This window comes from Nicotiana sylvestris, chromosome 8, assembly GCF_000393655.2.
Source record: "Nicotiana sylvestris chromosome 8, ASM39365v2, whole genome shotgun sequence".
Lineage (NCBI taxonomy): Eukaryota > Viridiplantae > Streptophyta > Magnoliopsida > Solanales > Solanaceae > Nicotiana > Nicotiana sylvestris.
Window position 1 is genome coordinate 208,489,028 of NC_091064.1, and position 72,089 is coordinate 208,561,116.

Sequence of the window (72,089 nt, forward strand, 5' to 3'; positions counted from 1 at the left end):
CAAAATACTCAACAAACAAACCACCTGCCTTGGTTTTGGAGCATCAACAACAAACTCGTTAGTGATTAGAGCTTAACAGATTGGTAACCGCATATTTGTGGAATGTAATGCATCTAAGTAATTAATCATTTCTATCTTGTATTTGCTCGATTGCTTGTGTCATCCCAGCTTTTCCTTATTTCCATGTGCAACTTCCCTTCTTTTTTTTTCATTCTTGTCTTTCTTTGTTTGACTTCTCTTTGTTTTTTTATTCTCTCATTTCCCTTTCTTATTTTGTTTCGTTCTCACGGTTTCTTATTTTCTTTCTCTTTTCTTTTGGTTATGGTCGAATCCTATGGAGATTGCCTGCGTATCATGACCCCGCATAAATCAGACCGAGCGTAGTTCTGGGGTATAAGTGTAAAAATAAGTAATAAAACATTTTTGGGATTTTCAAAAGCAAATACTTTGATTATAACGACTCAAAAACTAACAGACTCAAAAGAAACTAACAGACCCTAACAGAAAGAAAATACAGACTCAAGTAAAAAAAATCACGAATACATTAATGCCTCAAATGCTCTTAGGGCCCGCGGGACATCATTCGGTCTCGCCACGGGCCTATATGCAAGATCCTTTTGAAGCCTCTCCAAGTCACTCATTATTTGTCGGACAAACGTCATCACTGCCGCGAAGAAAGTGGTGCGAGTCATATCCTCACATGCTTGGCATTTCACAACAATGTAGTCGGCCATGACTCTGACCCGCTCTCAGATTCTACCCTTTTCCTGAAGCAGACGCCCGACCTGTTGATTCCGAGTTTCTAACACCTGAGTGTCATGGAGATGTTGATTTTGCAACTGTTGCATTCCTTCCTCCATTTGATCCATCAAATCATAACAGTGTTTCCTATCAGCTTTGAAGTCCTTGGCTTGCTTGGATGCTTCATTCTCGAGGGTAGTCATTTTTCTCTTCAGGATGGTGATTGTCCCTTCATACTTTCTTTTCATTTGCTGCACAAACTTTGCCTGCTCTTCCTCCTTCTTTGCCCATTGTGCCCGGACTTTGGCTAGGTTGGCCTCAGACTTTTCCAGGTCATCTTAACACTCAAGGGCTTTCTTTTTCAGACTGCTTATAAGCCTTTCATCCGCTCGGCTTCTTTCCGGGTTTCTAGCAGCTGCTTTCATCTTCCGGATTTGAGCTTGAGGGTTTCATTTTCCTGAGTTAGTTTTTTTTTTCTCCCTCATCTGCGGCGGATTGCAAACCATTTTCAAACTGAAGGTCCAAGACTTGCCTTTCCAACTTGCTTATGGTAGCCTTGTACTCGGTTTTGTTTGGTCAACCAGTCCCATTGCACATGTGCTTTGTCAGTGAACTGTTGGACATAGGGTCTTTTTGCGGGCCTTTTAGGCTCCTGATGAACTCGAGATCTTTTACCATACGAAGCAGGGTAACTAGGCTCCAACTCACCTCTAGATAGATCTCGTATTTGAGTTTTAGGCTCTAAGAATCTGCACTGATGCCAAATCCGACGCACTTTTTCTTTTGGAAAGGCAGCTTTTGGTTCTAACTCAATGACCTGCCGACTCAAATCTTCATCGTGTGGGATGGTCTGGTATCGGCCTAACTAACGTAGGACTCTATGTGGAGCATAAGGCTAGATACTTTGAAGACCCATCAATAGCAGGAAACACACCTCAACCGATATATAAATTACTTCACTAACCGAGAGCCACCCGAACGTCCATTCGATCTTGTTTACAGTCAAGGATCTCAAGTGGGCGTGCCATGCTTTTGTACCCTTCGAGAACTCATAAGCCTCTACCCGTTTTTCCTGTTTTTCAATGCACTCGATGCCAGTCATACCACAATTCAAGTATCCGGGATGGTGACAAAGGTGTTCCTCCATCCATAATTGTAACAGCATATTGCACCCTTCAAAGAACTTTTCCCCTTCTCGGCAAAGGGTCAGAGTTTGGTAAATTTCTGCCAAGATCAGCGGCATTATATTCCCATTTGCCTTTTTCATCATAAAGTCAGTTATCCCCACGAGCCCCAACTCTATATTCCCATCTTTTTTGGGGCAAATCAAAATACCCAGGAACGCCGTTATAAAAGCTAATCCTCTCCGAGCTTCCCACTTGTCTTGGTTTCCTGCGTGAGTAAGACCGGTATCTAGCATCTTGAAGCCACGGGGATTCCCGTAACATTGGTACAGGAAAAAGAAGGTACAGAATCCTTTGGCTAAATTTCCTTCTCGGATGTCCTGAGTGATGCTTAACAGGTCCAAATATTTGTGAGGTGTTACTGCTCTAGGTGCCACCGGGTATTGATTTCTAAGATTCCCGTCGAAACAGGTGTAGCGTGCTATCTCTTACAGTGTAGGAGTTAACTCGAAATCAGCAAAGTGGAATACATTATGTGCTGGGTCCCAAAATGGTATCAAGGCCTCAATTATGTCCTTTCTCGGCTTAACCTTCAAGAGCCCAATAAGACCACCCAACGCTTTTGTCACAACCTTCCTGTTGTCGTCCCCCAAATCATGCCACCACATATGTAGCTCCAAAGGGATCTCTTCACGGACTGAGAAAGGTTCATTTTGAATTGTGCTCATCCTGCACATTTATTAAGGTGATTTCAATTATTAGAAAACTACGACTCATTTTGACTCAAGAAAAAATGATCATTTTTCAAAATTTTCACAAAATTATTTGGCTTTGCCGATACGGCCTTTCAGCACTCCGAAAATGAAGATTTTAAGGTTGTGTCGGCTAACCAGCCAAAACCTTGAAAAATGACTAAAGGCGGCTATTCTTGCAAAAATAGCCTTCCGGCGCCCTTTTGAGGGATATTCGGCTATTTTTGACAAGAGTGGCATCACCTTACTTATTTGCAATAAAAATAAATTTTTTGTTCTTTTCGGGCTATTTTTGCAAAAAGGAAGTTGGACCCGATGGGGGTTCCTATGTATCTCACACCATGTGAGAATCAAACTGGCGTAGTTCGGGCAAATAAAACAAAACCAACTATTTTTAAAAAATAAACCTCTTTTTTTTCCTTTTTTTCATTTCATTTTTCTCAAAAAATTCGGCAGAGTTTCAGCACTATTTGGACATTGGGGTTTTCAAAACAGGTGACGAACTCACTTAACCCTCACATTGCTATTCTTTTTTTCCAACCTTCTCCCATTATTTATCAGCCGATCAGCATGCAAATACGAAGCAAATAAATGCACAAGTAGCAAGTAAGATGCATCAGGATGGTCCTTTTCATTTCGGGTACACCTGTCCTAGACAGACCCAACCCCTATGTTGAGTCTCCAAAGTCAAATGCACGTGATGCAAATAAACATTTCTACTAGGGATCCAACATGAGGCTTTGTTATACTAGGTTTAAAACCTGGGTTTATTGTTCTAGACCTGGCTTACTTGAGCGGACAACTCGAGTCGGGGGGGGGGGGGGGACAGCGTACCGGGAATACAAAAGCTTCACCGGCTTTGCAACTTGTCCGAACCTCATTCTAAATTTGGGATATGACTGTAACAGAAGAGAAATCACACCAAGTGCACACTCCTCTATGATTTAGAAGGCTCAGAGAGCAAATTGGTTTCGTAGTAGTTTATATACAGTTCATAGAATATCAAAGCGGTAAAAACATCATTTAGCACATTAGGCCCAAACATGTAACAAAATCAGATAATAAATAAAGCCAACTATAACAATTCATCTAAGCTCGAATTCAGAATTCTGAACCAGAGATTCTGGGTTCTTGTCCCCAGCAGAGTCGCCAGAGCTGTCACACCTCCTTTTTCCTACACCCGGAGGGGTGTAAGGGAGTTTTTTCTAATTTATGTGACAATCAAAACGGAATTATTTTATTTAAAAATCAGAGTCGCCACTTGGGATAATTTATGGTGTCCCAAGTCACCGGTTAAATCTCGAATCGAGGAAAGATTGACTCTGTTTTATAGTCCGCGAACACAGAAATCCAGGTAAGGAATTTTGTTAACCCGGGAGAAGGTGTTAGGCATTCCCGACTTCCGTGGTTCTATCACGGTTGCTTAACTGTTATAATTGGCTTATTATCAGATTTTAATACATTTTAAACCTATGGTTCAATTTTAACTTTAACCGCTTTATTTAACTATTTTTTAGGGAAGATTTCAACGTTATTTAAAACACGTCTTGAACCACGTCACATAAATACACCCGCAGTCCTCGACATATTTTATCTAACATTGTTGAGATTTGGATTTGGGTCACATAAATGCACACCCGAGTTTAGGAAGGTAACAACGCACCTAAAGCAACTATGCACTTTCAACTTTGCGAGAGCCATGAAAAATTCACTAATGGCACACCTCGATTTTAAGGATTAATTATATGAGGGTCATGTGTTATGGATATTATTATAGAAAAATGTAATGTTTAACTTTATGAATTACTAACCAGATAAAAGGTATTGTTAAATTAATCAAAAAATTCATGAACTTCAAACTTTCAATCTCATAGCACAAAAAACGTCACTACCAACATTGTTATGATCTAATTACACATTTTTATTATCTTATCCATTAGCACTTACACACTCATTTTAATTCTTTGCACCTATTGACTTACGTACTCCCTCTGATTTACGCATTACATATACAAAATCACACATTCATCAAGCCACACACCTTTTAACAAACGGAGAATTGAGAAAAACATATTCTGCCTCAGCGTTTGAACAGTAAACGATAATCGAAATTTTTGTGAATTTTTATAATCAGTCAAACAATTCAACAGGTTGCTTGAATTTGATATTTCAGAGCAGAAGCATACCCTTAATCATTGAGCTTAACCACACTTTATGACTAAAACAAGTATAGTGACTAAAAAATAATAATATTAATATGTCTACTGTCTATCTTTTGCATTTGCAGTTATACATTGAATACATGTAAACAACAGCTTTAACTTCTCTTTTATGATAAGCAATGATCAGTTAACTTCATACAAAATTGAATAAAATAACACTTCTATTGAATTAAACATGGTTCATAAAACGGACATCACCTATATCTTTATACATCGTATCCAAACAGAATACTACTAAACTAAAATTACAGCAGAACTTAATGAACTAACAGGCATAGCAATTTAGGTGCAGCACATTGCCATTACATTATTTTATAAGAGTTGATTCCCAAGTTCAGCACCCTGTACAAATTGCCAATAATTAACTAGGAGGCATCTAAATGAGAAACTAAATTACCCCACTGATTTACAACCAGATGCAGCTCACAACATAGTGTTTATTAATAACTAGCAGGATGCCATATATCATAAACTAGAAACTTAAGCAAGTAAATCAAGTAAGCTAAATCATGAACAAACAAAAAACTGATTACAACTACTAATCAAAGCTCCGAATGCCATCTTAATTCCAAATCAAACCTTACATTATGTGAAATGCAGAAGTGTACGTGATGACAGCAAATGAAAACAAGTGAAGTGAGCTGAAAAGCGAAACAACAAGAGTAGAAGCAGCAGCGAAACAATAACAACGATAACAGGACCCCAGGACCAAAACAGCTTATACCAAACTTCCAAATACCCAAAACTCAAACTATTCTTCCCAAATACAAGGATTTGTGATTTTTCAGAAGTTTATAGCAAAACAAGAAAGCCAGACAACCAGAAACAAAACCCAATTTGGAGCAATTTTCAACCAAACCAAAGAACTCAGTGTTCTTTTCAGTTATCTCTCTCAACATGCTCTTTTTTTTCTTAATTCTCTTTTGTTCTTTCCATCTCCTTCCCTCTATTCTCCCTATGTGATCCTCTATATAGGCAGTAGAAAATGCCCACTTGGATTCACAAATGCCCTTTCAACAATTTTTAATTAACTCCACTTAACTTAGTTCTTTAAATTAATCAGTAGTGCATTTTCCTAAACCCTACCACTATGGGAAGCTTCCTAAATTAGGTGAGACTCCCTGCTAATTGCTTCAAAACCAAATGGACCAAATTAAACCCAAATGAATGGGCTGTTCTTTGAAATAAATGGGTCGGAACTGAACCCAGGGCCCAAACAGAATTCGAATTCTATCTGGACTACTCAATGAAAGACCAGACGAGTTAAACAACTAAACGAGTTTCCAAAAAACAAATTCTAGCTAAATGACTGATTCTTCTTTTAAAATTGATTAGGGAGCTGTAATTAGACTACACTATCAGATTAGCAAGATTTAAATTAAACTAATTATACGACTGAAAAAATCAGAATTTAAACATGATGTTAATGACAGAATCAAACAGACCAAACAAGAAAAATCACACAACAAAACTTGGAGAAGAAAAATGGGAAAGGAACAACACAACCAATAATCAATTTTAGCTAAAATTTGTTCCAGTTTTAATTTATTCAATTGGAAATAAAAGAAGAGAAAAGGAGAGGAAGCTAAGAAGAACAAAATGAAAAATGAAGAAACTCACCGATTCGGCTTGACCTCATGACTAACCCTCTAATTTAATCCGCAAATAACGTCATTCACTTGTTCTTTGCCAAGAACAAGCGAGCAATGTTATTTCAGGACTAAATAGACCTTGAATGCTGAGTAAAACCTCGAGGGATGTCTTTGCATGAACGAATTCGCTATGGCTTCTAAGACTCGAACCCTTGATTTGAAATTCGAAGAGTTCAGGCCATGTTCGAGGGAAATGGAGTAAGGATTTGGGAAAAAGGGGTCTGGGTGGTTAAGGGGTGTAATTTTGGAGGTGTTTGGAGGTGGCGCCGCCACCCTAAGGCGGTGGGGGAATGGTGGCGGCGCTAGGGTTTGGGGGTTGGTTTTTGAGAGAGAGAGAGGAGTGTGAGAGAGAGACGATGAGAGCAGGGGGGTTTTGAGGGGTGGGGTCGTTCCAGAATTTTTATTAAAAGGGGGGGGGGCGATCTTAGCCGTCGGATTGAATGGGATCAACAGATATGATGAAAAAGGGTTCAGGACGGCGCCGTTTGGCTATGGGCGGGGTCGGATCGGGTTGGGGGCAGATCTGGGCCGGTTTTGAATGGGTTTGGACGGGTATAAGGGTGTTTGGTTTGGGCTTGGGTGAATTGAATTGGGATTGGCCCAAAAAATCTGACCCCCTTTAATTTTTCTTTTTCAATTTTAAATCCCCCTTTTTAAAATAAAATCCTAATTTAATCCCTAAAGCAAATTATTCTATCAAATTAACTTTATTATTTCTAAACAATAATTACCACGATTAATTAAGTACCAAATTAAAAAAACTTCCAAAATTCGAAATAGAAATGCAAAAAATACAACATGACTATTTTTTTTGATCTTTTATATTTTTTTGTTAAACAAATTAATGTATTAATTAATCTAAAAATATAAAAATTAAATCCTAAATGCAAATGCGATATTTTTGTATTTTTTATGATTTTAACAAAATTAAATGTGCACACAAGAAATGTAAATAATCAAAAAAATTCTACAATAATTCCTAGAATAGCAAATAATTAAATAAAATAAAAAAAAATAATTTTGGGAATTCTTTGGAGTAATTCATGTGAGGCAAAAATTATGTGTTCACAAAAACCCTCAGCAACATTTGAAAAATTTTCTGTCAATTTGTGTGACTCAAAGGCAGCCAAATGTGACCCAAGAAGCTATCAAGCTATTACTGTTCCCGTTCTATGTGACTGGGGAAGCTCAAACTTGGCTGAATTCACTCCCAATCAATTCTATTGTCACCTGGGAGGAATTAGTAAAGCAGTTCCTGAATAAGTTCTACCCACCCAACAAGACTGCAAGGCAGATTGATGAAATATTGCAGTACAAGCAGCAACCGACTGAGACCTTGCAAGAAACTTGGGAAAGATTTAAAGGGATGCAGGTGAAGTGTCCTCACCATGGCATTCCAGACCAGATGCTTGGCCAGAGGTTATACATGGGGTTAGCTTACAATCTAAAGGCCAATGTGGATGCTTCAGCTGGAGGTGCATTTTTGAGTAAGACATTCACCAAGTGCAAAGTCCTTCTTAACAAGATGTCCCAGAATTCGGGGTGGATGACTAGAGGTACAACACTGGCACCCATAGTGCATTTAGTTCCTCTTGACCCAAATAATTCGCATGCAGAGAACATGGCCACACTCATGACTCAGATGAGTATTTTGACAAAGAAGATAGATGAGATGGGCACCAAACAGGTGCATATTGTTGACACAACAAATGGAGGACTGTGTACACCCTGTGTTAATCAGTCTTATGTGTGTTCATGGAGCGGAGAAGGTGAAAATCAAGGGCCAAGGGAAGATATGAATTATGTTAAAAACTTTGGGGGTCAGAGGCAAGGAGGACAACAATGGAGACCTGCACCAAATCAGCAATACAGACCCAACATGCCTCAGCGTGGGGGCATGCAAGCTCAAGGCCAAATGGTGCCATACCACCAGAGACAACAGGGCTACCCACAGCAGAACCAACAACAGTTGACATATCAGCTACCTCCTCATCAGCAAGATAACAACATGGTAGAGATCAGGGGGATGCTCCAGCAACTCATTGGGACAAATGGTAAGATGCAATAAAAGTTGGCAGTACATGATTCAGCTATAAAGAACATTGAAACTCAGTTGGGGCAGTTGTCTATGGCTTTAAACAACCGCCCCCAGGGAACATTGCCAGCAGATACAAATATTAACCCTAAGGAGCAAAACCCGAATCAGCTGATGACAGTAAGTCTCCGGAATGGGAGAGATTTAGACAAAGAGCAGGAGGTTGCACAAGCCAGCAAAGAGACTACGCCATCCACTCCAACTCCACTAGAGGTAGATGAACCAACAAATCTTACTGAAGTGGTGGTTGAATAGGGTCAACATGAAAAGGGTAAGGCTAAGGTAAATGAACAAGTTGCAGAACAAGTGGTGCCTCTTGTACCACAGAACCCCAATAGAAAGAAGCCAGCAAGCAATGCACAAAGGGTGATACCTGCACCATTCCCTTAGAGACTGGTAAAACAAAAGAAGGAAGATCAATACAAGAAATTCATGGAGATGCTGCATCAAATTCAGTTGAATATTCCTTTGATGGATGCCATGAGGGAGATGCCAGGTTATGCGAAGATGATGAAAGACCTAATGTCATGGATGTTTGATTTTTAGGACCTATCCACAGTGACTCTGACGCAGACCTGCAGCGCAGTAGTGACTAAACCGATGGCTCAAGAGATGTTCGACCCAGGTAGCTTCACTATTCCATACACGAGTGGGAGTTATGCCTTTGCAAAGACATTATGTGATTTGGTAGCCAACATAAATTTGATGCCTATGGCTGTATACACCAAACTGGGCATTGACAGAGCTAGATCGACTTCGATGCTGCTGCAGCTGGCTGACCGCACGGTAACTGGGATTCTTAATGATGTGTTGGTGCAAGTGGGGAAGTTCGTGTTCCTTGCAGACTTTGTTATTCTGGACTGTCAGGTAGATGAGGAGATACCTATCATTTTGGGTAGGCCATTTTTGGCCACTGGAGAGCACTGATCGATTGTGAGACTGGGGAATTAAAAATGAGACTGAACGATGAAGAAGTCATATTCAATGTTCAGCAATCTATGAGGAGACCCAGTGAATATGCTAATTGCTCTCTATAGAGGAAGTGGATGTGATCCTGCAAGAAGATGATGTGACCCTGACTGCTAAAGATCCATTGGAGGCATGTCTGACAAATTTAGAAGAGATGGATGGTGAAGGGTTAGCTGAGTGGGTCATGGAACTTGAAGGCCAAGGATTCTGGAAAAGGGAACCTCAGTTCGAGTCCCTTGAGTTAGAAAAAAGGTCTACACCTCCAGCAAATCCATCAGTAGAGGAACCACCCAAGCTGGAGCTGAAGCCGCTCCCAACTCACCTCAGGTACATTTTCTTAGGCCCCGATTCTACTTTGCCTATTATTATATCATCCGGTTTGCTAGATGTGCAGGTAGAACAACTCTTACAGGTACTGTAGGAAAGTAAGACTGCCATTGGCTGGACCATGGCAGACATAAAGGGTATCAGTCCAGCCTTCTGTATGCACAAAATTCTCTTGGAAGAAGGGCACAAACTTTCCAGAGAACATCAATGAAGGCTGAACCCAAACATGAAAGAGGTAGTAAAGAAGGAAGTGATCAAATGGTTAGATGCGGGAATCATCTTCCCCATCTCTGATAGTAATTGGGTCACCCCTGTCCAATGTGTGCTGAAAAAAGGGGAATGACTGTTGTGCAAATGAGAACAATGAGTTGATCTCAACTCATACAGTCACGGGATGGCGGATTTGCATGGATTTCCGAAAATTGAACACAGCTACTCGGAAGGACCACTTACCCTTGCCTTTCATTGACCAAATGTTGGACAGGCTGGCCGAGCGATCACACTTCTATTTCTTGGATGGATATTCGGGGTACAATCAGATATCAATAGCCCCCGAAGATAGAGAGAAAACATCCTTCACTTGTCCGTATGGCATCTTCACCTTTCGTAGAATGCCTTTTGGGCTTTGCAATGCACCAGCGACATTTCAACTGTGAATGTTAGCCATTTTCACAAACATGGTGGAGGATATTATGGAGGTCTTTATGGATGATTTCTCCGTGGTGGGAGATTCATTCGAGGACTGTCTTCACAACTTAAGAAGAGTGCTCAAAAGATGTGTGGAGACAAATTTAGTGTTGAACTAGGAGAAGTGCCATTTTATGGTACAAGAAAGGATAGTCCTGGGGCATCGAGTGTCCAGTAAAGGAATTAAGGTCGACCATGCTAAGGTTGACGTGATTGAAAAACTACCACCGCCCACTTCAGTCAAGGCAGTGAGAAGTTTCCTTGGGCACGCCGGGTTCTATAGGCAATTCATAAAAGATTTTTCTAAAATTGCTAACCCATTATGCAAACTCCTTGAAAAGGATCACCCCTTTGTGTTTTCTAATGATTGCAAGTTGGCATTTGAGGAGATGAAGAAGAGATTGGTGACTGCACCCATCATTGTTGCACCCAACTGGGAGCAACCATTTGAGCTCATATGCGACGCAAATGACTATGCTATAGGAGCAGTCTTGGGGCAGCGAAAGGATAAACTGATGCACCCGATTTATTATGCAAACAGAAAGCTAAGCGGTGCACAACTCAATTACACTGTGACGGAAAAGGAGATGTTGGTTGTTGTTTTTGCATTCGACAAATTCAGGTCATACTTGATTGGCTCGAAAGTTATTGTTTACACTGACCATGCAGCAATTAGGTACCTGATAGAAAAGAAGGAGTCAAAGCCACGCTTGATTCACTGGGTTCTTCTATTACAAGAATTCGATCTGGAAATACGTGATCGAAAAGGGATAGAGGAACCAAGTAGCTGACCACCTCTCAAGGTTGGAAGGAGCTGAAAAGAAGGTAGAGGTTAAGGATATAATAAAGACATTCGCGGATGAACAGTTACTGACAATGACAATGGAGGAGGTACCTTGGTATGCTGATATTGCTAATTATTTAGCAAGTGCTATTGTACCTTATGAACTCTCCTCAATTCAAAATAAAAAGTTCTTTCATAATTGTCGATATTATTATTGGGATAAACCTTTATTGTTTAAAATATGTATAGATAACATGATCCGGCGGTGTATCCCAGATAAAGATCAACATTCTGTTTTGCAGGCTTGCCATGCTTCACCATATGGTGGACACTTTGGAGGAATTCGGACAACAGCTAAGGTGTTGGAGTTAGGCTTGTACTGGCTTACTCTGTTCAAGGATGCCCATGATTGTCTTAAAAGCTACGATGATCGCCAAAAGACTGGCAACATATCTCGTAGACACGAGATGCCAATGACCACAATTCAAGTGGTTGAGATTTTTGACATGTGAGGGATTGACTTCATGGGGCCATTCGTCAGCCCGTATGGTAACAAGTACATATTGGTAGCAGTTGACTATGTCTCCAAGTGGGTCGAAGTAGTGGCTCTCCCGACCAATGATGCTAAAGGGGTACTGGGCTTTCTAAAGAAGAACATTTTCACACATTTTGGTACCCCAAGAGCTATACTCAGTGATGGTGGAACCCATTTTTGCAATAGAGCATTCACACAGATGTTGGAAAAATATGGAATTCGTCATAAAGTGACCACCCCGTACCACCCACAATCGAGCGGGTAACTTGAAGTGTCCAACAGAGAGATTAAAAGTGTCCTCACAAAAACAGTGAATGCAACAAGGACTGACTGGGCAAAGAAATTGGATGATGCATTGTGGGCGTACTGCACAGCCTTCAAAACCCCAATTGGTATGTCACCGTACAAGTTGGTGTTTGGCAAGGCATTCCACCTCATAGTTGAGCTAGAGCATAAAGCACTTTGGGCATTGCGGCAGTTAAACTTAGACATGGAGACAACAGGTTCTAACAAAATCACTGGGTTACATGAGCTCGAGGAATTCAGGTTCAGGCCTTTGAGAGTGCTAGATTATACAAAGAAAGGATAAAATTAATGCATGATAAGCACATATTGGATCAAAACTTTAAACCCAGAGATCTAGTGTTGCTATACAACTCGAGATTGAGATTGTTTCCGGGTAAGTTAAAGTCCCGATGGTCAGGACCCTTCAGAGTGGTGCAAATGTTCTTAAGTGGAGCTATAGAGATTGAATCAGAAGATGGGACAAACAAGTTCACAGTAAATGGGCAAATGTTGAAACATTACCTTGGAATGGCTGAAGAAAAAGGGGATAGAGTGGTAATCAATTTGGAAGAGCCCTAGTACGCGAATGAGGAGTGATGATCAAATGCTTGCGTCGTGCCACGACGTTAAATCAGGCGCTGCGTGGGAGACAACCCATGAGTGTGTTCATGTAACTTAAAAAAAAACAACGCCAGCACCGCGACTGCGGTGGAAGGCAAACATTCTGCCTCAGATTTTTCATCCCACCGCGACCGCGGTGAGGCGTGAACATTCTGCCTCAAATTTTTAAACCCACCGCGGTGGACCGCGGGGGTTACCAGGTATTTTGATTTTTTTTTTCCATTTTTTTCTCTTTTCTCTTTTCTTCTTCTTTTAATTTTAAAACCCAAACCCCCCTCATAACATTACAATACCCGATCTCTTTCCCCTAAATTCTCAATCTCTCTCTCTCTAAATCCTAACCCCCAAAATACTCTCTTCTTATCCTTCTTCTTCTCCACTCACACTACCCCCTCCCCCCCCATCTCCATTCCTCTCCTCTTTCCTCCCTTAAGGTATTATTCTAACCCTCCCTTCTCTTTTCTTTTTGTATTTTGTTGTTGTTCATGATAGTTTGAGGTTGATATGGTGTTGTAATTGTAGTAGATTTTTTTTGTAGTTTCTTCTCCTTGTTTTTTCTATTTTAATTTCGTTTTTGAGAATGTTTGATGAAGGGGCTGTGTAATTAATGTTTGGAATGATGTTTGTTGGTGGGTGATTGAATGACACAAGTGTGGGGTGTGTTGGTGTAGTTGCATAATTGATTTGGGAGGAGTTTTGATAGACTCATGAGGGCTAAATGTGTTTGGATAATGCCCAGCCCACAAGGTGTTTGGGAAATTGCCCTAATGGAGATATAAGGAGCTATTGTGACATGGTTGTGGTGAAGTCTGAGTAACCATCCATAGTCACATATTTTGCTCACTCACTAATAGGTGTTTCGTTGTTTGACAGGTGCAATGAGTTCAGCTAGAAAGAGACGAAACATCGATCCCTCCACTAGTGGACCGAGAGGTTCCTCACGAGCCAGGAGCCAAGCCAGTGCACCTCAGTTCGATAACACTCGGTTTGTATCCAAAGCAGCGGAGGATAGGTATAACCAGAAAGAAGCTAAGAAGTTACAATATGAGGTGCACATTGATCGAACCGCTTTGGAGGTAGAATGCCCCAATATGTTTAATGAGTTGAGGCGGTGTCAGCTGAATATCTTCTTCGAGGTACCGGAGGAGTCTAATGTTCAACTAATAAAGGAGTTCTATGCGAACTTTCCAGAACATGAGAATGGGGTTGTGACGGTGCGCAATACCCCGGTAAATGCATCCCTCGACACCATCTGTAGGGTATACAAGCTGCCAGTGTTTAGGGGTGAATTTGATCCTTATCGTACTTTTAGCGGTATACGGGCCTTGTGGGGAACTCTTCTTGATACTATCTGTGTGCCAGACGGAGAACACCTATGGATCAAGCACAAGATTACTCTCAACTCCCACTGTCTGAATTAGGAGGCTAAGAGTTGGCTTACCATTGTCAACAGTCGATTGTTGCCATCCAGCAATACGACAGATGTTAATATATCGCGGGCGTTCCACTATTTCATGTCCCACAGTGATTTTGATGTGGCCCGGCTCATCCATGAAGATATGTTCATTAGATCACTTGAGCTAACCAAGGGCCACTACTTACCTTCGCTGATCACCTGGCTGTGTCGTATTGCCTGAGTCCCTGAAGACCCTCAGGTTGATAGGAGATTGCCACTAAAAGCCCCGTTCCGGGCGAAAAAAATTGGAATTGGACGAGAGCCGGTGGTGAATGTTGATGACTTTGATAATGATTCAGTTGATGATGATGATGATGATGAGGTAACTGCGGTTCCCCCTCCTCTGAGAGTTGATGTGGCAGGCCCATTACAGCTACGCTGGAGTACCCGTATGATAGCTTTGGAGCATTATATGGCTGGGTAGCGTACCTCAGTCACTGATTTGGGTGCCCGTGTTGATGGGGTGGCTGAGAGGCAAGTGAAGTCGGAGAAGAAATTCTTGGGATGGTTGAGAGCGCTGGGACGTGCGTGAAACGTGAACTCAGACACTGTCTCCGATTAGGAATGAGCCTTCAGGGAAGTTCCTTAACCTCACTGTTCTTCAAATTTTTAAGCCATGGGCACATGTCTTCATTTTAAGTGTGGGGTAAGGGATACTTCATTGTATGTTTGTAATTGTATCAATTGACTGTTTGATTTTGCTTGTTTTGTCTTGCTTTGATTGTTTTGATGTAGAGTAATAGTTCATTAGGAAATCTAAAATAGTAAATGACTTGTCCTGATGACGGATCTCTTTCGGCGGGGTTCTTGAGGGACTAAGTCGAAGAAAAAAAATTGGAATATGGAGACTCTTCCTGATGACGGATCCTTTAGACAATTTTCTTGAGGGAAGTTAGTCTAGAGAAAAAACCAAAAAGTTTTTTATTTTTTTATTTTATTTTTAGGTAGTGTAGTAACTCCCCCTTGGTTTTTCTTTGGGCCACGGTTCTTTTCCAAGGGTTTAGCTTGAACCGGGTATAGGTAGTTTTTGTTTAATTTTGTTCTTTTTAGTTTTTAAATTAGGACTAATGGGCTACGAGCTAAATTCGAAGGAAAACCCTTAGCATTGATACACCTGAGCACAATAGACACTAGAGTATAACGCCTAGCTTCATTGGTTGAATCCTGTTAGAGTGCCTTAAAATTGTACGTTTGTATCTAACTTGAACTACTCTCTTGTGTGATGTGAGGGCATGTGATTCACAAAGGAAAGGTAAGTCTTGAATCTTGTATAGAGTAGTTTGAGTAAGTGCAAATGTTGCATGGTACAAAAGGTTTGACTCTTGAGGTAAAGGTTGTTCACTACTAGGTGAAACTTTTGTAAAATGTTCACGGTGTTAGTCGTTAAGGGAAAAGCTTAGGGAAGGAATTTTGATGGAGTGTGGTGAATTGCTCGAGGACTAGCAATAATTTAAGTGTGGGGTGTTGATAGTAGGCTATATAGTTGATATTTACACCTTAATATGACCATACTTTGTTGTTGTTTTATAGATAAATTGCCAACAAAATGCTCTGATTAGTGTTCTTTTGTTTCGCAGGGAATATTATATGAGAGGAAGCAACATGGAGTGTTTTGGAGGCGATAATGTGAAGAAAACGCCCACTCGAGAAGTACCCGAGCACTAAGAAGCAGAAAGTGGCCTGGGCAAGAAGTCCACCGCAACCGCGGTGAACCGCATAGATTAAAATCGTGAGGCAGAAAGGTCAGCTCTCACCACGGTCGACCGTGGTTGGCCGCGACCGCGGTGCACTGTTCACGCTGCTGGAAGTTTGAGGACCAAAGTATAATTTCGGGGAAACTTTTGTAAAACCTTATAAGCTTTAGAAACTCGCCCAAGATTGTTCCAAGTTTTTTTAAAAACTATTTATGGAGGCAAGAACAAGTGTGAGAAGATCAACCAAACATTAGAGTTTTTCTATCTCCTTTTAATTCTTGCAATTTTACATTATGAACAATTTAGTATTTTCCTCTTATTTTGTTATGAGTATCTAAACACTTATCTAGGGTTGATGTAACCAATTGTTGGTTGAAGTTTTGACTCAAGTTGTTATAATCGAGTCGGATTTATGATATGATTGTTCAACTACGTTTTGTGTGGTGATTAATTGAACGAGCCCTTGATTAATCGTATCTAATTACCTTATATTGCTTGAGAAATAGTATTAGGTTAGAGAGCTGTTGAACACCACCACTTTTGGGTAAAAAAAGAGATTCATTACTTGAACTTAAAAGTGGGTTTAGAGATAACGGAACTTTGGTGGGGTAATTTAGAGTTGCACACATATTGTCAGCTAGAGTAGTTCGAGAGAATGCTCTAGTAAATTATTGTAGTTGATCGAGAGATAATTACGATAACCCATAACTCTTAATCCTCATAGAGTATTACGGCAAGATTATAGCGGAAGAGTCAAGACCTAAACTAGCAATTGGGGAAATCACTGTCCTAGACCTTTTTACCATTGAATTATCTTTGTTTTAGCTTACTGTTGTTTTTCATATTATTTGAAGTAGTTAAACAAAAACCCAATCTTAATTGAGCAAAAATCTTGCATCTAGAGATTGATTGAGTTGATAATAACATTGCCGAAGAGTGTAATAGATAGGTTAGTTCCCTGAGGATTCGATTCCGGACTTAAAACCGGATTATATTTGCAGCGACCGCTTTGTCCTTTAGAAGGCATAGTTGGGCGTTATCAACGTCCAAAGCACCATCTAAACGACTCCGAAAGCCCAAAAAATGACGTACATCATGAGCAAAACTGATGCGTATTGCTCATTGGGCCGTTTCGCATGGACCTGCCAAGTTTCAGATCAATTGGAGTCCGTCAACATGTTGACCTCGGATTTTCTGGCCAATTCGGCCAAACAGTGACTTTTGCATTTTTCACGGAATAATGTAATTTTCAGATTATTCTAATCAAATATCATTAACTATAAGCAGATATTACATGATTTTCAGAATAATCATAATACTTAGAACAAATATACATATTAAAAACAATGCAGTTTTACAGAATTCAAAACCAATCGTTGCATGTAATTAAAAACTTGCATATTAATATGATACTAATTTTATTGTTCATCCTAATCATTTAATTAGACGTGAGTAGACTCTGATACCAATTGTTGGATTATATATCGCAGCGGAAGCAATCACAGTGTCTTATTCACGTGTGAATTAAACAATTAGCACACACGGAGATTATACGAGTTACCTCTTGAAGCGTGAACAAAGCAAATCGATATCCTTCTCCAGTTCCAGAATTGCAAGACCTCAGCAACCTTCCACAGTCTTCTACTGTGTTACCCAAATAAAGCCGGAAATAGAGAACTTGGGGTGAGCGAAATTCAAGGAAGAAAAACGTGTTGTTTTTTAGTGTAAAAAACGGCCATCTAGTATATATAACTACGTTTTTAGGTTAAAACCCTTTTCCAAAACCTGTTAAATTTTCTTCTTCCACTAAGGAAATGTTTCCTTTATTTCCTATTATTTAGGCACAGTAAGGACCGCAAAATTTAATTAACAAGACTTCATATTATGGAATTAATTTCGAAATTTTGAAATTAATTTCTACCATAATAAATTACGAATTATTCCACTAAAAATTCGTAATTGCACTCCTTAGTTCAATTTCGAAATTCTTCCATAAAACCTTATTTAACTCCCCATGTTAAGATTCAGATACTAATCAATCAAATTAAATTACTGACTATTTAATTTATTGATTACTTCCTTTAGACTTACACTTAACTTATTTCATGTGTCGGATACAAAATCCACCGGCCGGGTTTACACATGAAAACTTATAAGCTTTCATAAAGGAGTATCATCAATCTCAAAATCGAGACATGGATTCCATCAACTAATTATTACTTCGCCAATGTATATCATTGTTATCCAATTTACCAGGCTTATTGACTCGCGAAAGAATCTCGCCTTTTAATAAATCAAAACAACAAGTGACATACACAACTAATAATAATTATATCAGGATTAAGAGTATAAGTACATTAAATGGACTAGAGAAATTATTTTATAAAGTCAGTATAAAATACTCATCTCTACTTGATCCGTTCAATACATACAAAATGTACTAGCACAAGAAGTTGGAATTAAACCATTCCCATAATCAAGATAAATTATACTTAATCTTGTGCTACAATCATTCCGATGATTTGTCCAATTCCATCATTAGATTGTGAACATTAACTTTTATGTCTTACAAGAACCGATGATTTAATCTTCCGTGTATAAGCTAAACTCTATACACTAAATCATCTACTATGTAAGCAATGGACGCACAAACCAACACATGAAAATATCAAAAGGAGTTCAAAATTTAAATTCGAAGTGATTTGGAGTAGATTTGAGCAAGATTTGAGTTAAGTTTCAGAAAAAACGCAAGGAAGAAGACGAAGTCAGTTTTTTATAATTATGTATAATATTGTATAATAGTGTATATGAGTGTATAAACACATCTTATACACTTTTATACGCCTTTATACAAGCGCCTGTAGACGAACTTCTTCCACGATTTTCAGTTGCAATTCTTGTTCAAAATCAGTCCAAAACTCCATTAAATGACTTCAAATTTTATATACAACCTCCTTATACTATTTATAACAATCTAGATAATACCTACTCCAAATTTCTCACAAAATCAAATTCGGAATCTAAACCCACATATTTAAGCTTATTAAAAATCTAATTTTCACCATCCAAATGGATTTGGTTTGTTGAACTAATATTTGGGTTACAGTTACTGATTCAAAAATTAACTTAAAAGCTTGAAGAATCTTTTTTAAAAATTAAATAGTAGTAATTTTGAGAACATATTGGAGTTGGATGTTGAATCTTAGCCTATTATTTTCGAGATAGTTGATTGTAAATTGAAATATGGGTTATAAAATTGAAAAGTAAGGATCCCAGTTGTTCTTATGTGAAATTTTCCCTAATAATTATATCAAGATTAAGAGTATAAGTACATTAAATGGACTAGAGAAATTATTTTATTAAGTTAGTATAAAATACCTATCTCTACTTGATCCGTTCAATACATACAAAATGCACTAGCACAAGAAGTTGGAATTAAACCATTCCCATAATCAAGATAAATTATATTTAATCTTGTGCTACAACCATTCCGATGACTTCTCCAATTCCATCATTGGATTGTAAACATAAACTTTATGACTTATAATAACCGATGATTTAATCTTCCGTATATAAGCTAAATTCTATACACTAAATTATTTACTATATAAGCAACGGTTTACAACATATGCTAACAAAATATACGTGCTATTATAACATGGGTTGTTAAAAGTGTGGTCAGGCAAGGGGAAATCCGTAGGTCGCTCTTGCAGAATGCGAGCTGGTTCTTCACTTATCTCAACAACTGCGCCAAATAACATCAAATAAACGGCCATGGCAGTTCCAACCATAACCTCTCTATCAAAACTGGCCCCTTTTCACCAACCAACACGAACCCAATTCAGCTCACAAACGGCTGCTTCCAAATTTCTCCTCTCTGCAAAGCAAAGATCACTATTTCCAGCACCCACCAACAGCATTTCATCTCAGAACTTGAAAAATGCAGCCACTATTTTGGGGGTCACTGGAGTTACTTTAGCCACACTAATGGTGGGACCTGACACTGCATCTGCTTCTGAAATAGCTGCTATAGCGGGTTCTTCTTTCCAATTCAACGAACCCACTAATGCTCTCTCCTTACCCACCTGGGCTATTCATGTTTCCAGCGTTGTTGAATGGTATTTACTCTGCAATACACAGTATTTTTTAATCCTTTTTTTCTTCAATTTATTTAGCATAAGCTATAGATAAAGACTTTTGACATATGAGTTAAGTTACTAAGTTAGGTAAAAATTTACCAACACACAATGTTTACACGATGTTTATCATGGTTAAAGTAAGAATATATATTAGTTAACTATGATTTAGTATATATATTAGTTAACTATGGTTTACTGATAAGAGGGTAAGCAAAAACATGTCTATATAGTGTACACATTAGTGGAGGTAAGTTTTTACCAGTTAAAAATATATAAAATATTGAAAAAAGTACCTTTGCACTAAGCAATTTGTTAACGTTATAACGACAATAACAAAGGCAGTGCTAGTTGATAAGAACAACAATCAAAACATATAAAGGAGGTACAAATTTAACATGGTTCGGTCAAGGTGACCTGCGTCCAGAAGCGAAGAAGAACAATTTTACTATACCAACAAGAGTACAAAAGAGAGTACATAATTAGAGTAAATACTCTAACTAATCCCAAATACCGCAAGAGTATAGCCTCACAAGATCCCTCCGAAGAAAGGGTTCACACAGGGGTTACCGAATACTCACTCTCTTATACTCTAAAATAAATAAGGAGAAAGAAAGACAAGAGAATAAAAGGCTCTTGACTTGGTGTGTTTTGAAAAGGAAGAATTGATCACCTTTTATAGGAGAAAAGAGCGTTGGATCCAAGTTTGCTACGTGAGGAGATATTATTCCCTCCAATCAAATTCTTTATTTGGCTCCAAGAATATAAAATAGGCATATGCCTATACAAACAAAATGGACCCCACAAAGATAGCCAAAAGATATGGCCACATTACAATCTCCACATTGCTTTGTTTTGGCTTATAAAGTAGATTTGCTCCACCGTCTCTACGAAAGCCCTTGTGGACTGGATCATTCTTCATAAATGCCAATCAAATTCAAGCAAAACTTGAATTTGCCAACTGGAAAAGGCTTTGTGAACATGTGATTGTCTCTAGTGTTGATCTTGTAAACAGAGACCTTTCCATCAGCAATGGTTTCTCGGATGAAGTGATACTTTATCATTCTGCTTCGTCCTCTCTTGATACATCAGATCTTTAGTCAAGTGAATGACACTTTGCCTATTACAGAAAATGGTAATACTACCTTGGTGTAAACTGAGTTCAGCAAATACTCTTTAACTAAAAGACTTCTTTGATCGCATCGGTCACTGCCATATATTCTACTTCTGTAGTTGATAAAGCTACTATATGTTGTAATGTAGCTTTCCAACTGATAGTGCAACCACCAATGCAAAATACGTAGCATGTCGGTAATCTTCTTTTATCAAGATCACCTGCATAATTTGAGTCTACAAAACCAACTAAAATGTTAGTATTTCTCCCAAACTCCAAACATGTATTTGAAGTACCTTGCAAGTATCTGGGAATCCATTTCACAGTATGCCAATGTGTTTTATCATGGCAAGTCATACCGGCTTACCACTCGCTACTTGTGAAATATCTAGACGTGTATGCATTATTGCATACATAAGCTCTTCTTCCTTTGACTGTGATGACTGAGCATTGATAAAAGGGGTACTCACTGGTTTAGCATCTTTCATGCGAAACCTCTCCAAAACCTTCTCCAAGTACTTCCTCTGGGTTAGGAATAGCCTGTTGGCTCCTCGTTTTCTTTTGATCTTCATGACAAGGATTTTCTTAGCTGCTCTCAAATCTTTCATCTCAAATTCACTTTTCAGTTGTGGCAAAGGGTGGTGGATTTGTGTCTTAGGTCACAGGTTCAAGCCCCCACACCATGCAAAGCAAAGCCTGGTATTTAAGTGGAGAAAGGTAGAGGGGCGGGCCCATTACGGATTTTTCGGTCATAAAAAAAAAATTCATTTTTCAGCTGGCCTTTCATATTATGAATTTCTACCAAATTCTTAGCAACAATGAGCATGTCATTAACATATAACAATCCGTACCCAAATAAACTATCAACTAACTTCTGGAAGTAAACACAACTATCATACATGGTCCTCGAATAATCATGCCCCGACATAAACGAATCAAACCTCTTGTACCATTGTCTTAGAGACTGTTTTAATTCGTACAAGAATTTTTTCAACAAGCAAACATGATCTTCTTTTCATTCAGTTTTAAATCTTTAAGGTTGATGCATATATATTTGTTTCTCAAGTTTGCCATGTAAGAAAGCTATCTTAACATCAAGTTGTTTTAATTCCACATCATGCATGCAACTAAGGCAAGCAAGACACAAATAAAACTATGTTTAACATGTGAGAAAACATCATTAAAATCAACTCCTTGTACCTGACCGTAGCTCTTTGCAACTAATCATGCCTTTTACCTTGCATCTTTAACCCCTAGAATGCCTTCCTCTTTCTTGAAGAGCTTTGGTATCAAAGTCGAATCTAACATGATTAATTTCAATGACCAATATGACTCTAACAAAGACTTATGTTTGAGAAATTTGACCGAAGTGCAAACTTCGGAATATGGCAATGAAGATAGAAGTTATCCTAATTCAGAATGGCCTAGATTTGACACTATAAGAAATGGAGGAAACCCCGGATAAAATGATGGCTGAGGAGTTTGCCGTCATAGACAAAAATGCAAAATTAGGTATTATCTTAAATCTTTTAAATGAGGTTTTACATGAAATTTTTGTAGAAACCATAGCCAAAGACATGTGGGATAAATTAAAAACCCTGTATATAAAAGGACAGTGGAAAACAGACTTGTGCAAAAGCTTTACGCTTTTCGTATGGTTGAAGGTATCTTTATACTCTCACATCTTGATATATTTGACTCCTTTCTTATGGATTTGAGTAATATAGATGCTGGAATCAAAGATGAAGATCAAGCCGTATAATTGCTTGTTTCCTTACCCCAGTCATTTAAACATATAAGAGATACTATACTTTATAGAAAGAATAATATTTCTTATAAAGATATCAAATCTATCTTGAAATCAATGAACAGATAGATAGAGATATTACTGGAAAAACCAGTAAGAACCAAGGTGAAAGCTTATTTGTGAGGAGGAGATCCTATAAAAAGGATTCAAATAGATCAAAGTCCAGATACAGAAATGTCGTGTGCAAATATTGTCATAAAAAAGACCAGACTATCTCTGATGTTTTAAGTTGAAAAACAAAGAAAAACATATGGAAAAGAAAAATGAGCACAAAGATACTGACATCGCCGAAGTAAGTGTAGCTGCTGATGAGACAGAGGGAACTATAATTTTAGCAACTAATAATAATTTTAAATCTAAATGAGTGAATTTTGGATTCGGGTTGTTCTTATCATATGTGTCCCAATTGGGATACCACATATGAATCTGTTGAAGGTGGAGTTGTGTTGATAATGTTGCCTATAACGTTATTGGTAAAGGTACAGTTCGAATCAGAATGCTTGATGGTTTGGTGAGAACTCTCACCGATGTTAGATATGTTCCTGACTTGAAGAAAAATCTCATTTTTTCGGGCACTCTAGAATCTCTTGGATGAAAATACATATGTGTGTGGAATTTAAAAAGTTTTTCGAGGTGCTCTTGTGGTCATGAAAGCACGCAGATCTGGTACGTTATATACTTTGTAGGGATCCACTGTTACATGTGTTGCTTCAGTTTCAACATAAGATAAGTCTGATTCTTACATCACCAAATTGTGGCATATGCGATTGGGGCATATGAGTGAAAAAGGTCTTTCCATCCTCAGCAAATGAGGTCTCTTGTGTGGCCAAAGTACTAGAAATATTGAGTTCTGTGAACACTCTATGTCCGGAAAGGAAAAAAAAGAGTCAACTTCAAAACTCAGCAATTCACAGAACAAAAGGTACTTTGGATTACATTCTTTCAGATCTCTGGGGTCCTTCACGTACCCCATCAAAAGGTGGTGCCAGGTATATGTTAACTTTCATTGAGATTATTCAAGGAAAGTTTCGGTTTATTTCCTGAAAAATAAAAGTGATGTTTTCATAACTTTCAAACGATGGAAAGTTTTGATTGAGAAGCAAACATGAAAAAATGTTAAGCGACTTAGAAGAGATAATAACTTGGAATTTTGTAATGATGAATCAAACAAATTCTACAAGAATGAAAGAATTGTTCGACAACGCACTGTGAGGATAACCCCTCGGTAAAATGGTGTAGCAGAATAGATGAATAGAACTCTTTAGGAACGAGCTCATTGCATGATATCACTGGGTTGACAAATGCCTTTTGGGCATATGCTATTTCTGCAGTTTGTTATATTGTCAATCGCGCGCCTTCTGCACCTTTGAATTTTAAGACTCAAGAGGAAACTTTGTCAGATACTCCTGCTAATCATTCCGATATAAAGATATTTGGTTGTTCTGCATACACGCATGTAAATGATAGAAAATTAGAGCTAAAGGCTAAAAAGTGTATTTTTCTTGGGTCATGCATCTAGGGTGAAAGGATACAAACTATAGTGTCCTGATCCCATGGCACCAAAGTTTGTAATTGGCAGAGACCTAACTTTTGATGAATCATCTATGTCATTTTAGAAAAAGTCTTCTAGTTCATGTAATATAGGTAAAGGGAAGAGCACACAGAAGCAGGTGGATGTTGATATTGACATTCGTTTTGAGCCAAACGCATTAACTTTCGAGCAAAATACAGTTGAAACTCCTGAAGTGTAGACTCTTGAAGTCGAACTAGAAGAGACTCTTGTGCTCATTTTTTTTCGTATGCTTTTCAACTTGAAGCATTCAGAGATAATGTGACCTTTCTTATGACAATATTTGCACACAACATTTTTGTATCTGGACTTTGACCTTGATTTAGACCTCTCACTATTTGATAGGATCTCCCTCTTACGAATAAGTTTTCACCTTCGTTCCCACTAGTTTCTCCTGTAACATCTCTATCTATCTGTTTATTTTTTTAATTTAAGATAGATTTGATATTTTTATAAGAAATATTATCCTTTCCATAAAGTATAGTATCTCTTATATGTTTAAATTACTGGGGTAAGGAAACAAGCAATAACACGACTTGATCTTCATATTTGATTTCAGCATCTATATTACTCAAACCCATAAGAAGGAAATCAAATATATCAAGATGTGAAAGTATAGGGGTACATTCAGCCATACGAAAAATGTAAAGCTTTTGCTTCAGGTAAAGTCTTTCCATTGTCCTTTTCATATACAACAACAAACCTTTTCATATACATGATTTTTAATTTATCCCACAGCCAAAATGCCTTTGGCTGTGGTTCCTGCAGAAACTTCACGTAAAACCTCATTTGAGAGATTTAAGATAATACCTAATTTTGTTTTTTTGTCTATGATGGCAAACTCCCCGTTTGTTATTTTATCCGGCTTCTTCTCCTTTCCTTGTAATACCAAATGCAAGCCATCTTGAATTAGGATAGTTTCCATCTTTAATTGTCACATTCCGAAGTTTGTATTTCAGTCAAATTTCTCAACATAAGTCTTTGTTAGAGTCATATTGGCTATTGAAATCGATCCGGTTAGATCCGACTCTGATTTCAATGGTCTTCAAGAAAGAGGAAGACATTCTAGGGGTTGAAAATGTAAAGTATAAGGAAACATTAGTTGCAAAGGACTATAGGTAGGTATAAGGAGTTGATTTTAATGATATTTTCTCACATGTTGTTAAATATAGTTCTACTCTTGTTTTGCGTGCCTTAGTTGCCTTGTAAGATTTGGAATAAGAGCAACTTGATGTTAAGACAATTTTCTTACATGGAAAACTTGAGGAACAAATATACATGCATCAACCCGAAGGATTTGAAATTGAAGGAAAAGAAGATTATATTTGCTTGTTGGGAAAAATCCTTGTACGGATTAAAACAGTCTCCAAGACAATGGTACAAGAGGTTTGATTCTTTTATGTTGGTTCATGGTTATTCGATGAGCATGTATACTAGTTCTATTTACTTTCGGAAGTTAAATGATGGTTCATTTTTGTACTTATTATTATATGTTGATGACATGCTGATTGCTGCTAAGCATTTGACAGAAATTCACAATTTAAAAGGTCCGCTGAAAAGTGAATTTGAGATGAAAGATTTGGGAGCAGCTAAAAAAATCCTTGGCATGGAGATCAAAAGAGATAGAGGAGCCAACGAGCTATTCCTGACCCAAAAGTACTTGAAGAAGTTTGGCATGAAAAATGCTAAATCGGTGATTACCCCTCTTGCTGCTCATTTTAAGTTATCAGCTTTCAATTACTACAGTCAGAGTAAGAAGAGACGTATATGACATAGGTATTATATTCTAGTGCAGTCAACAATATTATGTATACAATGGTGCGTACACGTCCAGATAGTTCACAAGTAGTGAGTGTAGTAAGTCGGTATATGGCTTGCCCTGGTAAAACACATTGGCAGGCTGTGAAATGGATTCTCAGATACTTGCAAGGTATTTCAAACACATGTTGGGAGTTTGGGAGAAATACTAACACTTTGGTTAGTTTTGTAGATTTAGATTATGCATGTGATCTTGACAAAAAATATCACTGATAGGCTACGTATTTTGTATTGGTGGTTGCATTATTAATTGAGAAGCCTAGATGCCCCGGTTAGGAAGTGTGAGCGGTTGGCTCTGACGGGTATGAGGAGAGGTAGAGGGTGGCCAAAGAATTATTCGGGAGAGGTACTCAGACAGGATATGACGTGACTCCAGCTCACCGAGGATATGACCCTTGATAGAGAGGTATGGAGGGAGATCATTAGGGTTGTAGGTTAGTAGGTAGTGAGCGTTTTTCTGCTCCGTTCTGCGTGAAAGTCTAGTCGGTCAGTGTCATGTTTTAGTATGCTAGTGGTACATGTTGTGCTCGTACTATTTTCTAGGACCTTGTCACTGTACTGATTATTGATATTGCTTTTCCAGGTATATTTTCTGATTCTTAGATCCTTGGTACTATCTTCCTGGTTATGTTGTTATTATTCTATTGTCGCTTTTCATCTTCTTGTGCCGAGGGTCTAAGCCTCTCTACCCTAGGGTAGGGTTAAGGTCTTGCGTACATACTATCCTCCCCAGACCCCACTTGTGGGATTATACTGGGTTGTTGTTGTTGTTGTTGTTGGCTGCGTTATCAATTGGAAAGCTACATTATAATATGTAGTAGCTTTATCAATAGCGGTAACCGAGACAATCAAAGAAGCCTTATGGTTGAAGGGTCTATTTGCTTTACTCAGTTTACATCAAGGAGGTATTACCATTTTTTGTGATAGCCAAAGTACCATTCAATTGACTAAAGATTAGATGTATCATGAGAACACAAAGCATATTTATATCAAGTATCACTTCATCCGAGAAACCATTTCTAATGGAAAGGTCTCTGTTAAGAAGATCTAACATGTTCACAAAGCCTCTTCCAGTTAGCAAGTGAACTTGATTGGCACTTATAAAGAATGATTTAGCCCACAAGAGCTTTTGCAGAGAGGGTGGAACAAATCTACTTGATCAGCTAAAACAAGACCAAGGTGGGGATTTGTAATGTGGCCATATTTTTTTGGCTATCTTGTGGGGTCCATTTTATTTGTATAATCATATGCCTATTTTACAATATTGGAGTCAAAGAAAGAATTTGATTGGAGGAGAATAATATCTTCTGTTGTAACAAACTTGGAGCCACCGTTCTTTTCTCCTATAAAAGGAGATCAGATCTTCCTTTTCAGAACACACCAATTCAAGAGCCTTTTATTCTCGTCTTTCTTTCTCCTCATTTATTGTATAGTATTTTGTAAGCTAGTGAGTGTTGAGAATTTTTTTTTTGTGAACCCTTTCTTTGGAGTGATCTTGTGAGGTTATGCTCTTGGGGTATTTGGGATTAGTTAAAGTAGTTACTCTCTTTTGTACTCTTGTTGGTATCGTGAAATTGCTCCTCTCCGCTTGTGGATGTAGGCCACCTTGACCGAACCACGTTAAATTTGTACTTCCTTTATATGTATTATTTGCCGTTATTATCAACTAGCATTGTCTTTGTTATTGTCATTATAACGTTTTAAATTCCGCACTATCCTAATGCCCGACCCTAACACAGTTTGTTTTATATCTATTGTGCTCACATCAAGGTCTCTAGATGTGGAAAGATTGCAACTTTTATATCTAATTTGGGACGAGAGAGTCTGTTTTTGTGCTGAATGAAATGACCGCTAATACTTTGTTTAAAAGGGTTACTGCGATGGCTCTGGTTTGGCAATACGGGGAGAAGTCTGGGAATGCTTCTTGGAAGGGACTCTCTTGGGGCATGGTGAGTACTGTTTATTTTTAGAGTTTGTGAAACTTGGTTCAGATTGATTCATAATATGCATAAAGTCTTGATTTTGGTTAACTTTTGTGCTTTAAGTTTCCGGCTCTGGAATGTTGTGTTTAACCATTAATTGGCCAATGAGGCGCGCCTCAAACACTTAGGCCAAAGTGTTGTAACCAAAAGAGTCACAGGTTCAACTCTCGCCAGCGACATGTCTGGCTCTTTTCTAATGTATGTTACTTATTTCACCCACTATGTGTGTTATCGTTTGAAATTTGATTTATTTAAGAGACTATTTGTGGGTCATTGTTACAATTGTCAATAGTGTACATGTATTCATGTGTTTTTTCTCAATATAGATAAGACTATAATTTGTAAAGACATAAGAGAGGGTGGGTGTTTAAACTATCCTGATTGTTATATTAAGACCATCTCAACCTGTGGCTCATTAGACTAGAGGCCTTGTACGTTTTCATGTGATCACTATAGAATGAGTTGAAAAAGAAGTATCAAATACATGCACCGCAGGAGAGTGTAACTCTTGTAAAAGTCAGCCTCTCAATTGGAGAATGTGGGGGCAGGGAGAGAATCCTTTTTTATTTATTTAAAATATCGCCTCTCACGCGTCTGGAATAAGTGTGGTACACTCACAGTGCCATATGTCAGCAACGTGTGTCTAATAGGCATACTTTGAGCATGGATCAGGTGTTCAGTTGGTCGTAGCCTTAGTTTAGATGTCTATATGAAATTTTTTGACAACTTTGAGTGGCCGCTTTTGTATTATGCCTTAGCCATTTGTATTTTAAGCTGTTGCTTTGCACCAAAAGCACTGCATACTCCAGATTCCCGCAATCGATAAAGTAACTACATATCTATCTCGGCATTGTGCAGGTTTAACATGACATTTGTCAAGTAGGAACAATTTCTTATGAACCAGATAACTGTTCAGTCAATTTCTTTAATCTGGATTAGCCTCTTTCATCGTACTTTTTTTCCCAAGGATTTTTGAAACTTTCTTTGAAATTGATATTGTTGAAATTAACTGAAGTTAATAAAATTTTCAAGCATAGGAAGTTTTTGTTCAAGCACTAGCCAGCTGCAGCTTTGCTGCTACCATTACAAATAATTCTCCCTCTGGATGGTTATGCAGGACATGATGAGATTACAGGAACCTGAGACTGTGTCTTGATGCTTGTTAGTTCCTTCAGTAAACATTTGGATTTTCTCCATAAAGTAAGTAGGAGTGTTGCACTGTAGATCAACAACAACAACAAACCCATTGTAATCCCACAAGTTGGGTCTGGGGAGGGTAGTGTGCACGCATACCTTACCCCTACATTTAAGAAGTTAGAGAGGCTGTCTCCGGCAGACCCTCGGCTCAGGAAAGATAAAAGGAAGGAACAACAACAAGCAAACCAATCGGAAAACCAAAGCAAAAATACAAAACTAACACTCGGTAAGGCACAATTGTTTAAGGAGGTGTAGACCAAACTGTAGACCAATTGTAAAAAAATGAAATTCTGACAGTTGTTTAAGGAGGTATTGGTGAGGTAGTTTGCAATCTATATGTGTATGTCATGAAAAAAGTGTCAATTAGGTAACTCTTGAAACTGACTTCCCATGTTTGTATGTAATTAATTTAAAATTTGAATAAAAGAAGAAAAATATACCTATAGAGCAATTTGATTCACTAAAGTGATGGATGACTTATTTAAATTCCCAAAGTACACTGTCTGATGGGAATTGATAATTACTGCTGATCCTGCCGACGCTGCCAACAGCTCTATGTTTGTATTGTAAACTTAAGAGGAATTAAAATGGGTTCTAAACACAATACATCTTATATCCCCTTTGTCACAGAGGTAAACATGTTGATTAAGAGTTTCAGCCTTTAGATTAGGTGGTCACACGATTTTCGAGTCTTTGTTAAAAGGTTACCACATGCTATGGTATTGGTTTCTCTTCTTTTTTCCAGCGTTTTCCGCCAAATGTATATTGTCTTTTCCCTCTTGTTGGCTCTTTAGCAGCTTATGAGTACAACTCTCTGGTGTAGGTGCCCCTGCTAGGTGGAGCGTTTTGTGCCTGCACTTGGCATTTCTTTTACAACTCAGAGTCCCTTGAGGTAAGTGTATCAATTTACTTATTTACTTATTAACAGGAAATTTCTACCATATACAAAGTCTTACTAGGAAAAAAACGTATAGTGGTTCAAGAGATAGTTGGCTTTTCCTGAAGGGGTGGGGGTGGGGGAGGGGGAGTGAGGTGATTGTTTGTATGATCACACTGATAAATTACTGCAATTTAATAACCTTATAACTGCTTTGCTAGCTTCCATTTCTATTTGCTTGCCATGACCTTTATACAACTGGGAGTTTGGGGAGGGGGTGGGTGGGTTCGTTCCTGTCCTTTTGTCATTACATTCTTTAAAGTGAACCTGAATTTAGATTATTGGTTATACACACCATTGACAATTGATATAGTAATAGTTGTGATAAACTTGTAAGTGTACCAGCAACTAATCTGGATATAAATGCTTGAACCCAATAAGAAAAAAACAAAGAGACACTATAACAACAACTTCGCCTCAGTCCAAACAAGTTGGGATTGGCTGTATAAATACTCATTGACCATGTTTTTCCATCTAAGCTCAATTTATGTCATCATCATACCAAATAAACATAAAAGTGAAAAATAAGTTTTATATAATAATAATAATAATAATAATAATAATAATAATAAAAGTTCTTTATACTTTTACCGGAAAAAATACTCCCTAGAAAAGTAATATGTTCAAAATCAACATACTAGCAAGACTAAAACCTATTCCAAACTAGTAGATATCATATGAATCTTTTTTCTTCCATTGTCCCTATCTTTTGCTAAGTCTGCATTGATTCCAAGAAATTGTAGGTCTTTTGAGACGACTGTGATTTTAGGTCTACCTCAACCTCTTTTAGTACCTTTACTCACCAAAGTTTCAAAAAAGTGGAAAGTACTATTTAATGCTTTAAAGAATTTTGTTGATTTCCCTTCCACTTTCACTCGTTTGCTGGAAATAGTAGAATATAATTCTTCTTTCAAGTATTCCTAATTTAACCGAGGTTGATATATTTACAAGAACTGGTCAATTTAAATTTTAAACCATAAGGCAATGCGCATGCGTTTCGTCTCCAGTTCTATTCCAGCTTTTCCCATTTGAAGCATTGCTTGGTATTCTTAGACAATACTTATCTTGTTTTTTTCTTCTTTCTTTTGTGTGCTTTAAATGACACGCATTGGATGCATGAATTTCAGGTATTAGTGGCTCTACAAGCAGCTTTGACAGTTCTTGGTAATGCCACAATGTGCGTCGCTGCATTCCGTATATACAGATCACAGGAGCAATCAAAAGAATCATGAGCATCGAGTTTGGTGTACTTTCCCAACTTTCATCACTCATTCAGCTTCCTTATCTACATGGTACTTCATCCGATTTCTTGCAGTCTCTTTTTCATCTTCAAGTGGGACATAAACTTTAAGCTGATTGTTTTGGCAGAAGAAGATCCACCAGTGTGGATCGCGCTGTCCCTGTAAGATATAAATTAATTCTGTCTTTTTGGTGGCTGGTGAGTTTGTCAAGATAGTTTCTTGACTTTGGACTTTCCAGTTGCATTGTTGTACATTCTTTGAACAGCTCCTTTTAGACATCTAAAGATGGCCATTATTGACTTCCTAGGAACTGTTGTTGTCAAATGAATCATATCCGACATCTTCAACATGTTCATTGTTTATGTACTGTATCCAATTACCTGCTTGACTAGTTTTCCGGAAAAAACCTATCTACCTTCACAAGGTAGGGGTAGGGACTGAATACATTCTACCCTCCCCAGACCCACTTTATGGGAATACACTGGGTATGCTTGACTAGTTTGGAAAATTGCTAGCTGCCTGCAGTTTGGCTGTATGAATACAACAACATAGTGATTGTCTTTGTTATTGGCCTCGGCCTTAGGGGCATCGCGTGACTATCAATCAATCAACTATACCTCAATCCGAAATTAGTAGGATTTGGTTGTACGAATCCTCTGTATCTATCCCATTTTGCATCGCACGCAAGACTGCAGAAATATAAAAGACAATCTGAAGCTAACCTTTGTAAATATTTGTCAAGATTAACTTTGAGGGTTTGGGGTGGGGGTGGGGGTGGGGGTGGGGTGGGGATGGTCTTAACACTGTATTTTCAGCTGTGTGCCTTAATCCTTGAATTTATGCATGTTGCCTAATAATTTACAAATTCACAATATATGTGCCCCTATGCTGTAGAGTCAACTGGTTTTTCTTAAACCCTGCATACTTAGGGTAGAGGTGGAATGTTAAAATAGTTGAAACTTTATTTAGAAACCTTTTATGTAAGAAAGAATCCTAAGCACAGTTAAGGTCAATGCATAGGGATGTGCTCTGCCTTTAATAATACCTTGAGGCCCAAAGTTAATTGAGTAATTTCAAATGGTATTATGATTCCAGAGGCCATTTTGTTGACCTTATGTCTAACTTTTTAAAGTCCAAAGTTACTCTCCAAATACACACTAAGAAGTTTGACTACTTGTTACTCCCCGAGCATACAAAAATTTGATGTTGAATACTACTACGACAATAACAACATAACCAGTATTATCCCACATCGTGGGGCCTGAGGAGGGTAGTGTGTATGCCTTATCCTTATCTTATGAGGATAAAGATGTTGTTTCCAATAGGCCCTCGGCTCAGGAAAGTATAAGCACCACATTAATGAAAATATAGACAAAAATGTAGAGTGCCAAAAAGTCATATAAAAGCAGAATAAAAACAACAAGATAGTAAGGTGATCAACAATGAAAGAAAACAACGGTTAGTCACAAAAACCTACTACCAACAAAAAGCGAGACTACGTGCCAATCCTACTGTTATGAACATTCTAGACTACCTAGTTTACTACCCTAATCCTCGACCTCCATACCTTCCTATCAAGGGTCATGTCCTCGTCAGCTGAAGCTGCACTATGTCTTGTTTAATAACCTCTCCCTACCTCTTCTTTGGCTTACCTCTATCTCTATGTAGTCTTTCCAATGTTAACCTCTCACACCTCCTCACTGGGGCTAATACTAGAGGATAATTAATTTCTTATAAAGTTTAAGTTTTCTGCTAAACACTCTAAGAAATATTTACGCAGTCAATATCTTATGTGGTAATATATGATAACATGATAAAGTATGTTAAATTACACTGTTGGTGTGAAGTTTTTTTGCATTATCAATATATATAACTTAAATCATCTTCTTAAAATCGTGTATTAATTCTACTTCATGATATCCTGAAACTAGGAATATGAACCCTTGGCTTCGCAAAGAAAAAATCAAAGCCTACCAGTCCAGTTTTATTATTAATTCAGATGTGAATACTGTTTGTTATTGCATTTGAAGTTGATTAAAAGTATTTTTTTGATTTCTTCCATAAAAGTGGAGTTTTATATAATTGAACAATTAAATAAAGCTAATGTTGCCATAGAGAAACAGACAGTCTCGAGCCAACAGCCCTGACTTTTGAAAAAGTGCTATTTTTACTTATGATTTTAGTTACCTCACGTGTTAAGAAGCTTCAAATAACTCCTTTTTTGGGAAAAGAAAAGGTTGTTTTTGGTTGGATTTATGCAATTTACATGATCCTAAACTAAACTTCATTTTACTGTTACTTTGCCTGTTAAATCATTTCTTCCCCATACTTTATTTTTAACTCAAATGAGTAAATAATAAATTAGCTTCCACACTAGCATTTGAATTTTCATAAATCTATATGCATCTATTACAAGAACGACTTTCTTGTATTAGATTGCGAATGAACGAGTTAGAGCAATTTATAACTAATTAAGCTAGTTAGCAATATTGGCCACTATTTCAAGAATATATTGACTTTCTTTTTCTGTTTAATTAAAAATCGTTTTCCATCTCGTAGTGCTTGCACCTCTCGCCTTCGCCTATCAGGATAGTGTTTAAAGAGAACTTTGGCGCATGCATTGCTACTTCATTTGCACTATTTAAATTTAAACGTTTAAATCCTACCAAAGACTCCTTTTTGTTTTTTTCTCTCGTCTTTATTATATATAATAAGCTCATCCCCAAAATATTTGTGACAAAAAAGTTTGTCCTACTTTTTATTTTTAAAGCTTCTAAAGGACCAAAACATGCTAGTATAAAGTTTGTCAGATTTTTTAGTGTCCTTTATTTTAGATTTTTATGTGTTCATCTTTTATTAGCTTTATAAGCCGTTTTTCTCTTTCCCCTGAATCTGATTGTCCCACAATTAACTAGCTAAAAAAGTAAAAATCAAGAAAAACTCATTTCTAGATTACACTATCGATGTAATTCAACCTGTTATATGGCATATTGTCATCTTCTTTTTCAGATCGCTAATTCAGCTTACACAAATAAAACTAATTACCAAGAAGTACTCTAATTTTATAACAACATAAACGAAATAATTTATGAATAACAAAAGTAGCTAGCATACATATACACTAAGTGAATATTATTTTTATCCACTCTTTTCCCTCATTAATATAACAGTTACTTTCTTCATTGACATGATTGCTTATGAATGGGAAGTTGGTTAAGAGTAGTGGAGCCTGTGTCAAATTGAGAAAATTTCTTCTGAAACTGAGACATTAAACTAAGGTTTTCTTGATGGAGGAGGCTTGCCTTCTTCCTCAATTTCTCATTCTCCTCTAAAATGCTCATATTTTCCATGTATAGCTTCAAGTTTCTCATTTCCATATCCTCAGCTGCTTTTTCCTCACTTCTCTTCCTCCTTCATAACCAGAAAAAACCAATTAATTAACAATTTAATTTCTATATATTGATGATGTAAAGGAATTTTTACAAGTATCAGGTCATTTAAAAGATAACTACGGTTGCCGTTTATAAAAAATGAGATTAGTAACCTGAAAATAAAGATCGTTACTTGCTAAAACAGATTAAAATATACTGATAGAATAAAAAATTTTTACTCCATCATTGGCATAACTGGTAAAGTTATTGCTATGAGACCAAGAGGTCACGAGTTCGAGCTGTCAAAACAGCCTCTTAGAGAAATGTTGGGTAAGACTACATACAATAGACCTTTGTGGTCTTGCCCTTTCCCGCACCCCACATATATCGGGAACTTAATGCATTAGGCTGCCCTTTTTTACTCCTTCATTACATTAATCCACTAATTACACTATAGGCGAAAAAAAAAAGATCTTCACACCTTAAAGAGGAAAGTGATCATAAAATAAAGTGAAAGAATAAAAGAGCACCAATTAATCTTTTGTCAAATACCTTGTAAGCCTATGAACTTGAACTCGAGAGAGCTTTGGTCGTTGTTTTTTCTGCATTAAAACATAAATGGGACGTGATGAACTCCACTCTGCAGAACTGATACACATTTCTTCCTCTTTTTGTGTGTGTGTGTGTTTTAGTTCAAGAAGAAAGTGAGAGGAATAGAGGTGTGCTATAATGAAATGTTGAGTTGAAGTATATGAAGGTGGTGCGATCCTATAAATAGGTGGAATTGTAGTTTTCAATATGAATAAGCATTACTACTTACCATGTGGTTCCCTGGCTATTTTTGCAACTAATTAGGGGAGAGAGAGAAGAGAGAGAGGAGGCTAATATTTTTTCAAGTATAGTAATGATGACTAAGGGACTCATGATTACAAATAGCAGCAATCCATCTATTTCCATGTAGAAAAAGCCTTATAAGAGGGATATGTCTCTCTGCCTTATTAACTTCCTATATTTTTCTATTTTTTTTTTTTGTACTTATATCTTGGTTTATCTATCTTAGGAGTTGGTGTATTTATGAAAAGAGGGCATATTTGTCACTATGGTATAAAATTTCCCTTCTAGTATTTGTCATGTTCAGGTGAAGAACTTATCAAAATATGCCATGTGTTCACCTACTATTCCTAATTATTTTTCACTATTCACCTACATATCCATGCATATAAATGCACATTATTCTTAGTCACACCTGGTAGGCTCGTGTCATATTTCTCATAACGGGCATTGTAGTTATTCCTTATGCTTTTTTCCTTTGGCATCTAGATATAGGAATTTGCAAAGAACATGACAACTATAGGTTATTTCGTGTTTGGTCTGTTACACAGTGGTGGGAGGGGAATCTTTGTTGGGTTAAGTCGGTCGAAAGATACTTTTAACATGTGTGATATTATTTTTTTGGGTCAAGATCGTATAATTTTCTCCAAAAAGATCTCATGTCATTAAAAATATCATAATATCTTTTAAGAACTTCTTTTTCTTATCAACTTTCATGGAGGACCTTTTTCATGTTTCCAACAATTTTCCTCTTAAATACCCACATGGCCCCTCACACTATGATTCTTAGGCTTATCTGGAGATTCACTGTGTGCTATCCATAGCATCGATTATTTATGACCAACAAAGCCCATAGGTTTTTTTTTTGGTTTTTTTTTTGTTTTGCGTGAGCTATGGGTAAAAGTATTATACAACGCTCGTAAACTGGCAAAGGTACCAAGTGGGGCAACATGTCGTCACTTTGTCATCTCTATACTTATTTTGTCAAACATTGGTTTTGATATTAGTTATTGGGCTAAGCCGGCTCACACATACTCTTAATATTGTGTCATATTATTTATTTTGAGTCAAACCCGCAAGGTTTCTCGAGGAAAAGCCTCACATGCACCCTTTATAGTATCAATACATTTTATATGTAACTTTTTTTCTTATCAATTTCCAATATAATACTTTGTTTGCTTGCCAACATATTAAAGCTTTAACTTCTCTTAGGAAAATGGACTATACAAATTGACAATCTTAATTCCGTACGTTTTGTTAGAAAGTTGGTTGACTTATTATGAATTAGAATGGGGTAGCTAGTGGCTTCAGGATCCTGTAACAATGCTTAGTACGCAAATTAAACTATCCTGGAATTATAACTCTGAACTAATTTATTCTATTTGGGAGGTGGGATAATATAATCCCAAATTTGATGGGATAATAAGACTGGTATTAAATTCATACGATATTTGGTTGACGATATTGTATAAGATAAAATATGTTTACATTAAATGACCGCACGAGGAAATGATACGTGAAGCCGAAGACAGAAGATAGTTGAGTCTAAAGGCGACGATCACGTCTGTTACCAGAGAGAATGATACTCACAGAGATGAAATAAATGTCTGCCACCCACCAATAACATTTAATGAGGAATATTCTATATCGTTAAGTACCCGGCCCATTACAAGGAATATGGTATTCATTCTTTGCCGTTACACATTCTTCAATATCCGCCATAATTTCTGGACTAATTTATCCCACACAGGAGGTGGAATAATATAATCCCAAGTTTGATAGGATAATGTGGGATATCCTGTATTAAGACTGGGATTAAATTTATACCATGTTTGGTTGACAATATAAATTTATCTATACCGTCAACCAAACATAGTATAAATTTAATCCTACACTTTATTGCACCTTATCCTACATACCAAACGACCTTGCCGACCACCGTTTGTGTCTTTATGTCACGACCCGGAATTTTCACCGTCGAGATCGTGATGACGCCTAATATTTCACTTGCTAGGCAAGCCAACGTTAGAACAATTTATCTTTTTTAACAGTTTAAAATTTAATAATGAAGAAGAACTGATTTAACTGCAATAATCCAAAGTAAATAATGCGAAAGCTAAAACAACCAAACGTTAAATACATCCCTGAACACGGTGTCACAAGTGCACAAGCTACTAGAATAGTACATACAAGGGTCTGAAATAACATAAAAGCTGTCGGAAAGAAGATACACAGCTAAATAAAAACAAGGAAGGGGACTCCAAGAGCTGCGGGCGCTGCGCAGCTGTACCTCAAGTCTCCGCAAGCTGACCAATCCGAGCTCTCTAGTAGCCGCCGCTGGGACTGACTCCAAAATCTGCACAAGAAGTGCAAAGTGTAGTATGAGTACAACTGACCCCATGTACTATGTAAGTGCCGAGCTTAACCTCGACGAATCAGTGACGAGGCTAAGGCGGGTCACCTACACTACAACCTGTACGCAGTATATAATAATAACAGAAAATGAAAATACAGAACAACATTTAATAGCCAACTGAAAACAATAACTACAGTCTCAAGAAATGAACTAGTGTCGTCCAGAATTACCAATCCTTAGCATTTCAAATGAGAATACCGAAAAACAAACATAGCTCAAGAAATAGAAACACATAGGTTGTTGTGGTGTGCAATCCGAGCCCACCGTACAACATAAAATCCTCCCTTATTTCACCGTAATAACATCAACAACATAGATAATATATATAAATATGTTGTGGCGCGCAATCCGATCCCACCATATATCATTATCGGTATCATAGTTCACTCTTATTTCACCATATCAAGCTACCCTTATTTCACCTGTTACGGCGCGCAACACGATCTCACTGTACAGTATGAATTCACCCTTATTCCACCATATCAATCCACCCTTATTACTCCTGCTTCGGCGTGCAGCCCGATCCCACCCATATCAATACCAAGTACTCAATGTGTACAGTCAAATCAACAGTTCAAACCAAAAAAACCCTTACGATCAATAAATACCAAACTAAACCAAAAAGGAAAACTCGTACAATATAGGAATCTACACAACTAATACTACACAACGAGACCAATCCAGTAATTGACAATTAGAAGGTGCAAGTAAGTCAATTTAAGTGTGAGCACGTGATTTTTGTTTTTGCGCGACAGTCGCTCCAAAAGAATAAAAATTGGTCCTGCTGTACAATTTTTGGATTTTTGTACAGCACTTTGTTAATTTATTTGTGACTTCGGCCCATTTTTATTTATTTACTTTATTAAAACAAAATTCAAAAAAATGTGTACGTATCATGCATAATCTGAACCGTAACATGGTTTAAATAGAAAAGCATAAACAGACATCTTTGTCCGTGATTTTGTTTTGTTTAATTTTACTTGTTTTGAAATATTTTAGTGTGTGTGCAAATAATTGTATTGAGTGTGTATTTAATTTTAAATTTGATTTTTTGTTTAGTTTTAAAATAAATAAGAAAAAAAAAAAAAAAGAAAAAAAGAAAGGACCCCTTCTTCTTCCGGATTGGGCCAATTTAATAAAATTGGCCCAAACAAACAATGCCCAAAACCCAGGCCTGCCCGGTCCAGACCACTTAGTACCCAGGGTGTCCAAACGACGTCGTTTGGATCGTGCCTGATCTGGGCCATTGATCTCAGATTGATCAACGGTCAAAATCACATTTCCCATACCCACGAACAAATCCCGACCCGTTCCACCCGGACCAACCCAAACCCCCATTAGTTGAAACGACACCGTTTCCCCTAAGCCCTTAGATCCAAGCCATTGATTTCAGTTGATCCAACGGCTGAGATTAACCCACCCATTCCATATATAAACCCTTTAACCTTACCCTGCCCCCCATCCGACACCCCAGCCTCCGTCTTCAACCTCACCCCCATCAAACCCTAGAGCCGCCCCTGTATCCCCCACCATGAAAACCGGCGGCATGAACGCCGGTGACCTTCACCTTAACACCATAGAACCCCCTCACTACCCTGAACATAGACCTGTTGACCGCTTAGTTCGAATCATCCCCTAGGTCCTCGAATCTTCATTTGAAGATTCGAGTCAAAACTCGGTTTACACCAAACAACCCCAGCTTCACACCAGACACTCCCCAGACCCTCTCGTGACCAAACCATACTTGGTTTGGTCCGAATCTGATCAGGGAAGCATGAATCCCAGATCTGAGTTTTGAAAATTTGTAGTTCTTCATCACTGGTCCATGTCCGTCCGAGCCAAAGAGATTAAGGTCTAATGGACCTTAATCGAAGTGTTTCTCATCTGAGAAACACTTCGATTAAAGTCCGTTCAGCCTTAAGAAAGGTCTGTCCAAATCCGAGTTCAAACTTTCAACTTTTCAAGTTTTAAGGTGAGTCTGCTTTCTTCCCTTTATTTGTTTTGGTCCATGTGAGTGATTAAATGTCTGTTCATGTTTTGTTTCAATTTGTGTCTTTGAATTTTTACCAACTTCTGTTTGTCCACCTTGCCTGAACCACTGTGTTTGTTTGAACCCCTCCTATTCTGATAAGACATGTGTATTGGTTGTATTCCAAATTTGTACTGACTAGTTGATTCCTCGAGTGCATTTCTGCTTAGTCAGTATAATTCGAACCATGTATCAATACTGTTTAAATGTCTGATTTTTGGCTACGATTGTGTATGTTAATGCTAATATAGTCGAGTCGACATGTGTCGTCAATTAGTTTCAATTATCCGAGCAATAACAAGTCGACCTACTTCTGCTAAGCATTTGTTTGGATCAATTAAGAACTCAGTTTGTTTACTTATAGTTGTCAATTTGAATCAGTAATGTAAAAGGAATGTTTTGTTTAAAGTTCTGAAATGGAGGGCATGTGCACTTGGCACAGCATGTGCATTGGTGCACCTCATGTGCCTTGTGCACAGCCTGTTTTCCTGCATAAAAGGGCTTTCAATTTTAAAATGGTTTGACAGCATATGCTGTCTGATATATTCTACTGCCCATACTTGCTTTTAGTTAATAAAATGGAAAAGTTAAATCTGCCAGGGAATGTGAATGGGGTCTAATACTTAATTAGCTAAAGTTGGGATTGAAAATGGAAGGCACATGGGAGGGGTATTGGTGATAATCTATCAGCCTGTAAAAGGGGTAATATGAAGGCTTATAAAAGGGAGGACATACAGAGATAAAAGAGGGCTGAAAAAAACACACAGAGAAATACACACACTGTGAGGATATAAGAGAAAAGGGGGAGCTGATAGAAGACAATAGAGGAGGAAAAGGGATACCATCTGATATTAGAGTAATACACAGAGAGAGGGAGATTGATAGATACAAAGATTTTGATACACACACACACACACACACAGATAGAGATTGATAATAAAGGGAGGGGAATACACTGATAGAAGAGGGATTTGATAAGAAAACAGGAAAAGAGAGTAGTCTGAAAACACACGGACAAAAATAGAACAAAGAGAGGCCTAACACAAAAAAGGGGAACTGCATTTTTCTCATCTTTGTCTTGATTCTCAACTAGTCTAGATGTGCCTGTTCCATATTGACTTATCCTGAGTCTTGTTTGAGATTACTGGTTGTGTGAAGTGTCAGTCCAGTTCTGGACCCATTCTGGTTAAAATCTGATTCCATATTGCTGGAATTTGCTACATTCTGCCATCTTTCATTGGTTCTAAGTTGCATTCTTGCACTGGGTTTTTGCTTCTATTTGGTTACCTGCTGTTGCTGCTGCTATTTGGTTTCCTGCTGCTGCTGACCTTTCTGCTTTATTTCTTCTTTGCATTTCAGTATTCAGTGTTCTCCAGGTACACATTTCAGATCCAATTTTGGTGTTAACTGTAACAATTCAAAAGCATGAAATGAAAGGAGTTCTTGAAGAAGATTTAGATGTCTGTTTCGTAATGTTTGTGATATACTGATTTCTGTTGTATAAATTGATTAGCGTGATTCAGTAATGAAAGATTAGTTAGATAATACTTAATCAAGTTTAGCCTCTTGCATCTTAGTTCATAGTTGTTTGCCAGTACAAGATGTAATAGTATAATATGTAGAATGCATGGATAATTGACATAGAATTTTTCGACCGGATTCCTGTTTAACTATAATGAGATGCATGCAATAGAGAACTTCTGTTTTTACGCAATGATGTTTGGTGTTATTTCTAGTTTTCCTTTATCAGAACCCGCTAGGCAGCATATAGAAGCACGTTCGAATCCCTATTAGTAATAAGACATAGTAGTTAGTTCCCTTAATCCAGCCTAAATAAGTCTAGTTAAATTCAATTCAAGAAATGTTTTGGACGCACGTATAGCATTGGGTCAATCTCGAATGTAACTTCTTTGTCCAATTGAAGCATGTTTCACAAGGTATGACACCTCTCCACTTTGTAAATAATCAATCAGAAATTGACAAGAATCCAGATTAGGCAAAAGCCTATAATTGAATTAGCATGTACCTTTTCTTCTAGTTTTAGAGACAAATGCATTAGAAATGTAGCCACTTTAGGATATCCTTTCTAAAATAGAGATGAGCCTCGCCAAATAAAAATGCAAAATTGCGGGGCCCTCAATAAATAACCATGATAATTATTTAGAATTCAGGATAGGCCATTTAATAAATTTCATGGCCTTCTACAAAATAATAACGCGTTAGACTCTTTAGGCGCGGCTTAATTAAATCATATTCTTAAATTCGGGTGCACATTGATGTGACCCAAATCCAAATCTCAACGAAGTCCAAATGTGTCGACGATCACGGGTGCATTGATTGTGACGTGGTTCGAGATGCATTTTCACGACGTTGCAATTCTATAAAAAATAAGTGATAATAATAAAAGCGGTTTAAACTTAATAAAAGCACATAAGTCACAACATGTATTTAAATCAGATATTTAGCCATTATAACAATTTAAGCGACCGTGCTAGAACCACGGGATTCGAGGGTGCCTAACACCTTCCCTCGGGTCAACAGAATTCCTTACTTAGAATTTCTGGTTCGCAGACTTCATTTGGAAAAGTCGAAAATCTCCTCGATTTGGGATTCAAGATAAACCGGTGACTTGGGACACCAAAAGCCAAACCTTTCCCAAGTGGCGACTCTGAATTAAATAAATAATCACATTTCGAATATTGTCACTTAAATTGGAAAAACTCCACTCGCTCATTTAACCCTTCGGGGCCGGGCGCGCAAAAAAGAGGTGTGACAGCTCTGGCGACTCCGCTGGGGAATAAACCTAGAACCACTGGTTCAGGGTTCAAGAATTCGAGCTTAGAATAATTGTTATATTTGGCTTTATTATCTGATCTTTATTACATGTTTTTGCATAACGTGCTAAAAGTTGTCTTTTACCGCTTTGATATTATCTGAACTGTATATAAACTGTGCCGAAACCCTTCTCTTCTTACCTCCGGGGAGAAGCTCGCTGGTCGAGACTCCCTATTCTGTTAGAGTCAATACCTGAAATAAGAAAGAGGTCGGACAAGTTACAAAGCCGGACGATCTCGCGGGTCCCCGGTACGTAGCCCCCTCCTCGACTCGAGTTGTTCGCTCGAGTACACAGTCTAGAACAAATACCCAGGTTACAAACTTAGAATAACTTGAGTTCATGCCGGATCCCTAGTAGGAACGTTTATTTGCATCATGTTGCATTTGACTTAGGGGACTCAACACAGAGGTTGGGTCCGTCTAGGACAGGCAACCTGAAATGAAGAAGACCACCCTGCTGCATCCTATTTGTTTTGTGCATTTATTTGCTTCGGTTCCGCATGCTGACCGGTTTCTAAAAAGGGGGAAAATAGCAGCGTAGGGAGATAATTACTTATTTTGGAAAAATAAAACCAATGTTCAAGTATTGTCAAAACCTCGCCGGATTTCTTCTAAAAAAAAATGAAAACAAATTTGTCTTTTTATTGAGAATTATTAAAAAAAAAATAATAATATAATTTTTTTTATCACTTTCAAAATAAAAAAAAAGAGTATTTATTTTTTTTAAAAAAAAAATAGTTTCTTTAATCTTTATCTCTTTTCAAAAATAATAATAAAAAATGCTTATTCTTGATTTCTAGGTTTATTTGATTTTCTCTATTCATGATAGGCCCGAACTACGCCGGTTTGATTCTCACCGGATGTGAGATACGTAGGCAACCCTCGTCGGGTTCAACCCCCATTTTGCTAAAATAGCCAAAATCAAAAAATATGTTTCAAATTTTTAAAGAGTCATAAATAAGTCAGGTGATGCTGTTTTGTCATAAATAGCCGAATGTTCCCGAAAGGGACGCCGGAAGGCTAACTTTGCATAAACAGCCACCTTTGGGTCATTTTAAGGTTTAGTCCAGTTGACCCACACAACCTTAAAATCTTCGTCCCCGAGGCGTTGAAAGGTCGTGTTGGCAATATTGAGTTTTCTAATTTGAAAAAAAAAACGATAAAAAGAGTCGTAAATAAATAGGGTGACGCTGTTTTGTCATGAATAGCCAAATGTTCCCGAAAGGGACGCCGGAAGGCTGACTTTGCATAAATAGCCACTTTTGGGTTTTGTTTAGCATTTTTAGACCCACACAGCCTTAAAATCTTCATCCCCGAAGTGCTTAAAGGCCGTGTTCAAAACTTGGTCCCCTCTGTAAAATATTTTGAGTCAGTCATTTTTGTTAAAATCACCTTAATAAATGTGCAGGATGAGCACGATGCAAAATGAACATTTTTCAATAATGACCAAAATCCCTGTCAAGTTACGGCTATGGTGGAATGATCTAGGTGTTGAAGGACAAAATGAGGTTAAGAAATATCTGAAAGGTCTTGTGGGTCTGTTGGAAATCCAGCCTCGGGGAGATATCATAAGAGCTTTGGTTACCTATTGGGACCCGGCGCACAATGTTTTCCATTTCTCTGATTTTGAGCTCACCCCAACTTTGGAAGAAATGGCCGGATACATCGGGAATACTGAACTTCCGTTGAGGGAAAAATACTTGGTCGCCCCAAGAGTCGTCACGGTACATCGGTTCCTGGATTCATTGAAAATACCTAGAACAGTCCACAACCCGGATCTAGCAGCCGGATTCTGTACTCCATGCTTCATATATGATAGATACGGTCACGAGGGGGGATTCAATAATCCAATCAACAAACTGTGCAGCAAAGGAGTTCGTCAGAAGTGGGACGAGCACAGACGGGTGGCGTTCATGATAACGTTTCTGGGTCTTCTGGTATTTCCCAGGAAAGATGGAAACATTGATTTGAAGATATCTGGGGTCGTCAGCACTTTACTCACGCAAAGTGACAGTACTCTCGCGCCAATGGTGGTATCTGACATCTTTCGAGCTCTTACAGCTTGTAAAGCCGGGGGAAATTTCTTTGAAGGTTGTAACTTGCTCCTACAGCTATGGATGATCGAGCACCTCTGCCATCATTCTGAGATTTTGAGCCATGGTTCCCCGAAAAAGACCCGCATAGAAGAATCTTACACGAGAACCAAAGAGATCATTTTGCCCGAAGGAGTCCTGGCATGGACCTCATTCTTTCAAACTCTTACTGCCAGCCAAATACAATGGACGCTGGGATGGTTGCCTGTTGATGAGATCCTATATATGTCTGCAGCTAAAACTCATTTCTTACTGATGGGGCTTAAGAGCATTCAACCTTACGCACCCTGCCGAGTTTTAAGACAGTTCGGAAGATGCCAGACAGTACCTCATGAGGAAGATCTAAGCACTCAAGCAGTTGAGATAAGTCCTAACGGACAGTTCCCAGAAGCAAAGATTCGCCAAATCTGGAATGAGGGTCAATATTTGAAATCAGATACTTGCGTGCGGGATCGAGCCAAAGGAGAGACGGCGCCAGGATACCTTGCATGGTATAGAAGGGAACTTGAGCATGAAAGGCCAGCTAAGAGACCCCACATCCGGAATTTCACCGAGTCATCGCAAAGGCATTGGGATTGGTTAGCAAAGGAAAGAGGCTATTGTGCCGAAATCAGCAGGTTAAAGCAACAAGTAGAAGGCATGAAATACGAGCACAACGTGCAAATTGCTACCGATCTGGGAGAGCGGAACAGGTTAATTCAAGAAAATGAAATGCTCAGAGCCCAGATCAAACAGATAAGGTTGGATGCAGATAAACAGCCAAGGCGTCGATCAGACGAGCAGCTGATAAAAAGTCTAAAAAGCGAGATCAGAGAATGGCAAAATGATTTGGAAAAATCTGAAAACATCATAGCAGAGCTCAAAGCACAGTGGGATACAAGAGCAGATAAGCATCGTCGATACCTGAATCAATTGGAAGGCGACCACGAAAAAACTGTTGCTAAAGTAAAGAGAGAGATGGCTGCACTTGAGATCAAAGCAGCTAATCAGGCCAAGGATTTCCAAATCGAGAGCAGATACTGGTACGACTCAATAGCCCAGATGAAGTTGGAAGTACGACGACTAAAGCATCAGCATGTACAAGATGCTCAAGTCTTCAAGATATGCAGTGATCAGATAAAACGCCTGTTTGTAGAGAAGAAGCAAACCAGAGATAGGATCAAGGCCATTGCCCATGCCATCACCAGACGATGTCTATGATGTGAGAACATGTCCAGCGTTACAGTCCTCTCGGCAGTAATGGGTTATGTCAAGCAGACTATGCACGAGCTGGAGCAACTTGAGAGGGATCTCACGCCTAAGACCGCGGCGAGGCCGAACGATGCCCCGCGGAAACCAATTTTTAAAACCATAATGCACTCATAAGTCAAATCTGTATCTTAGCACTTTCTGCCCGTTTTTCCCATCAGGGTGATTCTTAGTCTATTTTTTGAGTCTAGGTTTATTTTCAAAGTTTGCTCTTTCTTTTGCAAAATGTATCTTGTAATAGAACGTTTCAACAATAAAGAGGTTGTTTCTTTTACGCTCATTTGTGTTTTTCGAACTACGTAATGATCTGATTCACATAGGCATCGTGATACGTAGGCAATCCTCATCGGATCCGGTCTCATTTCTTTTACTGCATAATAATAAAAAAAAACATAAAAGAAAAACAAAAGAGAAAAAGAAAAAGAAAAGAAAAGAAGGGGAAAAACTAATAAGAGGAAAAATGCCGGAATGACGCATGCTCTCGTGGCAAACATATAGTAATCCACTTAACTGTATAGGTGCATCATGCCCAACGTGAGATTAACTATCTGTTATTTGCTACAAATTAACCGTGCGTTTGTCATTAAGCATTTCCAGGGTTTTGAAAGGACGGTTGGTTTGGTGAAAGTCTGGCCTCGCACTCATATTTCACGAGGTCAAGGAGAAGTGTTCAACTACCTGTTGTTAGGGCCAGAAGCAGTACTCACACTTACTTCACCAGGTCAAAAGGAAGTGTGGAAATGTCTTCAGAAATTCCATTGCAAACGATCCCTGTTTCTGAGGAAAGCTCAATCTCAGCCGTCCTCACACCTGAATCCGCAACTGCAGAGGAAAATAGAATCCTACGGCTCCGCATGTTGGAAATGTTGGACGATTGGAACAATGGGAAAGAGCCGCCTAGTGTCGTCCCCGGATTTCCTGAATTATCCTCCAGGTCAAGTGGGACTTCTAATGTCCCCATAAATTATCCTGCTACCCCATTCGGGTACCCAGCCACCTCATCCTTCTCCGCTGGATCTCCTTCTGAGCCTCATCCCCGAATGTCGGCCACTGATGCAAGCATGAACATCTTTGCTGCATCGCCTTGCCCGGTTACGGCACAGCCCACCACGTACAAGCCAAGCTTTGACTCATCCTCTTTTACATTCCAAGCACCATCGTTCTCAATGGAACCAACTAGGTTCGCTACCAGTACTAATCCTCTACCGCCTCAGTGCGAGCTCGCACCAGGGCAGGATCAGAACCCCAGATTTACAGAACAAAATGAAATTGCCAAGAGAATGAGAAACCTTGAACAAAGCTTGAAGAATATGCAAGGATTGAGTGGACAAAAGAGCGTCTCTTACGCCGACCTGTGCATGTTCCCTCACGTGCACCTGCCAACGGGTTTCAAGACCCCCAAGTTTGAGAAATACGATGGGCACGGTGACCCCATTGCACATCTTAAGAAATACTGCAACCAATTGCGGGGAGCCGGCGGAAAAGAAGAACTGCTAATGGCATATTTTGGGGAAAGTCTAGTAGGGATAGCTTCGGAATGGTATATGGATCAGGAAATGTCCCGATGGCATATATGGGATGATCTCGCCAGAGATTTTGTAAAACAATTCCAGTATAACATCGACATTGCGCCAGACCGAAACTCTCTGTCAAATTTGAAGAAGAAGCCTTCGGAAAGCTTTAGAGAGTATGCTATTAAGTGGCGTGAACAGGCGTCGAGAGTGAAGCCTCCCATGGATGAAGTGGAAATGGTCACTACCTTTCTCTAGGCTCAAGAGTCTGACTATTTCCAAAACATGATGTCAGCCATGGGTAAGCCATTCGCGGAAGCGATCAAGATTGGAGAGATGGTGGAAAATGGTTTGAAAACAGGTAGGATTCTGAGTCAAGCGGCCATAAGGGCAACCTCTCAGGCCGTCCAAAGCGGGTCTGGAGGAATGACAAGGGGGAATAAGAAAGAAGAAACGACTATGGCAGCCTCCGAAGCAAGGGAGTATCGTCATCCCAGGCCCCATTTTCCGGAAAGAGCCCCACATCACTACTACCCCCACTCAAATTTGGCATATGCTCATCAACCTTATATGGTCATGAATGCCCAACCTTATAACCATCCACCACAACAAGCCAACCGAGGCCCAGCTCCACCTCCCAGAAATCAGCCTCCTTACCGCAACCACTATAACCCACAACCCCCGCAGAATAACTACCGCCCCCAGGAGCCACCTCGACGGCGGACTTTCACGCCCATCGGTGAACAATACTCTACTTTGTTCCCTAAGCTAGTCCAGTTGGGTTTCTTGCAACCAATTCCCCAAACAAGGCAAAACCCAACATCGCCTTCTTACAAAGCCGGAGTCAGATGCGCCTATCATTCAGGGGCCGAGGGACATGATACAAACGACTGCTGGTCATTGAAAAGAGTGGTCGAAAATCTGATAGAGCAAGGGAAGATAGTGCTAAGGGACGAGGAGATCCCGAATGTAACTAACAATCCACTACCTGCTCACAATAATGGGCCGCTGATCGGAATGATTTGTGAAGACAAAGAGTTCGACCCTGCTCTGAAAGCCATAATTGCCATTGTCGACACAGGAAAGAGGCCTGAAACGAACCAGAAACCAGAAAAGGGGGAAGAGGCCAAAGTTGTAAAGAAAGTGCTTGAGAAGAAGGTGGAGAAGAAAGTGGTACCAGCAAAAGGTGGAGTTCTTTACATACCACGAGGTCAAGCTGAGAAGACGCGGAACTCCGGGATCAAAAAGACGAAACCTATGTATGTGCCAAAAGGGGCCTATGTGGTCCGGGGGACGATTCAACCACCTCGGCTGAATGAGCCAGTGGTTATCGGACGCGTGCCACAAAAGCCAATAACCAACCCATCCACAGTGCCGTGGAATTATCAAAAGATTTTGGTGACGTACAAAGGTAAAGAGGTCATGGGAGAACTTCCAGAAAATACTTTCATTGGAAGGTATTCAAATACCCAAGAACTGGACAACGCCACACAAAGGCGCTTCCCTCCGAAGAAGCCCGTGAGTGTTGAAGAAGCGGAAATGTTCTTCCAACAAATGAAAATGCCGGATTACGAAGTGATAGATCAGCTGCGCAAGTACCCTGAGCAAGTATCCATGTTGTCATTATTGATAAGGTCAACCGAGCATCAAAAGATCCTGCTGAAAACCCTGAATGAAGCATATGTACCAGTTGAAACCTCGGTGGAGCAACTAGAGCGGATGACAGAGAGATTCTTCGCCGTCAACCAAATCTCTTTCAGCAAGAATGATTTACCCCCGGAAGGAGCAGCACACAACAAGGCCTTGCATTTAACAGTTAAATGCGAGGACTATTATGTCAAGCGGGTAATGTTGGACGGGGGATCAGGTGTTGACATTTGCCCGCTCTCCACACTACAAAGGATGGAAATTGGGACCGGAAGGATCCGACCCAACAATGTCTGTGTAAGAGCTTTCGACGGCATCAAAAGAGATACCATGGGAGAAATAAACCTGCTGTTGGTCATAGGACCAGTCGAATTTCGAGTAACCTTCCAGGTTATCGACATGGACACATCCTACAATTTTCTCCTTGGCAGACCTTGGATCCACGCGGCAGGAGCCGTTCCTTCCACGCTTCACCAGATGGTAAAGTTCGAGTATGAAGACCGAGAGATCGTGGTCCACGGGGAAGACGAGCATGCCATTTATCGGGACCCATCCATCCCTTACCTCGAACCAAGAGAAGGAAGCGAACATATGGTCTATCAAGCTTTCGAGGTGGTAATGGTAGAGCAGCACGAAGAGGGAATACCCTGCCCCCAGCCTTTCTTGTCTAACGCCTCGTTTATGGTGGCCAAAGAAATGATCCGGCACGGATTTAGGCCAGGGAAGAGGCTTGGACGAACCCTTCAGGGAATAACAGAACCTATTACTTTGCCAATCATTAAGAAACCTTTCAGACTAGGTTTCAAACCTACTCCAGCGGACGAAGAATTGGCAAAGAAAAGGAGAAATGAGGGTTGGAAGTTACCTCAACCACTGCCGGATTTATACGCAACTTTCATCGGGCCGAGGTACATTGAAGAAGAAGATGATGAGGTCTTCACCGCTGAGGAAATCGAGGAGATATGTGGGGCAATGAGAGAGATGCTCTATGAGGTCCACATGGTTCAACCAGGTGAAGGCACAAGCACTGCTGAGATGCTGTACATGGGTCCGAGCGCCCAACTTCAAAACTGGGAGGCCACGCCATTCCCGACTAGGCGGAAGTCCGGGTAGACCTGTCCTGCCACCTTTCCTGTGTCACAAGTTACCCCCAGGACATAACTTGAACATTTTCTTCTTTTCAATTGTTGCGTTGAATTCCTAGTTGTAAACATTGTTGTCTTCCAACTTTCCAAAGAAAATAAGAAAAAAAATCATCATTGCTTTCCTATTCTTTCTTTTGTTCTGATTTTTATCATTTTTCCTTTTATCTTTCTTTTCAGTCCTAATAATGCGGCTTTAAATATGACATGCTTGCGGACTTCACGCCTAGATCACAATGAGTTATTTAACTGCGAATTAATGAACCCAGAACCAGAATATGACGCGGAAGAGGCTTTTAGGGAGATAAACCGAGAGTTGGAATATTTCGAGAATAAACCTAAGCCAAATCTGAATGACACTGAACCGGTAAATTTAGGAACCCCGGAAGAAATCCGGGAGACCAAGATAAGCATTCACACGGACAAGAAAACGCGAGAGGCGATAATTCAACTTCTTTTTGAATTCAAAGACGTGTTTGCTTGGTCATATGATGACATGCCGGGACTAGGTGTTGATCTAGTGGTTCATAAATTGCCGATTCATCCTGATTGTCCTCCAGTTCAACAAAAGCAACGAAAGTTCAAAACTGAGGTCAGTGACAAGATTAAGGAGGAGATCACCAAGCAACTGAAAACAGGAGTGATCCGGGTAGTCCAATATACAACATGGTTGGCGAATGTGGTTCCAGTACCCAAAAAGGACGGGAAAACTCGGGTATGTGTAGATTACCGAGATCTGAACAGAGCAAGTCCTAAAGATAATTTCCCGCTGCCCAACATCCACATCCTCGTTGATAATTGTGCCAAACACGAGATACAGTCTTTTGTAGATTGTTATGCTGGGTATCATCAGGTACTGATGGATGAAGAGGACGCCGAGAAAACTGCCTTCACCACGCCTTGGGGCACCTACTGTTACCGGGTCATGCCATTTGGTCTGAAGAATGCTGGGGCTACTTACATGAGGGCCATGACTGCCATTTTCCATGACATGATGCATCAGGAAATAGAGGTGTACGTGGATGATGTGATAGTCAAGTCCAGGACGCAGGATAATCACATCCAAGACTTGAGGAAGTTTTTCGAGAGATTAAGGAAGTATGACTTGAAGCTAAATCCAGCCAAATGCGCCTTCGGAGTTCCGTCGGGCAAACTTTTGGGTTTCATCGTAAGCAGAAGAGGAATCGAGCTAGATCCAACTAAGATAAAATCTATCAGAGATTTGCCTCCCCCAAGAACAAAGAAAGACGTGATGAGTCTGTTGGGCAGGTTGAACTACATCAGTCGGTTTATTGCCCAGCTGACAAGCACGTGTGAGCCCATATTCAAGCTGTTAAGGAAAGACGCGGCAATCAAATGGACAACTGAGTGTCAAGAACCTTTGATAAAGTCAAAGAATATCTTTCGAATCCCCCGGTCTTGGTCCCTCCGGAACCAGGAAGGCCACTTTTCTTGTATCTGACAGTCTTGGAGAATTCTTTCGGCTGCGTCCTCGGGCAACACGACGTAACCGGAAAGAAGGAGCAAGCAATCTACTACTTGAGCAAGAAATTCACCGGCTACGAGGCCAAATACACTCTGCTGGAAAGGACATGCTGCGCTCTCACATGGGTTGCTCAAAAGCTGAGACATTATCTCCAAGCCCACACTACGTTCCTCATAAGCAGGTTGGATCCTTTGAAGTATATATTTCAGAAACCAATGCCTACTGGGAGACTGGCTAAATGGCAAATCTTGCTTACGGAATTCGACATAGTTTATGTCACCCGCACGGCGATGAAAGCCCAGGCGTTAGCAGATCATTTGGCCAAAAATCCGGTTGATGAGGAATACCAGCCATTGGATACCTACTTTCCAGATGAAGAGGTAAACACCGTAGAAGTGATCTCGGAGGAAGCACATGTTTGGAAGATGTTCTTTGACGGAGCCGTGAACGCCAAGGGTGTAGGGATTGGGGCAATATTGATCTCGCCTTTCGGTCAGCATTATCCCGCCACAGCTAAACTTCGTTTCTTTTGCACAAATAATACAGCTGAGTATGAAGCCTGCATCATGGGCATGCATATGGAAATCGATCAGGATGTCGAAAACTTACTGATTATGGGAGATTCTGACCTGATCATCCGGCAATCTCAAGGCGAATGGGAAACTCGGGATGTCAAACTTATCCCGTACCGACAACATGTGGAGGACCTCAGCAAGCGCTTTACATCAATAGAATTCAGGTACATTCCGAGGTGTCACAATGAACTGGCAGATGCACTTGCTACTTTGGCTTCAATGCTACCCTACCCGGGCAACGCCCACGTCGATCCTTTGGAAATCCAAATCAAGGAAAGACACGGTTACTGCAGTGTAATCGAGGCGGGATCAAATACGCAGCCTTGGTACCATGACATCAAGAGGTTCCTGAAGACGCAAGAATACCCCGAGCACGCTACTGGAGATCAAAAGAGGACCATTAGGCGACATGCAAGTGGTTTCTTTTTGAGCGGTGAATTGTTATATAAGAGGACTCCGGACCTCAATCTCCTAAGATGTGTCGATATCGAGGAGGCAAGAAAGATCATGCACGAAGTACACGCAGGTGTGTGCGGACCTCACATGAACGGGTATGTCTTAGCGAAGAAAATCCTTCGAGCAGGTTATTACTGGATGACCATGGAAAAGGATTGCTTTAGCTTCGTTCGGAAGTGTCATCAGTGTCAGGTGCACGGTGATTTGATTCATGCACCTCCCACGGAACTGCATCCCATGTCCGCACCATGGCCATTTGTCGCCTGGGGCATGGACGTCATTGGACCAATTGAACCAAAGGCCTCGAACGGACACAGGTTTATACTGGTTGCCATAGACTACTTTACGAAATGGGTAGAGGCTGTCACTCTCAAGTCGGTCACTAAGAAAGCTGTGGTGGATTTTGTACACTCAAATCTTATCTGTCGCTTCGGTATTCCTACGACTATCATTACAGATAACGCAGCAAACTTGAACAGTCACTTGATGGGAGATGTGTGCGAGCAATTCAAGATAACGCAAAGGAATTCCACTCCTTATCGGCCAAAAGCCAATGGTTCCGTGGAAGCGACAAACAAAAACATCAAGAAGATTTTGAGGAAAACGATCCAAAGTTCCCGACAGTGGCATGAGCAGTTACCTTTTGCATTATTGGGGTACCGTACTACGGTACGCACATCGGTGGGAGCGACTCCTTATCTTTTGGTTTATGGGACCGAGGCGGTAATACCGGCAGAAGTAGAAATTCCTTCGCTTCGAATCATTGTCGAAGCAGAAATCGAGGACAGCGAGTGGGTCAAGACTCGGTTAGAGCAATTGACGTTGATTGATGAAAAGCGGATGGCCGCGGTCTGTCACGGACAGTTATACCAACGAAGGATGGCCCGTGCTTACAACAAGAAAGTCCGACCCCGGAATTTCGAAGTGGGACAATTGGTACTGAGGCGTATTCAGCCGCATCATGAAGAAGCAAAAGGAAAGTTTGCCCCAAATTGGAAAGGCCCATACATCGTAAGGAAAATATTGCCAAGATGAGCATTGTATCTAGGTGATATCGAAGGAAATGACCCCGACACAGCAGTAAATGCAGATGCAATCAAGAGGTACTACGTCTAAATCATACTCCAGTGGTCTTGACACGTTTGAAAATGGCGAAGGTTTTATTCCCCACTACTCCCCAAACACTACCCAATTCCCTCTACCAACTTTTGAGCCGCTTACAAAACCAAAAAAAACAAAGAAAAAAAAAACAAAACCAAAAAAAAAAAAAATAAAAAAATAAAATTTGATTAAGGCCTGAACTACGTTTGACTTGATTCCGAAAGGATACGTAGGCAGCCTCTCCCTGAGGTTCAGTCACACCAACAATAAAATCCCATTCACCCTGAAATTGAAAACCGGGGCGCGTCAAGCAGTTGAGAGGTTAGTATCACTACCTTTCCTTACCAAGCACAAGCCTTCAAATCAATTACCAAATATGGTGGGGAACAAATAAGCATCACAAATGAAGACCAGCACACTCTGAATTGAGAGAGATAAAATGAGAGAGTCTCGGCGGTGAAAACCTTCGGGCACCACGAGGCGACGGGAGTAGAGAGACCAAAATGAGAGAGCTTGTTTAGTAAAACTCGCAAAGAGTGCTATCAAGCGATGACAGGAAGAGAAATGAGAGAGGTCAGCCAGCGAAAACCCGCAAAGGGCGCTGTTGGCCGAAAAAGAATGACGCCACCCCAAGAAAGTTTCGGCAGAGTGCCACCAGTTTGGAATCACAGATCCGTTCTGGTTCAGGAAAACGCAAGCTCTTAGAAGGTCAGACGTCCAGTCCAAAAAGCATGTCATGTCATTTAAAGCCAGCGTTATCTTCCTCAGATAAGTCTTTCTCATCCCGAAAAGGGTATTCCTTTTCTGATTTGTTTTCCCCTTTCTTTGTTTCTTTTCGAAACCCTTTTGCATTTTAACCCCAAGTTCAGGACACACCGGAAAGGACAGGTGGCATGGTTTGTTTGCACGGAATCCCGTCTCATGAAGGAAAGCGCCTCATCTCGTTGGTATGATTCCCCAAGCATGATGAATCATGACGTTTGATGGCGTTTCAGAGTAAAGAGGAAAGAGAGAAATCTTGAAATCTTCCCCAGCAAGTCCGCCTTCGGACAAACCCCCACAGAGTCTCCCCCTGTACAAAACCCCACAGAGTTTCTCCTTTTGTACAATCTCCCACAAAGTCTTCCCAGTAAAAAAAAAAAAAATCCCCGTTGGAATTTCATCAGCACATCCCCAGAGAGTCCTTTTGTAAATATTCCCCAACAAGCTTACCCCAACAAACCCTGGAAAACCCGTTTTGAAACAAAAACCCAGCATACCCCATTGTACAGAATCCGCACAAAGAATCCACTTTGTAAATATTCCCCCCACAGAGCTTCCTTTTGTACAAATTCCCACAGAACACCTCCAATAAAATCCCCATTGAGAACCTTCAATCAAAACGGGACAAAAAAAGAAAAAAAGAGGCCTTACGAGGCAAATCCTCGCAGAATCTGGAAATACAAGCCTGAGCGGTCTAAATGTTTCGCCTTTCGAATCAAATCAATGGCGGGACTTCGCAACAGAAATAGAGACGCAACAAAGCAATTGGGAACGATCAAGGTCACCAAACCAACCGTCGTTTCCGAACTAACAATTGTTCTTTGTCTGAAAAGTTGAAACAGGAATAATCCAGGACAACCATGCAAGAAGCAGGTGTCGCCCAAAAAAGAAGGTACATGGGTACAAGAAACATTTTGGCAATAAGGAATTCACTCGAAAGGTAAGTTTCCACGAAACTCACTTTTATCCTCTACTAAAACAAGAAAATTCAAAAAAAAAAGAAGGAGATCGTTTAGTATTCTCGAACTTTGTCCCCAGCCAGTCAGCATTAGGGTTTTAAACCCTAAACTGAATTTTTCCTTTAGTCAGCATTAGGGTTTTAAACCCTAAACTGAACTTTTTTCTTTCAGCCAGCATTAGAGTTATAAACTCTAAACTGAGCTTTTTCATGCAATCAGCATTAGGGTTTTAAACCCTAAACTGAATTTTCCTTTTAGTCAGCATTAGGGTTTTAAACCCTAAACTGAACTTTTTCCTTTCAGCCAGCATTAGAGTTTTAAACTCTAAACTGAGCTTTTTCATGCAATCAGCATTAGGGTTTTAAAACCCTAAACTGAATTTTCCTTTTAGTCAGCATTAGGGTTTTAAACCCTAAACTGAACTTTTTCCTTTCAGCCAGCATTAGGGTTTTAAACCCTAAAACTGAGCTTTTCCATGCAATCAGCATTAGGGTTTTAAACCCTAAACTGAATTTTCCTTTTAGTCAGCATTAGGGTTTTAAACCCTAAACTGAACTTTTTCCTTTTAGCCAGCATTAGGGTTTTAAACCCTAAACTGAGCTTTTCCATGCAATCAGCATTAGGGTTTTAAACCCTAAACTGAACTTTTTCCTTTCAGCCAGCATTAGAGTTTTAAACTCTAAACTGAGCTTTTTTCATGCAATCAGCATTAGGGTTTTAAACCCTGAACTGAATTTTCCTTTTAGTCAGCATTAGGGTTTTAAACCCTAAACTGAACTTTTTCCTTTCAGCCAGCATTAGGATTTTAAACCCTAAACTGAGCTTTTCCATGCAATCAGCATTAGGGTTTTAAACCCTAAACTGAATTTTCCTTTTAGTCAGCATTAGGGTTTTAAACCCTAAACTGAACTTTTTCCTTTTAGTCAGCATTAGGGTTTTAAACCCTAAACTGAACTTTTTCCTTTCAGCCAGCATTAGGGTTTTAAACCCTAAACTGAGCTTTTCCATGCAATCAGCATTAGGGTTTTAAACCCTAAACTGAACTTTTTCCTTTCAGCCAGCATTAGGGTTTTAAACCCTAAACTGAGCTTTTCCATGTAATCAGCATTAGGGTTTTAAACCCTAAACTGAACTTCTTCCTTTTAGTCAGCATTAGGGTTTTAAACTCTAAACTGAGCTTTTTCTTTTAGTCAGCATTAGGGTTTTAAACCCTAAACTGAACTTTTTCCTTTCAGCCAGCATTAGAGTTTTAAACTCTAAACTGAGCTTTTTCATGCAATCAACATTAGGGTTTTAAACCCTAAACTGAATTTTCCTTTTAGTCAGCATTAGGGTTTTAAACCCTAAACTGAACTTTTTCCTTTCAGCCAGCATTAGAGTTTTAAACTCTAAACTGAGCTTTTTCATGCAATCAGCATTAGGGTTTTAAACTCTAAACTGAGCTTTTCCATGCAATCAGCATTAGGGTTTTAAACCCTAAACTGAATTTTCCTTTTAGTCAGCATTAGGGTTTTAAACCCTAAACTGAACTTTTTCCTTTCAGCCAGCATTAGGGTTTTAAACCCTAAACTAAGCTTTTCCATGCAATCAGCATTAGGGTTTTAAACCCTAAACTGAACTTTTTCCTTTCAGCCAACATTAGAGTTTTAAACTCTAAACTGAGCTTTTTCTTTCAGTCAGCATTAGGGTTTTAAACCCTAAACTGAATTTTCCTTTTAGTCAGCATTAGGGTTTTAAACCCTAAACTGAACTTTTTCCTTTCAGCCAGCATTAGGGTTTTAAACACTAAACTGAGCTTTTCCATGCAATCAGCATTAGGGTTTTAAACCCTAAACTGAATTTTCCTTTTAGTCAGCATTAGGGTTTTAAACCCTAAACTGAACTTTTTCCTTTTAGTCAGCATTAGAGTTTTAAACTCTAAACTGAGCTTTTTCATGCAATCAGCATTAGGGTTTTAAACCCTAAACTGAATTTTCCTTTTAGTCAGCATTAGGGTTTTAAACCCTAAACTGAACTTTTTCCTTTCAGCCAGCATTAGAGTTTTAAACTCTAAACTGAGCTTTTTCATGCAATCAGCATTAGGGTTTTAAACCCTAAACTGAATTTTTCTTTTAGTCAGCATTAGGGTTTTAAACCCTAAACTGAACTTTTTCCTTTCAGCCAGCATTAGAGTTTTAAACTCTAAACTGAGCTTTTTCATGCAATCAGCATTAGGGTTTTAAACCCTAAACTGAACTTTTGCCTTGTAGTCAGCATTAGGGTTTTAAACCCTAAACTGAGCTTTTTCCTTTCAGCCAACATTAGGGTTTTAAACCCTAAAACTGAGCTTTTTCATGCAATCAGCATTAGGGTTTTAAACCCTAAACTGAGCTTTTTCATTTAGTCAGCATTAGGGTTTTAAACCCTAAACTGAACTTTTTCCTTCCAGCCAGCGTTATGGTTTTAAACCCTAAACTGAGTTTTTCCATGCAATCAGCATTAGGGTTTTAAACCCTAAACTGAACTTTTCCTTTAATCAGCATTAGGGTTTTAAAACCCCAAACTGAATTCTTCCTTTGTTCGGCATTAGGGTTTTAAACCCTGAACTGAACCTTTCCCCAGCTAGTCGGTATTAGGGCTCCAACCCTGAACTGAGCATGCATATCCTCTTTCATCAATTTTATGAATTTCCTAGCGAATAATTAACGAAATTTTCCTAGTGAAACTGGGGCAGAAAATTTCGTTCGTTTGTTTTCTCCCGCAGGTCTGACCTCGAGCCACATGGATCGAAATTACCCACGAGATGAGTCCCAGTTCGGAATCAAAGAAGAAAAAAGAAAAAAAGATGTCCCGAGATATCGGAGTAAATGGAAGGCGGATTGACTCCAACATTTGACTAAGGTCCTGAACCCTGCCAATCGCGCCTCACTCAGTATCCCGGAGATTAAAGAAGTCGCCGCAACTCGCAAGCATCAAGATTCAGATCAGAGTCTGCAAGCAGAATCAGCTAAGACCCAAGATCAAGTCGTAAAAGAATCATAGATAGGAATCTTGTAACTAGCAGTTGACATGCATATAAGTAGTTAGTTCAGTTTCTAATTTTCGTTTGGTTGTAATAAGGCGGTCAGTGACAACAGCAACAGCAGTAGCAGCAAGCATTGCAATCCCATGGTAGTCCCAGCTACCAAAACTTCTCGAACTACATTGACCTGATTCCTGTTTAGCCCAGGATATGTAGGAAATCTTTGAAGCAAGATTCGGTCAGATCTTTCAAAAAAAAAAACATGCTTCATACGGAGTGGTCCATAGGCAAAAATCGCTCATACACGCTCACTTTATCTTTGCACGAAAACTCTTCGTGTTTCCGAACAAAGAGGGGCAGCTGTGAGCACGTGATTTTTGTTTTTGCGCGACAGTCGCTCCAAAAGAATAAAAATTGGTCCTGCTGTACAATTTTTGGATTTCTGTGCGGCACTTTGTTGATTTATTTGTGACTTCGGCCCATTTTTATTTATTTACTTTATTAAAACAAAATTCAAAAAAATGTGTACGTATCATGCATAATCTGAACCGTAACATGGTTTAAATAGAAAAGCATAAACATGCATCTTTGTCCGTGATTTTGTTTTGTTTAATTTTACTTGTTTTGAAATATTTTAGTGTGTGTGCAAATAATTGTATTGAGTGTGTATTTAATTTTAAATTTGATTTTTTGTTTAGTTTTAAAATAAATAAGAAAAAGAAATAAAAAAAAAAAAGAGAAAGGACCCCTTCTTCTTCCGGATTGGGCCAATTTAATAAAATTGGCCCAAACAAACAATGCCCAAAACCCAGGCCTGCCCGGTCCAGACCACTTAGTACCCAGGGTGTCCAAACGACGTCGTTTGGATCGTGCCTGATCTGGGCCATTGATCTCAGATTGATCAACGGTCAAGATCACATTTCCCATACCCACGAACAAAACCCGACCCGTTCCACCCGGACCAACCCAAACCCCCATTAGTTGAAACGACACCGTTTCCCCTAAGCCCTTAGATCCAAGCCATTGATTTCAGTTGATCCAACGGCTGAAATTAACCCACCCATTCCATATATAAACCCTTTAACCTTACCCTGCCCCCCATCCGACACCCCAACCTCCGTCTTCAACCTCACCCCCATCAAACCCTAGAGCCGCCCCTGTATCCCCCACCATGAAAACCGGCGGCATGAACGCCGGTGACCTTCACCTTAACACCATAGAACCCCCTCACCACCCTGAACATAGACCTGTTGACCGCTTAGTTCGAATCATCCCCTAGGTCCTCGAATCTTCATTTGAAGATTCGAGTCAAAACTCGGTTTACACCAAACAACCCCAGCTTCACACCAGACACTCCCCAGACCCTCCTCGTGACCAAACCATACTTGGTTTGGTCCGAATCTGATCAGGGAAGCATGAATCCCAGATCTGAGTTTTGAAAATTTGTAGTTCTTCATCACTGGTCCATGTCCGTCCGAGCCAAAGAGATTAAGGTCTAATGGACCTTAATCGAAGTGTTTCTCATCTGAGAAACACTTCGATTAAAGTCCGTTCAGCCTTAAGAAAGGGCTGTCCAAATCCGAGTTCAAACTTTCAACTTTTCAAGTTTTAAGGTGAGTCTGCTTTCTTCCCTTTATTTGTTTTGGTCCATGTGAGTGATTAAATGTCTGTTCATGTTTTGTTTCAATTTGTGTCTTTGAATTTTTACCAACTTCTGTTTGTCCACCTTTCCTGAACCACTGTGTTTGTTTGAACCCCTCCTATTCTGATAAGACATGTGTATTGGTTGTATTCCAAATTTGTACTGACTAGTTGACTCCTCGAGTGCATTTCTGCTTAGTCAGTATAATTCGAACCATTGTATCAATACTGTTTAAATGTCTGATTTTTGGCTACGATTGTGTATGTTAATGCTAATATAGTCGAGTCGACATGTGTCGTCAATTAGTTTCAGTTATCCGAGCAATAACAAGTCGACCTACTTCTGCTAAGCATTGTTTGGATCAATTAAGAACTCAGTTTGTTTACTTATAGTTGTCAATTTGAATCAGTAATGTAAAAGGAATGTTTTGTTTAAAGTTCTGAAATGGAGGGCATGTGCACTTAGCACAGCATGTGCATTGGTGCACCTCATGTGCCTTGTGCACAGCCTGTTTTCCTGCATAAAAGGGCTTTCAATTTTAAAATGGTTTGACAGCATATGCTGTCAGATATATTCTACTGCCCATACTTGCTTTTAGTTAATAAAATGGAAAAGTTAAATCTGCCAGGGAATGTGAATGGGGTCTAATACTTAATTAGCTAAAGTTGGGATTGAAAATGGAAGGCACATGGGAGGGGTATTGGTGATAATCTATCAGGCTGTAAAAGGGGTAATATGAAGGCTTATAAAAGGGAGGACATACAGAGATAAAAGAGGGCTGAAAAAAACACACAGAGAAATACACACACTGTGAGGATATAAGAGAAAAGGGGGAGCTGATAGAAGACAATAGAGGAGGAAAAGGGATACCATCTGATATTAGAGTAATACACAGAGAGAGGGAGATTGATAGATACAAAGATTTTGATACACACACACACACACAGATAGAGATTGATAATAAAGGGAGGGGAATACACTGATAGAAGAGGGATTTGATAAGAAAACAGGAAAAGAGAGTTGTCTGAAAACACACGGACAAAAATAGAACAAAGAGAGGCCTAACACAAAAAGGGGAACTGCATTTTTCTCATCTTTGTCTTGATTCTCAACTAGTCTGGATGTGCCTGTTCCATATTGACTTATCCTGAGTCTTGTTTGAGATTACTGGTTGTGTGAAGTGTCAGTCCAGTTCTGGACCCATTCTGGTTAAAATCTGATTCCATATTGTTGGGAATTTGCTACATTCTGCCATCTTTCATTGGTTCTAAGTTGCATTCTTGCACTGGGTTTTGCTTCTATTTGGTTACCTGCTGTTGCTGCTGCTATTTGGTTTCCTGCTGCTGCTGACCTTTCTGCTTCATTTCTTCTTTGCATTTCAGTATTCAGTGTTCTCCAGGTACACATTTCAGATCCAATTTTGGTGTTAACTGTAACAATTCAAAAGCATGAAATGAAAGGAGTTCTTGAAGAAGATTTAGATGTCTGTTTCGTAATGTTTGTGATATACTGATTTCTGTTGTATAAATTTATTAGCGTGATTCAGTAATGAAAGATTAGTTAGATAACACTTAATCAAGTTTAGCCTCTTGCATCTTAGTTCATAGTTGTTTGCCAGTACAAGATGTAATAGTATAATATGTAGAATGCATGGATAATTGACATAGAATTTTTCGACCGGATTCCTGTTTAACTATAATGAGATGCATGCAATAGAGAACTTCCATTTTTACGCAATGATGTTTGGTGTTATTTCTAGTTTTCCTTTATCAGAACCCGCTAGGCAGCATATAGAAGCGCGTTCGAATCCCTATTAGTAATAAGACATAGTAGTTAGTTCCCTTAATCCAGCCTAAATAAGTCTAGTTAAATTCAATTCAAGAAATGTTTTGGACGCACGTATAGCATTGGGTCAATCTCGAATGTAACTTCTTTGTCCAATTGAAGCATGTTTCACAAGGTATGACACCTCTCCACTTTGTAAATAATCAATCAGAAATTGACAAGAATCCAGATTAGGCAAAAGCCTATAATTGAATTAGCATGTACCTTTTCTTCTAGTTTTAGAGACAAATGCATTAGAAATGTAGCCACTTTAGGATATCCTTTCTAAAATAGAGATGAGCCTCACCAAATAAAAATGCAAAATTGCGGGGCCCTCAATAAATAATCATGATAATTATTTAGAATTCAGGATAGGCCATTTAATAAATTTCATGGCCTTCTACAAAATAATAACGCGTTAGACTCTTTAGGCGCGGCTTAATTAAATCATATTCTTAAATTCGGGTGCACATTGATGTGACCCAAATCCAAATCTCAACGAAGTCCAAATGTGTCGACGATCACGGGTGCATTGATTGTGACGTGGTTCGAGATGCATTTTCACGACGTTGCAATTCTGTAAAAAATAAGTGATAATAATAAAAGCGGTTTAAACTTAATAAAAGCACATAAGTCACAACATGTATTTAAATCAGATATTTAGCCATTATAACAATTTAAGCGACCGTGCTAGAACCACGGGATTCGAGGGTGTCTAACACCTTCCCTCGGGTCAACAGAATTCCTTACTTAGAATTTCTGGTTCGCAGACTTCATTTGGAAAAGTCGAAAATCTCCTCGATTTGGGATTCAAGATAAACCGGTGACTTGGGACACCAAAAGCCAAACCTTTCCCAAGTGGCGACTCTGAATTAAATAAATAATCCAATTTCGAATATTGTCACTTAAATTGAAAAAAACTCCACTCGCGCATTTAACCCTTCGGGGCCGGGCGCGCAAAAAGGAGGTGTGACATTAAGCAAATAGCAGGGAATCATGAAACTATGAAAAGAGCTAACATCATTAGCATGAGAAGATATTGAGTAACAAGTAGCAGTTAAGCATGGAAAGCAATTAGAGCATATAACAGTTAAGACAGGGAAGGAAATAATTAAGGAAAAAACGGAAAATCAGGGAAAACAGATAATTCAGCGGCGTATAAGCACTCGTCACCTTGCATATACGCTGCTCACATGAAATTCACATAGCACATAGTCCGAGGGTTCCTATTTCCCTTAAGTCAAGGTTAGACACAATACTTACCTCGCTCCAAAGACCACTCAAAGCTCAACCACAACTTTGTTTTTCAAACAGGCCTCCGAACCAACAATATCTAGCAAATTACCAACCAAACGATTCAAAATAAGCCTTATAAAACACCAACGATTGTAAAAGATTCAATTTAGGTCATTATTGAAAAAGTCAACAAAAGTCAACTCCTGGCCCCGCTTGGTCCAAACCCGAAATTCGAACCAAAATCCGATTACCCATTCACCCCCGAGTCCGGTTATGTAATTTATTTTGGAATCCGACCTCAATTTGAGGTCTAAATTCCAATTTCTCAAAAATTTCTGATTCTACCCAAACCTCCAATTTTTACCATAAAAACACTAGATTTTAGGTTAAAAACTTGTGAAATGTAATGAAAGATTGAAAAGAAATAGGTTAGAATCACTTACCAATGATTTGGGGAAGAAATGATCTTGGAAAAATCGTCTCTAGGGTTCTAGGTTTTGAAAATTTGATAATGAGAGAAAAATTCCGTCTAACTTAAGTTTTACATAACTGTAGACGTCGCAAATGCGGCCAATTGTGAACCACGCAAATGCGAGAAATGCTTCGCAAACGAAGCTCCCCATCTCTGTTGCCTTCGCAAATGCGAACATAATGTTCGCAAATATGGACTGTGAGGATCGCAAATGCGACCGAAAACTTCGCAAATGTGAAGGTCCACCCCCAGCCAACTACTCGCAAATGCGGGGCTCGCATTTGCGAGGCAGACCTCACAAATGCGAAGTCTGCAGATCTGATACACCAGCTATGATTTTCTAAGTTCAAACCACTCCTTAACCTATCCGAAATTAACCCAAGCCTTCGGGACTCCAAACCAAACATGCACACAAGGCCAAAAACATCATACGAACTTGCTCGCACGATTAAATCGCCAAAATAACACCTAATACTACGAATTGAACACCAAATCAAATGAAATTTTCAAGAAATCTTTAAAACTTCTATTTTTACAATCGGACGAATGAATCACGTCAAACCAATTCTGTTTCTCACCAAATTTCATAGACAAGCCATAAATATAATAATAGACCTGTACCGGGCTCAGGAACTAAAATACGGACCCGGTATCAACAAGACCAAATATCAGTCAATTCTTAAAAATCATTAAACTTTCAAACCTTCAATTTTCAACAAAAATTAATAACTCGATCTAGGGACCTCCAAATTCGATTCCGGGTATATGCTCAGGTCTCAAATTAAGATACGGACTCAGCGGGACCGTCAAAATACGAATCCGGATCCGTTTGCTCAAAACGTTGACCAGAATCAACTCAAATGAATTTTTAAGGCAAAATTCTATTTTTATCAGTTTCTAACATATAAACCATCCGGAAAAATATCCAAACCGCGTACACAAACCGAGAAAGGCTAAAATGAGATATTTAACGTTTCGGAACAAAGAATTTGATTCTAAAACGTTAAATGACCTATCGGGTCATCACACTTTATTAGAAGGTAAACCATTAATCGATGCTAAGATGTATATAAGCACTGAAATAGCTTTTTATACTGTTGGGCTAACCGCCCTAAAGATACTCTTATACGGTGATATCATTAGATTTAGATCAAGCCTACACGATTTTTCTAAAAAAACCTCACACAATTTAACAGCATCTCTACCCTTTGTATGTAATTTTTTCTTTTATGCTAACAATTTTGTTCACGTATCCAACAATACAATAAAGAGCACTATCTTAGCAGTTCATGATAATTTCGTATGTTGTCTAATTAGTTGACAACACTTATATGTCAGCATGGTTAAACAAGTTATATTAAGCCCTTAATATTCTACCTGTCTGTCACCTACTAACCTACAGTATTTGAGTAGAAAAATATTCCAGTTTCCTCTAACCTCTTGGTAGCTAAGGCTTTCAATTATTATGATGATGAAGTTATCGATTATTGGCAGTACTCAATTTATTATCAAATGTCTGGCATGGGCAGGAAAAAAATAGAGAAAAAAAATCCAGTTGGATTTCATACTCTTCTGTCCATTTTACTCTTCCATGTAATCGAGTACCCCTTTTTTGGATTCACTCCCAATTTCTCTTGTGCAGGCAAAAAATCAGACCAAAAAAAAAGAGAGAGTTAATATTAGTACTAGTATTAGTTATCTAGATATAGTCAGATGGTGGGGTTGTGGCTTTGTTGGATTCTTAACTATTTACGAACCCTCCTCAGTACTACAACCCTTTATTTACGGTGAATGATTTGTGTACAAGACTATCACGCTTCAATTAAATTAATAAGCTTTTTAATCGGTTTTGATATTGCTCCCTTCTTTAAATAAGGACCCATTGAGGTGGACCTCGGTCCGGTAAGGGATCAAAAGTGGTAGATTATATAAATCTATTGAAAATTTTATATGTAGGTTCGAAGTACCCGACAAGCTAAAGCAGGCATCAAGAACTTAGTTTGAAATTAAAGGTGACAATGACATGTATAAGAGTCGATATAAAGAATAGATGAGGGAGAGGACTTTAAAGGAAATTTGAATATCAGTTTCTAAATACGTTAATGTATCAGAAAAAAAATTTACCGTATATTCGGTGTTTACACTGAACTAATAATGAATACATCTATAATTCTATATATATGGTTTCTCCATACTGTACTACTTTTCAAGTTAGACCACGATTAATTTATATGTATTATATATATTCTCGCTTCATGAATTTATACTCAACTATGGCGTATTCATGTGGTTTGGTATAATCATCGATAGTGAGTAAGTTTACCCAATAATCCTAAATTAGTTATTTACTATTATTATTTTTGACAATTGCAACGTGCGAAGTAAGAATATAGGTTTAGGAATTTTAAATTTAGGATGTTTGGAGTATATATACTAAAGAAGAAACGTATGATGAGTTGGTCGAAATTTTTCTTCTGGAAATTGCCTTGCGATCGAGTGTACTTGCTCTACACTAAAGTCAATTAAAGGAGGTGAGTTCTAGATAATTGATGATGATATTAATACACAAGTAACTGTAGGAAATAATTTGTTCTCTATGTTTGTTTTTTAAATGTTGTTGCTAAGAATATAATGCAAACCAATGCATGTTCTACATTTATTCTGGTATATAAAAGTATACGTTGTGATCTAAACATAGTTGCAAAGCTCATAATTGGGTGAAATTCAATAATAGCCATACAAGTGGTAATTGAAAAATAGCCATAGTTTCAAAAGTAATTAAAATTTAGCCACTTTTTATGTAAAGATAAATCTAAACGAAAACATTGTTCAAAATTCGAAAAATATTCCAGCATAATATACTGGAGTTCGAATTTTTCACATGTGAACTTCTAGCATAATATACTGGAGTTCCAGTATAATATACTAAACTTCCATCATAATATAGTGGAGTTCCAGCGTAATATATCAGACTTCCAGCATAATATACTGGAGTTCCAGCATAATATACTTCCAGTATAATATGCTGGAAATTCATACATAGGTGCTTCAATCTCCAGTATATTAAGCTGGAACTTTTCGCGTGCTGGAGTTCCAGTATAATGTAACGACTCGATCGGTCATCTTGAGCATTTGCACTTCACTCGATAGTTTCCGGGTATGAGTAGCTCTGTATGATGTATTTTAGCTTGTGTGAATCGCCGGTTTTGGTTTTCAGGTTATTCAAAATTGATTTGGAAGAATAATTCTCAACTAGGAAGCTTTAAATTTGGAAGAGTTGACCAAGTTTGACTTTTTAGTATTTGACCTCGGATTAGAATTTTTATGATTCCGTTAGCTCCGTTGGGTGATTTTGGACTTAGGAGCGTGTCCGGATTTGATTTAGGAATTTTTATTGTTCCATTAGCTCAGCCAAATTCAAAAATTCAACTTTCGCCGTTGAATTTGGCTTGAAATGATGAAAGTTGGATTTTTGAAAAGTATGACCGGGAGTGGACTTTTTGATATCAGATTCGGATTGTGGTTTCGGGAATCGGAATAGCTTCATTATGCCATTTGGGACTTGTGTGGTTGGTTTGCTATATTTTGGCACGACTTGTGGAAGTTGAAAGTTCAAAGTTCATTTAAATTTGATTTGAGGTGCTATTCATCGTTTCGATGTTGTTATGCGTGATTTGAGGCCTCGAGTAGGTCCGTATTTTATGGGACTTGTTGGTATGTTCGGACGGGGTTCCGAGGGGCTTGGGCATGTTTCAGTTTGATTTCGGATTATTTTTCCTTCATATTTGATTGCTGGTGCTATCTGGTTTTCTGGTGCACCAAGTGTTCTTCGCGATCGCGGATTAAGGGATGCGATCACATAAGGGGAAAAATCTGAGGCTGAGTGTTTCTTCATTGCGTTCGTGAATAGTGGTTTGCTTTTGAGTAGGTTACTGCAGGTCAAGCATCGTGTTTGCATGGTGTAGGACGCGTTCGCATAGGGTAAAGAGAGGGCAACTGGGAATCTGAGTTTCTTCTACGTGTTCGCACAAGTGTCGCCGTGTTCGCGTAGTGTCTGGTAAGAGGGTGTTGAGTTGTTCTTTGCGTTAGCGGAGGCTTGTTCGCGATCACATAGAGTAATTTTGGTGGCAACTCATTTTGTTCATCGCAAACGCGATGGATTTCCCGCGTTCGCATAAGAGGAATGCTTGAGCAAATTATAAAGTACTCTATTTCGGGGGATTCAACCATTTTCACATTTTTGGAGCTATGGAGCTCGGATTGAGGCGATTCTTAAAGCAATTTTTATCATATGAATTGGGGTAAGTGTTCTCTACTCGGTTTTGGTTATATTTGGTGAATCTATCTTCATTTTTGGTAATTGGATTATGAATTTTAAAGAGAAAATTGGAGGTTTTAGCCTAAAGTTTGATAGTGTGCATTTTTAAGTTTTGAACATCGATTTGGAGTCGGATTTGAGTGAAACTAGTATGGTTGGAATCGTAATTGAATGGGTTATCGGATTTTATAAATTTTATCGAGTTCCAAGGTGCGGCCCCGGGTTGGACTTTTTTGGATGATTTTGAGCTTTTGATTAAAGATTCAGCATTTATCGATAGGTTTGTTTCCTTTGGCATTATTTGAGTTGCCTTTGGTTAGTTTTGAGCAGTTCAGAGGTCGGTACGCGTGGGATGGCATTTTTGGAGCATTGCTTGGCTTGTTCGGTATTGGAATTGGCTTGTTCGAGGTAAGTAGCACTTTTAAACTTAATGCTGAGGGTATGAAATCCCAAATTACGTGTTATGTGATTAGTGTTGAGGTGACACATATGCTAGGTGACGGGCGTGTGGGCGTGCACCGTGTAAGTTGTGACTCCATTATTTCTGTGGTACTGTGTAGTTACCTGATCTCACCTGTAACCATGAAATTCCTACGTACTTGACTTATTGAGCTGTGATCCATGCTAGAAACCATGTCTAGGCTGCATGCTTATCCTGCTGAGACCCACTGAGGTCATCTCTGCTGTTGAGTTATCTGCTTTCATTGCTTTATATACTCAGTCTTACGCATTCATATGTATATCATGCCTTAGTCTTTGTTACTATTTATTGACACATCATATCATCATTTTGGGCTGGTTTCATGGCATTGTGAGCCCGAGAGACTAGAGAGATTGATGACTGAGTGAGGCCGAGGGCTTGAGTGTGAGTGATATTATGGGATCAGACTGCACACCACAACATGTTATATTGATTACATTATGGGACCGGGCTACACGCCGCAACATGTTATATTAATTACATTTATGGTATCGGGCTGCACTTCACGATGGTTTTTACTGATTTATGATAGCGCTTGGACTGAAGGAGCCCCTCCGGAGTCTGCACACTCCCCAATGAGCGCAGTTGATTATATATATAGGTTGCACGCCGCAACGAGCCTTATGGCTATATATATGTGGATCGGGTGGCACACCGCCACGGGCCTAATGGCTGTATGTGGATCGTGTTGCACGTCGCAACAGATATTGTACAATGCTGAGTGATTGAGTGTACTGAGTATTGAGCATGGTGAGAGAGAATGCGAGACAGTAATATTGAGTACTCTGAGAGTGTGAGTACGTGAGTTTATCACTGAGAGGCATTGCATATGACATGCGTACTTGAGGTACATGCTTAGAGATGCATTTTCTTCTACTATCCGGTTATGATGACATTCATGATTTTACCCGTATCTTGACATGTAGGCGTATAGATGTACTTTCTTCACGCTATTTGAAAATGAAACATCTTAATTATTGTTGAAAGGATTTTTGGGAAAAATACAGTTTTCAAGCTACTTATATTTTTTTGGAAAAATTTCGGTAAAGTATTTGGGTTTTCACTAAGATGCCTGAAAAGCATGCCTATTTTCTGGAACTGTGAACGAGCTGAGCATCCTATTTCTGAGACACTTCTTTTATTACTTGCTTTATGTTATTATGAACTGTTGTTGGCTATTGGTGGACCCAACCTTTATTCCAACTCGTCACTACTTTCAACCTAAAGTTAGGTTTGTTATTTATTTAGTACATGTGGTCGGTTGTACTCATACTACACTTCTGCACCTTGCGTGTAGATGTTGATTGATGATGCTGATGTGTTCAACGGGAGCTGGATTTGAAGACGTACCTGCGTTCCGGTTGTAGCTGCATCTTGTTCATGGTAGCCTTCGATTCATAAAGATCTGTTTATGTACTTTTCGAGCGGATGATGTACTTATTTCATAACAGCTTTGTAATTTCTAATCTTAGAAGCTCATGATTTGTACTACCAGTCCTTGGGGAATGTATAAGATTCAAATAATTTTATCTATTTAATTGTTTTATTAATTTCATAGAAATTGGCTATTATTAATTGGCTTACCTACTAGGTTGGGTTAGGTGCCATCACGACTAGTTGGATTTTGGGTCGTTGTCACGCCTCCTTTTTGCGCGCCCCGCCCCGAAGGGTTAATGCGCGAGGGAGTTTTTCCAATTTAAGTGACGATATTCGAAATGGGATTATTTATTTAATTCAGAGTCGCCACTTGGGAAAGGTTTGGCTTTTGGTGTCCCAAGTCACCGGTCTATCTCGAATCCCAAATTGAGGAAATTTTTGACTTTTCCAAATGAAGTCTGCGAACCAGAAATTCTAAGTAAGGAATTCTGTTGACCCGAGGGAAGGTGTTAGGCACCCTCGAATCCCGTGGTTCTAGCACGGTCGCTTAAATTGTTACAATGGCTAAATATCTGATTTAAATACATGTTACAACTTACGTGCTTTTATTAAGTTTAAATCGCTTTATTATTATCGTTTATTTTTATAGAATTGCAACGTTGTGAAAATGCATCTCGAACCATGTCACAATCAATGCACCCGTGGTTATTAATACATTTCGACTCCGTTGAGATTTGAACTTTGGGTCACATAAATGCGCACCCGAAATTAAGAATGTAATTTCAATTGAGTCGCGCCTAAAGAGCCTAACGTGTTATTATCTTTGGGGAAGGCAGTGAAATTCACTAAACAGTCCATCCCGAATTCTAAGTATTTATTATGGTTAATTATTGAGGGCCCCGCAATTTACATTTTTTGTTTGGCGAGGCTCGTCTCATTTTATGAAAGGATAAACCTAATGGCGACTACATTTATTGTTTATCTTTGAGAAAAATGAAAGAAGGAAAAGTACACGCTAATTAAATTACATGCTTGACCAGCTTCAGACTCTTATTTGATTATCTGATTAGTTGTTTATGAGACGTGAATTGTTCCGTGCCTTATTTCATGGATGAACATGCCTTTTAATTTACTAGAGGATATTAATATACAAGATTAATAAAACTGCCAAAACCTACGTTAAAACGTTCTTCAAATCTGAATTTAAACTAACTTATTTAAGCTAAGTCAATAGAGTTGACTATCGGAAACTACTACTAATAGGGTTCGAACGTGGTCATGTAAACTGCCTAACGAGATCTGATAAAGTTAGAACTTAAAAGATTAAAGCTAAATTGTATTCTGTAGGGTTTAAAACGTTCTGCCCTATATATACAAAATATAGCTGAAGGAAATCTAATTATCCGTATGCCAACCACTCACACATTCTTTATCATACAACCAACTAGATAACTGAAATCACAATTTTAAACACACTAAACTTTAATTAAGTACAGGCTAACCTATGTATTCTTCAATAAGTTGCAAACT

At 39.0% G+C, this 72,089-nt stretch overlaps 1 protein-coding gene and 1 long non-coding RNA gene across 2 annotated transcripts; one reads left to right on the forward strand and one right to left on the reverse strand.

Annotated features, from left to right (window-relative positions):
• Positions 1-19,580: 19,580 nt before the first annotated feature.
• Positions 19,581-32,122, forward strand: LOC104246119 (uncharacterized). The gene is made up of 4 exons (XM_009801878.2): positions 19,581-20,062; positions 28,260-28,338; positions 30,392-30,460; positions 31,633-32,122. The coding sequence occupies exons 1-4, from the start codon at positions 19,719-19,721 to the stop codon at positions 31,735-31,737; spliced, it is 597 nt and encodes a 198-aa protein (XP_009800180.1). The 5' UTR covers positions 19,581-19,718; the 3' UTR covers positions 31,738-32,122.
• Positions 32,123-34,787: 2,665 nt separating this feature from the next.
• Positions 34,788-36,041, reverse strand: LOC104241727 (uncharacterized). Its single transcript, XR_011401562.1, has 2 exons — positions 35,670-36,041; positions 34,788-35,157 (listed from the first exon to the last, which is right to left on the reverse strand). It is a non-coding gene; the product is annotated as an uncharacterized lncRNA (long non-coding RNA).
• Positions 36,042-72,089: the final 36,048 nt, after the last annotated feature.

Bases quoted from the DNA above. Each gene is read 5' to 3' on its own strand.
- LOC104246119 (XM_009801878.2), top strand. From the start codon at position 19,719: ATGGCAGTTCCAACCATAACCTCTCTATCAAAACTGGCCCCTTTTCAC. The intron at 20,063-28,259 runs GTATTTACTCTG...TTTGTTTAAAAG, and splicing joins GTTTCCAGCGTTGTTGAATG to GGTTACTGCGATGGCTCTGG. The intron at 30,461-31,632 runs GTAAGTGTATCA...CATGAATTTCAG, and splicing joins ACAACTCAGAGTCCCTTGAG to GTATTAGTGGCTCTACAAGC.